General features: G+C 34.8%; 9 protein-coding genes and 1 non-coding gene across 11 annotated transcripts in view; 4 read left to right on the forward strand and 6 right to left on the reverse strand.

The window, feature by feature from the left end:
- Positions 1–4,802: 4,802 nt before the first annotated feature.
- LOC141686036 (uncharacterized) lies at positions 4,803–6,463 on the reverse strand. The gene is made up of 7 exons (XM_074491101.1): positions 6,314–6,463; positions 5,995–6,223; positions 5,721–5,817; positions 5,535–5,613; positions 5,331–5,401; positions 5,091–5,223; positions 4,803–4,811 (listed from the first exon to the last, which is right to left on the reverse strand). The coding sequence occupies exons 1-7, from the start codon at positions 6,461–6,463 to the stop codon at positions 4,803–4,805; spliced, it is 768 nt and encodes a 255-aa protein (XP_074347202.1).
- A 4,148-nt stretch (positions 6,464–10,611) lies between these two features.
- On the reverse strand, positions 10,612–11,046 carry LOC141686037 (uncharacterized). Its single transcript, XM_074491102.1, has one exon. The coding sequence runs from the start codon at positions 11,044–11,046 to the stop codon at positions 10,612–10,614; it is 435 nt and encodes a 144-aa protein (XP_074347203.1).
- Positions 11,047–11,175: 129 nt separating this feature from the next.
- On the reverse strand, positions 11,176–14,273 carry LOC141686038 (uncharacterized). Its single transcript, XM_074491103.1, has 7 exons — positions 13,986–14,273; positions 13,540–13,897; positions 12,992–13,168; positions 12,710–12,898; positions 12,338–12,590; positions 11,757–11,994; positions 11,176–11,709 (listed from the first exon to the last, which is right to left on the reverse strand). Exons 1-7 carry the CDS (start codon positions 14,271–14,273, stop codon positions 11,176–11,178), a joined length of 2,037 nt encoding a protein of 678 aa, XP_074347204.1.
- Positions 14,274–19,719: 5,446 nt separating this feature from the next.
- Positions 19,720–20,283, forward strand: LOC141686039 (uncharacterized). The gene has a single exon (XM_074491104.1). The coding sequence runs from the start codon at positions 19,720–19,722 to the stop codon at positions 20,281–20,283; it is 564 nt and encodes a 187-aa protein (XP_074347205.1).
- A 5,999-nt stretch (positions 20,284–26,282) lies between these two features.
- LOC141687067 (uncharacterized) lies at positions 26,283–31,851 on the forward strand. Its single transcript, XM_074492212.1, has 9 exons — positions 26,283–26,504; positions 26,651–26,763; positions 27,681–27,853; positions 28,188–28,281; positions 29,620–29,730; positions 29,833–29,922; positions 30,842–30,927; positions 31,074–31,138; positions 31,313–31,851. Exons 1-9 carry the CDS (start codon positions 26,315–26,317, stop codon positions 31,420–31,422), a joined length of 1,032 nt encoding a protein of 343 aa, XP_074348313.1. The 5' UTR covers positions 26,283–26,314; the 3' UTR covers positions 31,423–31,851.
- Positions 31,852–33,026: 1,175 nt separating this feature from the next.
- Positions 33,027–35,555, reverse strand: LOC141687127 (uncharacterized). Of its 2 annotated transcripts, XM_074492294.1 has the most exons (5): positions 35,226–35,555; positions 34,927–35,112; positions 34,518–34,623; positions 34,375–34,436; positions 33,027–33,581 (listed from the first exon to the last, which is right to left on the reverse strand). In XM_074492294.1, exons 1-5 carry the CDS (start codon positions 35,295–35,297, stop codon positions 33,303–33,305), a joined length of 705 nt encoding a protein of 234 aa, XP_074348395.1. In that variant the 5' UTR covers positions 35,298–35,555; the 3' UTR covers positions 33,027–33,302. The 2 variants fall into 2 exon arrangements, with proteins under 2 accessions (XP_074348395.1, XP_074348394.1); XM_074492293.1 differs by having other exon boundaries at positions 34,375–34,623; positions 35,226–35,551.
- Positions 35,556–36,646: 1,091 nt separating this feature from the next.
- On the forward strand, positions 36,647–39,193 carry LOC141684083 (indole-3-acetic acid-amido synthetase GH3.6-like). Its single transcript, XM_074488918.1, has 3 exons — positions 36,647–37,186; positions 37,329–38,275; positions 38,361–39,193. Exons 1-3 carry the CDS (start codon positions 36,855–36,857, stop codon positions 38,948–38,950), a joined length of 1,869 nt encoding a protein of 622 aa, XP_074345019.1. The 5' UTR covers positions 36,647–36,854; the 3' UTR covers positions 38,951–39,193.
- Positions 39,194–39,553: 360 nt separating this feature from the next.
- LOC141684084 (CASP-like protein 1) lies at positions 39,554–41,475 on the reverse strand. The gene is made up of 3 exons (XM_074488919.1): positions 41,090–41,475; positions 40,009–40,135; positions 39,554–39,913 (listed from the first exon to the last, which is right to left on the reverse strand). Exons 1-3 carry the CDS (start codon positions 41,374–41,376, stop codon positions 39,689–39,691), a joined length of 639 nt encoding a protein of 212 aa, XP_074345020.1. The 5' UTR covers positions 41,377–41,475; the 3' UTR covers positions 39,554–39,688.
- Positions 41,476–67,476: 26,001 nt separating this feature from the next.
- On the forward strand, positions 67,477–67,583 carry LOC141688486 (small nucleolar RNA R71). The gene has a single exon (XR_012561927.1). It is a non-coding gene; the product is annotated as a small nucleolar RNA R71 (small nucleolar RNA).
- A 2,170-nt stretch (positions 67,584–69,753) lies between these two features.
- Positions 69,754–70,847, reverse strand: part of LOC141683099 (CASP-like protein 1) — a 1,307-nt gene continuing 213 nt past the window's right edge. Inside the window, exons 1-3 of the mRNA XM_074487795.1 lie at positions 70,765–70,847; positions 70,510–70,639; positions 69,754–70,074 (exon numbers count right to left, since the gene is read on the reverse strand). The exon at positions 70,765–70,847 is cut by the window's right edge and continues 213 nt beyond it. Of these exons, the coding sequence (XP_074343896.1) occupies positions 69,853–70,074; positions 70,510–70,639; positions 70,765–70,847 (435 nt within the window). The 3' untranslated portion in view covers positions 69,754–69,852. The remainder of the gene's footprint in view (positions 70,075–70,509; positions 70,640–70,764) is intronic.

Genomic DNA, 70,847 nt, shown 5'->3' on the forward strand with positions numbered 1-70,847 from the left:
TTGACTTACATGGTGCAAAAAACCTTGTAAATGTTTTAAGTACCTGGTTGATAGTCACAATCCGTTTTGTCTGGAAGGGTTTGTTGTGATTTTTGTCTAAAGCTGTTATGTTCCGGGACAGTCATTAAACAATGTTGAGTCTGGTTTTTTGATTTCTAATCGTATCCCCCATGACTGCCTGGACTTAGCCATTCATTGAACTGATTTTTGTTGAACTCAACATGTTTTACTAATTGGAATATTATACTATTTATGTAGTTGATAATAATAACTATTTTTATTATTCAAACGCAGCATACTACCTCTTACCCTGTGAAAATTCCATCATTCATAGTTCCGTTTGATCCAACTATGCTTGAATTGGTAAATAACTTTATATTTTGTGTGAATATGTGATCGTGCTTGTTAATTGAATGAAAGGCTCTTTATTTACGGTTGCAGAAATTACCAGCCACTATTGTTAATCAATATGGTGGCAAACTTGCTGTTACTGGACACATAATGCTACCAAATGGCGGAAAGCTAGATTTCACTTATGATAATAAGAGTGGCAGCCTAATTGTACTTGGGGAACTCATCCAAGTTTACCCAAAAGGAAGTGGTTGTAAGCTTCTTCTCTGTTTTGAATCTTCAGGAAATTACTGGGGTAACATATTTGATAAGACTGGGTGTGAGATAAACTATGTCAAGCCTGAAGATCCAAATTTCTATGTGGCAAAGAGAGGTAATACTGTCTTCTGCTCTTCAATATTTGGTTACACATTGGAAAGCCGATCTTAAGTCATTATCGTTATTATACTATTTATACACATGATCAGCCAATGTTGCTGGAGCTGGAGTTAAAATTCTAGTTAGAGCTACTGAGAAAACAATCTATGATGGCATAGTTGTAAGTTATTTTCTCATTAACTTGTAATATGTTATGCACATGTGCTTTTTTTTACAAAATATAAAAACATAGGATTAATTTGATCTAACTCCTATTGCAGGATATTCCACATCCTTTTATGGCACGATATGGAAAGCATATCCCAGAAGTTGTTCTCTACTGTTTCCCTTTGGATACAATATTTACAGGTTATTTTTCCGATTATGAGAAGCGGTTCTTTGGTCTCTATAAAATTCCACCAAAACTTAGCCTCAACATGGGAGATTTTATAGTGTTCACAAACTGGGAAGCTGGTCGGTTTGATGCTTTCATTTTTGACAAAGATGGAGTGCAGAAGTTGTTTGAAGATCAGACCCCAGGGGCTGGTGAGAACTCTACTAATAACAAAATTGTAATACAATATGGTCATATTAATTGACAATAATTGCTTACCTTACATAACTTCTTTTTACCTGATTGAAACATGATTGTTTGACTACATTCTTTCACACACATCTAAATCTTGAAATGATCTTTCTCTTGATGCAGAGAATGACCAGGAAACACTTCAGGGATAATGCAATGGAGAGGAATTGGTATGAATACATCTCATTACTATGCTTGCATTTAATCAGCATTTATAATGTTTGTAACTTATACTCTCGGTTTCAAGACATGTAATGTTCATACTTTAGCCAATTGTTGTGGCATGGATTTAATTCGTAGACGCAATGCGTACATAATGGGATTTGTATGATCGGCTATTAATGGATTTAAATATTATGTGATAACTATTGGGTACACACGCCATTGGGCATATGTACTGATTTCTTCCATGCTTCAGATAAGGTACTTACCTAATCATAACATAAATTCATGGCATAAAAATACAACATTTGTATATTTTAAATATGTTCAGTTACACTTGATTTGTTAGACACTAATTTGGGTTTGGTATCGTTTTGGTACATCATTAGCTACAAATCAGGGATACTTTTAGTTAATGAAGATTTCCAACTAACCACATCAAATAACTTTAAGGTTATGTTAGTATGGCATAATCCCAAGTTCTCCGCAAAATGGGCAAATTATGTAGTCTGATCAATATTTTAATTGTGGAAGTGACATCACAAAATCTTTACTTATATAATTGTTGTATTTATCATATTCTTATTTTTATAACAAAAGATTGTGTCATACAATCTATCTTGGAATATATACCACAATAATGTCATTTCCATGTTCAAAACATATATATCACAGATCATTGTCATGTAACTTTAAATAAAAGGAAAGAACAACAATAGAGCATTCATTATCAAGGCTAGAAATAACATAAGTTCAACTACCAAAGGTTTTTATTTTGTACTAAAATTAAATAAAAGTGCAACACATCAATCACAAACATCACCCAGCAAAATCTTGAACAAAAGTAGTTGCACTTTGCAATGACCACAACTTGAATTCCAGATATGTGACATGGTTAAGCGTGCATGATAGAAATCACCTTCTTCACTGTACTTCTCCTTAACAGTCAACTCACAAAGTGAATACCAAAGCTCTTCACCAAAAGGATTCCCTTCAATCTTGTTGATCGGGTCTTTATTTATAGCATTTGGACAAAATTTAGAAACAGGAAGCAGATTATCTACGTTCGATATGTTCCAGTATATATCTTCAAGCAAATGAACAATGTCTAATAACTTTGATTTAAGATCAAGGATTGTAAGAATATGAGACATTTCTTCAACAACCTGATCTCTTTCATATGGTATGTAAACTGCTCTAAAAACACATAACTAAAATAAGATAGGAAATGATTAATGGAGAGAAAAGAGAGAGTTTGAAGATTATGATCCACATTGTTGCGCATGAAAAGCATTTGAACCGAGTTATAAAACATAGCTTGCTCAACTTCCAGAGAAATGGAAAAAAGAATGAAACCATGGAATTGGTCACGCCGAACTTCTAGATAATGATTATGGTACTGGTATAGAGCATCCCAGTTGAGCTTCTGCAACATCTCCATAACTTGTATTCGGCTAGATTTGGTATAGTAGGCCATCAGAAACTTTCTGAACATTTGAAAGCTATCAAGATCGTGTATTAAGAAGCCAAACAATATAGACATAATGTCAGTATTGACGGTGAAAATGTTAAAGTTTGGCATGATGAACTGAAGAGAGTATTTTGGGCAATGAAGAAAATTAGAATTTTAACTGACTGTGATAAGGTCTATAAATAAGGAAACATTCTACAACTATTATATATGTAATTGATAGCACACTTGGAACTGAGCAAGTTTGTGAGAAAATAAGATGCTTTCTGTATTCCAAATACTGGAGTTAACTGAATTGAATGTGAATAAAACCTTTTCATTTCCTACTCTACTTTGTAATTGTTTAAAAATATGTAAATTTAGAAAAACGTAAAGTAACAATGGGGGTTTATTGGATTATTGGAAAGGAATACTACATCATTATGACTTGTAGTAATAAAAATAATTTCCAATATATATTTGCCTTGTGGAAATCAACATAATCATGACTCGAATTGATAAACGTGTCAGTAAGAAAGATACAACTTTATAGATGTGGGTCAAATTTAGTGATGGACAATGCATGTAACATCAAATCATTATCTTTTACAAAAAAACATTTTTCACAATTACAATAAATATTTGCATTCATATATATAACCAAACTGTACAAATTTGTTACATATTCACATATACATACTTAACAGGAACAATCACAAACTATTGAACATGCTTAGAAATTCACAACCTGCCCATCTTGAACAGGTTCAGGGTCATTAATCTCAACATCCTTAAATCATGCTTGTGGAGGGCCAAGACCTAAATCCATATTAAGAAATTCTTGAATGTTGTCAACAGGCCGGTCCAATGTCTGCAAATCGTGCAGATTTTGTCTACCAATTGATGCCAGACGTCTTGCAACAGAGTTCCTCTGCGGATGTACCAAATTAATTTCATAACGAATGTTAGGATCATTAAGACGTGAAAGGATACATCTGAATGTACTCCTAGTATGTGGTGTTATTCCATCCTCTCTATAATACTTGCATTCACGGTAAGCCTGGATATTATCAGTCTCAATGATAACACATTCGTACTGGTCTTGAAATGCTCTACGCATTCCTATCAAAACAGCCCATAAGGCACTATTAAGATTAGTTAGGCCCGGAATGGTACCATATATTAATCGAATAAGAAGGCCAATTGAATCTCTCACAACAACGCCAATGCCATTTCTATTCTGACCTTCAGGAGCATTCTGAATAAACTCACTGTGAACATTTATCTTCATCCAACCTTGAGCAGGGAATTGCCATACACGTTCAATATGTTCCATGATTTACGTGTTTCTTAGGGTTCAATCAAAGGTTGACAGACTAACTAATCTCAAATGTAATGACACACTTCTATAAATACTCCATACAATGGAAATATGTGACTATTGGGGAATGGCTACCAATTTGTGACTTGAAAAAAACTAACTTAAAACAGTTATACTTATACTATAATACTAACTTGAAACAGTTATAACTAAAATCTGCTTACTAAACTTTGGTGTCCCCATTAGAATTGTATTAAATATCAATAACGCAATTTAACAATAGTACGAAATAAATGACAAAAACAACCAAAACACATTCTTCGTTGATTCAAAGAGGAAAAAAAAACTTTCAACATCAGCAAACCAAGTTTAGAGTTCAATGTGATAAGGAAATTTAATAATTAAAAACTGAGGAAATTGGATTGCCAACACAAATGTTGCATCCATGCCAAATAAAAGATGTACAACTTGAAAATGATGATTATTTAAAACGAAATTCAGAAATGCTAAACACCAATCCAGTCCAGTTTTCGTACATAACATAAAGCAAAATAATTGAGTGCTAAACTGCTTTATTACTTCTCCTGCAAATTTTATCAAATTAAAAATTCTTAGAATATGATTTTAACAACAAAAAAAATTAATAGAATATAGATACTTATAAAACCACCATGCTACATCCTCATCCACCTCTTGTTGACATTTGTTACAACTGTAAAACCACCATGCTACATCCTCATCCACCTTAACAACTGAGAATGTGGTGTATATCCTTTTTTGTTTGAAGTGAAAAAGGTTCAGATTTAAAAATAAATCATATTCAATATGGTTGTGTCGTGCAAATTTCCTAAATGTAATAAAACCTTCAAGTCATCATATATCAGCTTTTCATTGAGATCCTTTAATGTCATTCGTTCCATAAAGGGTTGAACAAATTCAGATTTTGCCGCCTTAAGATATTTTTCTCTATTTGACAAATATCCCTCCTCCTTCAACCTATAAAGGTAAACATTGATGTTTATTAACTCAGCCTCCTATCAACTGTTATTAAACATGCAAACGTGCTGTAATTATGTAATTAATATATTTCTTAATCGTACTACCTCATCCTCATATCAGTCACATATTCATCATCTAGGTTGAGGTACAATTTTGAAGATGACAAAGTACCAATCTGCACAGTATCTAAATCAAAGCAATATAGTTCAGGAAATTTTTGTATAATGTCAAGGTCATTTATACTAAGTAGTTAAAGAGAACTTACTCATGAAAGTTGTAACTTTTGTGCTCGTTATTATTGCAATTACTGGAGCCTGGAGTTCCTTAATATAAATGTTATTGGCCAACACAACAAGATCTCCCCAAACACTTACTTTATGCTGATTACTATATTGAAAAATTAACATATATTTCAGGATATACAACTTCCACATTAGAGACGGACTCAAAAAATAATTATAATTACAGGATAAATATTAATACATTCGACAAACTTGGAATCACTAATCCTGAATTTGACAATGTCTCGCATGCCAAATTTTGTGTCAAGTTTCGTTAGAGGTTCAAAATCCTCAATAACTCCAATTACATCTAAATTAAACAGAGCAATATATTTAATTTAGTGAAAGATAAAATGCAGTGAAATATTAAGGTACGCATTTTAAAAAACTAATAATCTGAACCAAAAGAGTATTATATTAAGGTCACCTATAGCAAATTCAGGCTGTTGTTATGGCTGATATTTGCTGGCCTCAGCAAAAAGATCACCTAAATCCAGAAATTCGAATTTATAGGCAGGAATCATGCCATCGTCTTCAATGGCGGTTACCGTAGTATATTGTGAAAATCTGATGCATATATCAGTTTGTACAGGCTTCAGATTACCGACAGCATCTTTCACAGAAAATTGGTCAAAAACATAAACGTCTCCTTCAATCACCAGAGTTTTGAATCCATTCCAAATATTGGGATAAGCAAATGCATGGACGTGATTATTCTAAAACAAAAGAGGATGTTACATTTGGTATACAAAAGAAGGTAGGATTTTACGTAATACCATAATAAAACTTTACAACATAAGACTTACATCATCATCAAGCAGAATGACATTATATCCTTTGACTGGTCCATTCTCAGAGCTAACGCTGGTCCACATCCTAGTTACTCTAGCCTTAATCTTCCAATTGGTAGTCGATTGATCAAGGTCTTCAATAAGATTGAATACTGCAGACTCCATTGAAGCTTTTGTTCAAGTCAATTAAACAAAGTGTCAAGCATTAACAATTGAGGAATCAAAAACTTCAAAATATTAACAAAAAATGACAGCATGCACGATGAAGAAATAATGATAACATATTAGATCAGTTTGTACCAATCAATGATGTTTTTAGAGAGAACAAATAGAGAGGAAACCTAAAGTTTTATTTTTAGTGTCAGAGTATGTTTAATGTTTATCTCAAGGCATGAAATTTAAATGCTTTTGCAAATGATATATGCAACTTGATAGGTTATGATAACTATTCAAACTGGTAAATTGATGCTAATTGATACTCTATTTTAACTGTATGATAAAGACTGCCAACAATATGGTCCTGATTGATTCTTTAATTATTCATCAATTATCTTATTCAATCTAGTAAGTTGATGATAATTGATACTTTTTAAAAAATATGTATGATGAAGACCGACAACAATATAATCCTCAATGATTAGGTCATTAATCATCAATTATCTTCCTATCTATTCAATATAATTCTTGAATATATAAGTACAATTTAGATGTAACAGAATATTATATTTTAAATTTTGAGTTAATTAATTAATTAAGGTTAATCAATTAAATTAATCCAATCATTACAATCAAAGTGTTATTGATCTCATTTTTTTATTAACTTGTATATTTTTGTTCATACATCTGTCTGTTTCTCTAATTCATTTAAAAATATGCATAAGATATGAAAATGGTATGAATATTTATAACCGAATCTGTTTGATTCTTTCGAAAATGGAATTATATATAACATATTTTTTTCAGAACGTTAGAATATACATATTAAATTAATATATTTATTTAAACTGTTGAGTTGAGATAATGTGATCAAAATTGTTCCAATATTTAATAAAGATAAATACTGAGAGAATTATGATTTACACAGAAATTATAAAATAATCCATAGCGTGGTAAATAAGTTTAATAAAAACAAATACGACAATGCGGTTGAATCAGGAATTTTAATAGAAATGCAGTAAAAATAAAGTGTCTTCAAGCTTCGTTGACGGGAATGGTTCTGCAGCGTCAAATTTGGATTTGTCAAATGTCCATCAACTTATATTGCAAATTATGTAAAAATTATAAGCGTTTATATGAAAAAAAATGATGTAAAAATCAAAAATATATAATTTATATTTAGTTACCTCTGCCTCAAATATAAGACATCAGGATAATCAAGATTGACAAAAACCTTTGTTGACGGAATATTGCTGATCTGCGCTCTTCCTGTTTTTAAGAGCGAAAAATATATATTATTTAAGAGCTAGAAGAAATTGTATAACCTATGAGAACGCTTACAATTTTAAAGGTTTTTAATATAAAAAATAAGACATTAATCTCGATACATAAAGACTCTAACAGATGCCAGAATCACAATTTTGGGTTCAATTTCAGTAACTTGGTACAATGATTCAAAATTTGTTGGCAAAGAAACGCTAAAACACACTTGGATGGCCCTCCTAACACGAATATAATAAAACGTCAAACACTTATGGATGTTCAATAATGTTAATACGTAAAATATGAAAACTGGAGGATGGCGTAGTATTTTTATAATTGTCAAAAAATTTATTGAAGAGTCTTACACGCCATCTGAAATTCTGAAGGGTAACACTTCCTTTTCACCAAATCTTGTCATAATAGATTGTACTGGTTGCAGGAGTTCAACAATTCCAATAACATCTACAACAATAAACTTAAAGTTAAACACAACAAATTGTAAGCGATTTGATCTAAAATTTTATAAGCAATACCAGTGGAATAAATAGGAAGCTCATCGAGAGCAGAACAATGAGGAGAATTATATAGGAGCGTCACATGAACCAAATCAAATTTATGGTGCGGTATACTCAAAATTTCCTCAGGTTCCAACACCACCACAGTGATGGGGAAGAAACATGATGTAATTTGCAGAACATACAGGCCTCAGAAATCCAGCAGCTGGAAGAACCTGAACATTTCTGATACGTAACAATCTGCCAGGATGAATGATAAAGTAAAACAAATTCCAAAGGGCTGGTGGAATAATTGCAAGTATGTGATTATTCTGCAAAAAAGAAAATCATAGGATAGAGGCTGGAAAACACAATCATAGATGTGGTATAAGTCATATAGTTATTCTATCAAACCTCACAGTCCAATAAAATAAGATTGTGCCTGACTAAGACACCTTGTCGATTAGTTGATACCCACATTCTTGTCACACGGACCTTCAAAGTCCAAGCAGTATTATTACCATCCAGATTGGATAAATGATGATGGTCCTGCATATCTGAGTAATGAAAAAGTTAATAGATGTTATCAAAAAAGGAGTATATTAAATGTTCATTTAAACAAATAGGTAATGAATTGTAATTATACTTGGATGTTCTGCCATATGAACTCTGAAATTAGTTTGTGAGTTGGATATATAGCAAAAATAATCTGAATGTGTGGAGCGTTTAAGGCAATCGGCTGTATTTTTAATAAAGATATACACTATCTTTATAGTTAAGCTAATAGGCTGATAATTAGTCCATGAAAATCTCAATCAATAGATATCTATTAGAGTTGTATGATGATCCCTAACAGCTTACACCAATATTAGCATGGAAAGAAAGATTGTGTTAAAATAGAAGATCAATTACTAACATAAATGTGATATTAAACAAATATTTAAATATGAGTTAGTTATCTGATACACATTGTTGTTATCCCATAATCTTCTCTGATTATCATAATGTCTCCTTATCAATATAAAACATATCACATCTAATTATATTGAGAATTTGATATGCATAAAAAACTATTCCAGAATCTGCCTTTTACTTAGTAGTTATATGAGAATGAATAACCAATATGACCTGATGTAATTCTAATTTAATAACAAAACAAAAATCTCGTACTACCAATTATAATAAAATGATGAATAACTTAGTCAGGATTGTAAATGTGCAATACAAATAACTACTATGATACATTATCATCATTTATGCTCGGTAGGTTGTAAAATACTTCTTCATAGACTACATTTGATGTAATATTTATGGTGGTACCATCTTCACTGTCAATGAGAATGTGGAGACCTTCTGGTCTTGTAACTCTTGAGATGGCAACGTAGATATGGCCATGAGAAAACACTGCTCTGGGAAGGTATAGACCAACCGTGTCAAGTGATTAGCCCTGGCTCTTATTAATTGTCATTGCATAACAAACCTGGAGTGGGAACTGAATTCTTTTAAACTCAAAAGGCCAGCTGGTATCTGTTGGAATCATCTCTATCCTCGGGATCAAATGTTTTGACCCAACATGGGATCCGCATAATATTTCACACTCAATACTATTCTTCTTGCAGGATGTCACAATCATTCGCGTGTCGTTACACAATCCTATAATTTGGTTTAAATTTCTCATAAGCATGACAACGACGCCAACCTTGATGTTTAACTTGTGCTTAGGAATGCAAGGCATATTTAATGAGTTCAGGTACTCTACTGGAAATGCTGATCTGAAATCATTATCTTCATCACCAGCATCGTCAATTGAATCCTGACTAAGATATGTGTGTAGACGTCCAGGAATTTTCTCAAGAATGCTGTTATTGATGTCGTCCACCACAATATTAGTTGGTGTTAGGATAGCTCTTGATCTTAGATAAGAATGTGAAGACATGTTTTTTAGAAAATCCGAGTAAGTTATTTCAAAAAGACTTTCTATAAGATTTTGTGTGGTATGAACAACATATTGATCTGGGATCTTTATTAGTATTTCACCACTGTCTGCATCAGGACTAAAGTTCTCAACTTTACCATCGCCAACTAAAAGCTGCCATTTACAGAAATCAGCTATAACCTTATTCTCCATTTCTGTATTTCCTGCATGAAGCCGCATATTTTGTTTAAGTAAGAAACTTGGCAAAATTCCCAAATCTTTGATTTATTGAGGGTGGAACCTACTATTTCAGCTCTGGATGCCTTTAGAATCACGGGTAAAATCTGCCTATAATCTCCGCCAAAAACTACTGTGATACCACCAAATGGCTTATTTGCTCTCCTTTTGTCAATAGCAGACATTATATCCCTCAAAGAACGGTCAACAGATTCAAAGGCATGACGATGTTACATTGGCGCTTCATATCAAATGATCAAATCAGTTTGTTGGATTAATTCTGCAATATTGGTTCCATGTCTGATTCCGGCTGTACTGTCCTGATCAAGTTTCAAAGGAATATGGAATCTTGAATGTGCAGTTCTACCACCAGGCAACAATACGGCTGCTATACCACATGAGGCAACAGGAAGCACAATCTTTCCTTCTGAACGAAGGCGACAACATAATGTCTGCCACATAAATGTCTTGCCGCATCCTCCACTTCCATATATAAAAAAGACACCACCCACCTTATTATAAACATTTTGTATGATAGAATCGTAAACGTTCTTCTGTTCAGGGTTGAGCATTCCATGATTCTTTTCATGCAAAATTTTGAGTTCTTCTTTATCATATGAAGTTTCTTCTTGGAGTAGTCTGTTAACAACATTGCTAAAATAAACTCCACTTGGAAATGGCATTGTAGCGTAGTCCTTCAAACTATTCCCGATGTCATTACACAATTTTTCAATTTTTGCGGGCATAAATATATATGAAGTATTATGATTAAAAGTATACTATATATAATATCTAAAACATATTTATGTTAATTATTCAGGTGGTATGATAATGAGATATAAACCTGCAAGTGCATAATTCTTCAAATCTTCGTCTGATAGGTATAGATGAGGATCATTAAGCATATGTCGCCTGATGATGAGAATATCATCTGACATACATTGCCAATTAGCTTCCCAAAGTCTAAGTGGATCTGAAATAGGACTGTATGCCAAAATATTGACAAACATTGCACATAACTGTGGAGGCAATGATGTATGGGAGTTCTCGGAAATTGCTTCATGCCATTGGTTATCATTTTGTAGAAGACCAAGGGCCGCGCAAGCTTCCTTGAATTTTTCGTGGATGTGTCCATTAACAGTTTTAAGATCTTTAAAAGACATAGAACCTTTCTTCCTAAGTAACAACATGCGAAGATATAATAGTTCACCACTTGATGAATGCACTTCAGAGAGTCTCCCAATAACATCTCCTCTTTTCCTTTCTTTCCAGATACCAGGTTGAGGATGCCAAGTAAATTTATTTGGAAATTCAGAATAACTATAATTCCTCGCATTTGGGAAAGTCTGATTTACATCAAACCATGCTTCTAACTTGGTTTTTTTTATATTGCCTTGTCGCAAACATCCTCCAAGACATCTCCAGCCTTAAACGAAACATGCTTCTCGCCTGGTAAATGTTTCGGTAACCTCACTACCGATGGCCAACAGGAATGAATGTCAAAAGCAAATATCCTCCAAGATGCTTCTGACCCGCAAACATATCTCCCATCCAAAAAATGTTTTACCTCATCAATCAGACCTTTTGGTGCTTTTTTTGGGATTGTTGCAGAAGTACCTGTACGTGTTTTCCTAAAACACATTGTTGCCGTGTCATGACCCTTTAGACAGTATTTGAAAAGGTACTTTAATGATATTGAATTATTGCAAATCTCCAGATTCATGTGTCATTGAAAATGCACCAAAAGATCGCGATTGAATGGGACAACAAAGCGATTATCAAGATTGACCCCCTTCTTGTTAATGGTAATTCCAGTCCTCCTTCTTTTATATATGGGGAATCCACACTCATCAAAAAATGTATGATAATTATACATGTAATAAAACATTTTTAAAATTATAAAAAATATGGTAATAAAACTGGAGTTATTAACAAAGTAAAGTATTTATAATTTAAGGATGTTAATGAAAATACCGCTTAGGAAAATGCTTTATACAGTTGCCTTTGACCATGCATGGAGATTTAGTATAATCAGGACCACATGGTCCGTGGATCATATAATTGCTCACGGCATTATATCCAACTGGATCAATTTCTGGATCGGGAATTTCAGCTGATACCATTTTATCAATTTGCTCAGTTATTTTAGGTCTATCGTCGGGGTGCAACCAAATTAATATATGAGCGTGAGGCAGTCCACGCTTCTGGAATTCAATTACATGCATCACTATGGAAATATTGTAGAAAAACGGTTAGTACCAGGCAAAATATATACTAAAAGTGCATTTTGATAGAATAATTTATGAATAATAAAATGAGTATAAAAAAACTTAGCTAAAATGATACCTCTTATACATCTTCCAAAACAATTTTTCTTTTTAATCATATCCATAAGTTGATCAACCTTCATTTTAAAGACCCTGGCTACAACATCAGGTGCATCAGCAACATCAACACCAGGCATATGTTTTAACATGCGCCAAATTTCCGGACATTTTGTATTAGTGGTCATAGTAAGGAACAATGAAGGATGTCCTAAAGTTCGACATATTGCTAATGAGTCTTTAAATTACTGAGTCATATAGCGTTTACTTCCTGTGAATGAAACGGGAAGAATGATTGCTTTACCAATATTAGATGGATTTCTATCTCCCTTTTGTATTGCATCTCTGATATTATGGTAGAGGTCAGATCTTATAGTAGTTTGATGGTCTCTAATCCAGTCCAATCTGTACTGCTCAATTGCGGTGAAAGCATCCACAACATATTGCTGCCATAAACGACCTCCAAGATATGGTGTCAAACCTGTTATAGTAGAAGGTATAAATTCATCGAATATAAACTAATTATCACAAAGTTCAACAGCTGAATGAGAAATTATACTTTCGTTAAATAGAATATTTGTACCTTCTGAAAGACGTATCATTATTTTATAATTATAAAACTCTCTCATTGTAATATACTTTCTAGCACCTTTTTCGTCAGGATCTTCAGATTCGATAACTTCTACGGCTCTCTTAGAATGTTTCACAAGTCTATTTAATGGGATCTCACGATAATATCCAATATCTCCGTGAGGGAAAAGTAATGGATATTGAAGTTGCATGAAACGTGGATCGGTCTCAAAAATCCTCTGTAATCCGTCACTCTAGAATCAATGACAGTATCTCGACAACCTTTTGCATAAGGAGAAGTAATAATCAATCCTGCTACCTCATTTGATGGAGCAATGTGATTTGGTCGGCCACTTGCTGAACTGGATGAAATCAGAACCAATTTAAACTCATCTACTGCATTTTGCCTAACCCTTTCGCGAGCCATACGAAAACCTTTAACCAACCTGTTATGCTCATCCAATATGTGCAACAAAGATTGTATAATTTCTTCATTAACCACATCCCTGCAACCATTAACTGCATTCATCCTGTTGTTGATTTCGTCCTCTGTGTCATAGATATAAAGCTGACAAAACTTTGGAGGGTTATCGTCAGTTGGGACCAGACTTCCTATATTGTGGTAATTAACACCTTGGACCTTGAAGCAATATGGCGCACCACCTCTGTTTATTGAATGGTCAATCTTTCCTCCAGTAGAACTCATGGCAAACATGCAATTGTAAAACCTTATGTTTTTTTTTGAAATGCTTAAAATGAACACCCCCGGTAAGGAGAGTAGCCAGAGGTTCAGGAGGCTGTTTCTCCTTATCAAGTACGACTTGACCATTTTTACAACAAAGATAAAATGTTGGCGGCTTATTAAGAGAACTCTTATTGTTTCTTTCGTGAGTCCACATGACAGCATCACACTTCGAACAGATTTTATCAGGGGCTCCAAGATCCAAGTATCCGTCCCACATAGATTGATTATTGCTCAAATATTCTTCATCAATATCCTCAATATCACTTGCCATGTATGTCGAAAAAAAATGGAAATTTATAACAATCATCATTGAGCAAAAGTAGGTGATGCTTCAGACAGTAAAATAATTATTAATGTCTAGCAGAATTAAACACATTATTCGAAAACTAATAATTTATACCTTCACATGTTGTATCACTGTCGATTGTAACATTGTCATCAACATCGTTGAACTCATTCATTAAATTTTTTTGCCTAGAACTTTCACCTTTTTCAAATGTACTATTTATATTTGCTGTATTGAACGACGAAGGACCTGGTGATAGTTTTCCACAAAACTTTTTTGAAGGATTCTGTTCTTCTTCACTATTAGTAACAATTTTATTTTTTACACCTTTTTGTTTATGAACAGTTGTCACACAGGATTCAGGAATTGAGAATATGAGAGAACTGTCTCCAGTGTTTTTAATACTCTTAAATTCTGCATTTTTACAATTATGTTATGCATAATATACATTAGTAGATGCAGAGTATTAAACATGACACATTGTTTAAATAATCCTTCAAAGTTTTGTAATTAAGGAATAAGCCGTAAAATTTTATACCTTTGACAGGAACATTTGGCGATATTATGCGAACAAATTGATTTGTACTTTGTTCACCAGCCTGAGAAGAGGAATACATCCCTGAAAAAAATATTGTACAGCATACTGAAATTTCTAGAATTTGACATAATTTCGTAATCAACTGATACATCCGGAATTGCATTTTATTTTTAAAAAAATTAACTGATAATTGTGGATTAGTTGCAGAAGAAAACTGAATATTAGGCGATGAAGTACATTGTCCGGATATTTTTCTCAAATCTGGTAAAGTGCTACAAAATACACCGAGATTTTCTTTGTTGAAATTCTTTGGACGAATCCTAACTTTATGCACAACATAGAAGATGGTAAACATATTTTAGCATCTGCACTGATAAACACTCATTCACCAAACTGAAATAAGAAGTTCATGAAAGTAATAAAAATTAACCTGATTTTGAATTTGATGGAATATTAGGAGATATATTTTGATCAAATCTTGATAGAGGACTCGGCAGACACGATTATGATTTTTTTACCGCAACAGGCTGAATCATAAATCTATTGTTCATTGCTGCAAATATTCCCACAAAATCCACAATTTCAAAAGCAATTTAATTACAGATGTATCAGAAAAATGAGATATATCAAGAATTATACCATTAGGTTCTTCTGAACAAATTATGTGGCTTTCAAGATTTTCTGCAAGAGAAGTTTGCAGAATATTTTGCATCTGCTGTGTTAACCGGGAATTCAGATATGAAATACTACCTGAAACATGTCTCCGCTATAAATTGTGGCCTAATATGTGTTAAAAATAGTTTTCGTGAAATAAATCCAACTAAATTTTACCTCTCGACGATCTTAACGATATATTAGGCGGCACACATTCATCAGATCTTGATATAGGAGTTGTCATTAGATGACCTATATTATTAACTGCAACACAACAAATATAGAAAAATTGATGGCAGAATTATAAAAAGGTATGATACATCTCGGAATGGAGTAAGAATGATACCATTATTGTGTCTTGGTATTATTCTATTATTTTCTCCATCTGCTAAGGTGTTATGAAAAACACCAAGATCTTGTTTGTTCAAATTTTTTGAACGAATTCTTACTTTTCGCACTACATAGAAGATGGAAAATAAATGAAAACATGAAACATGACCAACATCTCCTAATAGGCTGGAATAAGATGTTCATCAAACTCTTTTAAAATTAACCTGGTTTTGAGGTTGCTGAAATATTAGGAGATATATTTTCATCAGATATTGAAAGAGGACTCTTTAGAATACTTTGCGGCTGCTGCTTTAACCTTTTAAACTGAGATGAAACAGTACCTGCATGAAGTTGTTAATCAGTAGTAATGGGTAAAATAAATCTGTATCTTACATATTGATAATCTTAACAATATGTTATGCTTAAAATATTAACAGCAACACAACAGATCTAATAAATGATTGAAGACAAAATTGGAAAAAATGTTGGTTACCAATCAGAATGGATAAAGAATGATACCATTATTATACTCTGATGTCATTCTATTGCTCTGCAGATTTGCTGCAAGTCCGCTATGCAAAACACCTTTCGAAAACTGTCTAATTCCTGATTTAATTGAAAATTCAAGCCACAATTATAAATGCTTATATTAAAAGAATCAGACAGATAAACAATGATACAAATACCTTGTTCTGGTGTAACGCTTTGATAAATCATTGATTGCAGAGTTGTTACTGAATGACCTATTTTATTATTAACAGCAACACGACACATATATGCAAACTTAAGTAATCATTACAAAATCTGTATAATAACAATCATAATGGATGAAGAATGATACCATTGATGTAATCTGATGTCATTTTTTTACTTTCCAGATTTGCAGCAACTCCGTTCTGAAACACACCTTTTGAAAGCTGTCTTATTCCTGAATGTTAATAGAAACTTCATGACACATTTATCAATCCATGTATAAAAACAATCAGGCGGATAAACAATCAGGCGGATAAATAATGAGACCAATACCCTGTTTGGTGTCACGCTTTGATCAATAATTGATAACGGAATTCTTACAGAATGACCTGTTTTATTAACATAAGCACGTCAAATATATGTATAACAATGTACATTATCATTACTCATATGCTTGGTCGGAGAAGATACATGGTATGTTACATAACATTGTCTGTCAAACGTATATACACATTAACCAATCTGAAATTCTTTAGAGAAAGCTTACGTGTATCATATATGTTTGCTGAATTTGTGAGATTCTTGTCCACATTCTTCCCACGCGTACGACGTTTGACAACTGAAATAATACATGAACATTATTATCACTTTCAATAAACGAATCAGAAATGGAATTAAAGTGTACACTACCTTGATTCTCTGGTTCTGATGGATTTTTAAACAAATTTTCAACATTTCGTCCACGAACACGTCGTTTTGAACCTATAAGAAAAGCATGATCAAATCAAATATCTACAAAACGATGTTATTATAAGTAAACTGACAAAGGAGATGAATACCTGATGTACTGGTTCCTCGACAATCCATCCGGATATATTCAGTAAATCATGAAGCTGGTTTTAACAGATGAACAACGTATTCTGTAAGCTTTTATGACGAACATGATACACATCAAATCTGCATGAAGAATTTTATGAAAAAATTAGGTCAAAAATCTTGAGCTATTATCCTAAAAAATTAGGGAGATGAAAAAATTAGGTCATGCTTGCAAAGAATGAGAGAGAATAAGGAAATCAATAATTATCATTGAATTAGTGTTGTAACAGATATGAGAAAATCATGCAAATCTTTCCTTAGATAAGATGTTTAAATTTTAAAATTCAAAAAATTTCCATGTTTAGTGTTTTGATAGGTAAAAAATTGGGTAAACTTATATGGATATATCCATGGATATATAGATTTTATACTTAATATGGGTCATGGGTAAATTTATTTACCCATTGGGTAAATTTTGTGGATATATCCATGGATCTAGTAATTTTATACTTAATATGGGTTATGGGTACCCATTTGGGAAATGAGTAAATTAAGGAGTAGTTATTAAAAATATATAGATTAATAAATTACTTGTTTTAAAAATTTTCAAAACCGCGAATTATAACATGCTACTTGCTTGACCAAGTTGATGGATGGGGGTGAACTGGGCTTTGTACATAATATTATGGGATCTAGCCTCGCTAATGGCTACGGACTTCCATGTGCATAGTTAATTAGTTCCGCATAAAATATTGTAAAATATGTTACGTAAATTTAGTTCATTAGAGCATTTTTAATACATATTATTTTTAATTGTAATATAAATTATTAGTTTGTAGTAATTTAGTTTTCATTCATTTTTGATAATATTTTTTATTTTCTCTTCTTATTCAATTTTATATTATTAAAAGTAACTTAAAGTCATACAGGTATAAAATAAAGGGGAAATATAGTATATCTTACTAATTTATTATAAAATATTAGTTAAGGGTTATCAAAAGACTCTTAAAATTGAGAAAACAGAATGGACTCTTAAAATTTAAAAAAAGTCTAGAAGTCTAGAAATTTGTTGGTCAAAAAAAGTCTTGTCTATTGACATGGTCAGCTAGTTTTCTCTCGTTTTTGTCAAAGTCTTTTGTCTGGTAAAGTTGTTATCAATCAGTTTCTTCCAGTAATGGCGTCTACGAGTAATATTATCGAAGCAATGAACAACATCACTTTGGATGATGAAGAAGAAGGCGTGTTAATGATGAACGAGGCAGAGCAAATCAGTGAAAATGAATCTTTTGTTGGTTTTAATCCGAAATTGTGTTTGGTGGGCAAGTTCATATCTGACGGAGTGGTAGACTTTTCAGCAATGCAGCAAACCATGGCGGCACTATGGAGGCCGGGAAGAGGGGTTTATATTAAGGAGTTGGATGCGAATCTATATCTATTCCAATTCTATCATGAGTTGGACGTTCGTAGGGTTTTGGATGGTAGTCCTTGGTCGTTTAATAGAAGAGCTTTGATTATCAAGAGAATGGAGGGCAACAATCCAAGATGTATGCAATTGGATTCTTTAGACCTGTGGGTGCAAATTCATGAGTTACCAGTTGGTTGTATGTCAGAAAGGGTCATTCAGGAGGTTGGCAACTTTGTAGGTACTTATGTAGAGTCTTGTCCTAAGAATTTTGTTGGAGGATGGAAGGAATATATGAGAGTACGTGTAAGAATTAATCTGGCAAAGCCTCTGAAGAGGAGAATGAAGGTTCGAAAGAGTGGGAATGATTGGCAATGGATTGTGTTTAAGTATGAAAATGTACCTAATTTTTGTTTCATTTGTGGATTACTTGGTCATTCGGATAAATTTTGTGGTCGATTGTTTGACACTCCTGAGAATGAGATAGTAAAACCATATGGGACGTGGATGAGGGCTTCATTTCGTCGCCAGACTAAGCTTATCGGAGCAAAATGGCTACGTACCGGTAATGAGGAGGATGATCGGAATAAGCAATCGGAATTAGGTGACAGTCAAAGCAGGATGGGGGGGAAAGGCGTGAAGTTAGGAGTGAAGATTGGAGCTGAACATCCGGAGGAAACAATCAAGGGATTTGGAAATGCAACAAATTTTCAAAATGCAGCAAAAGGCGCGAGTGATGGGATATCCCAACAAACTGATTCTGCTGAGTTGGCAGCCAATAAAAAAGGCATATCAGTTGTAGAAAATAAAAAACGCAGAACCGAATCTAATGGGCTGGATAATGATATTGAGATGGGCCAGAATACTGAGTTAAACATGGATTCAGAGGAAGAGGAAATAATTGGCGATGATATTGAGATGGGCTCAGGCTTAGCACACAAACTGGGTCCAAAAAACGTGCAGGTGGCGGGTTCCGGGAGCGGAGCTCGCCAAGAATTATGAGTACTATAAGTTGGAATTGCCGTGGGCTTGGGACCCCATGGGCCGTTCAATTCCTTAAGGAGATTGTTCTCCAAAAGAAACCCAGTTTTATATTTTTATGTGAAATTTTATGCAAGAAAGACAAGGTGGAAAGCATTGGAAACTTGCTTGGTTTTGAGGGTATGGTTACAGTGGAGTCACAAGGTCATAGTGGAGGTGTTGCATTCTTGTGGAGGAATAAGGAGGAAGCTTCGTTAAGGTCTCTCAGTAAAAATCATATTGATTTGGACATTACCATTCAGGGGTGGCAAAGGTTCAGATTGACAGGGTTATATGGGGAACCTGATCGAGCAAAACGCAAAAAAACATGGCAGCTTATAAGGAATCTGTCAACGACATCTAGTCTCCCTTGGGTGTTGATTGGAGATATGAATAATGTCCTTAGTCAAACAGATAAAAAGGGTGGAAGAATGTATCCGAGTTGGCTTATTCAAGGGTTTAAAGAGGTTTTGGAGGATTGCAATTTGGTGGATATGGAGTTATTAGGATACCCGTACTTGGGAACGTGGGCACGGCACTGATGACTGGGTAGAGATTCGGCTGGATAGAGCAGTAGCAAGTACAAGTTTTTTACAGCAATTTCAAGAAGCTAAGCTTACAAATATGGAGGTTACTACGTCTGATCACTGTCCGTTACTTCTTGAGCCCATGGTCACGATAAAGTCTGGTACGTTTACCAAAAGGTTTAGGTTCGAAAACGCCTGGTTACGCGAACCTATGTGCAAAAGTATTGTGGAGGATATATGGATAATAGCACAGGTAAATCATGGCAAGAAAAAATCATTGCTTGCTCGAATAATCTGGCGGTGTGGGGAAAGGAAATTACTGGGAGTTTTAGGTATCGAATTCAGAATTGTAAAAAGGTGATTAAGATTGTTAGAGGAAGAAGGGACGAAGCCTCTATTAAGCTGTACCAGGAAGAGTGCACAAAGTTGTCTGAAATTTATGTGCAGCAGGAAATTTTCTGGAAACAGAGAAGTAAACAATTATGGCTTCGCGAAGGGGACCATAACAGTAAATATTTCCATTCTGCGATGAAGAACAGGAGAAGGAATAATAAAATTACTCAGTTGACTAATGAGGCTGGTATGCAGGTAGGATGGGGTTCGGGAATGGAGGAAACAATGATTCATTATTTTTCAACTCTGTTTAAAGCCTCAGTAACGAATTGGCAGGATGTGTTAAATTGTGTTTAGTGTAAGATTACAAGGGAGCAAAATGAAGAATTATTGCAGGCAGTGGAGGTAAAAGAGGTGAAGGATGCTCTGTTTCATATGCATCCTGATAAGTCACCTGGACCAGACGGAATGAGTCCCGGTTTTTATCAAAAGTATTGGCATATAGTTGGAGCGGATATTATTCAAATGACTCGCCACTTCTTTGAAACTGGTACGTTTGAGGAGCACTTAACTGATACTAATATTGTTTTAATTCCAAAAAAGAAGTGTCCAGTGCTTATGACCGATCTACGTCCGATTTCCTTATGCAATGTGGTGTATAAAATCATATCTAAGGTGTTAGCAAATCGATTGAAATTAGTTATTGATAAAATTATCTCAGAGACACAAAGTGCTTTTATCCCAGGGAGATTAATATCGGATAACATAATGATTGCTTATGAAGTTATGCATTTTATGAAGAGGAAAAATAAAGGAAAGAGGGGTTGGATGGCCTTAAAACTCGATATGAGTAAGGCTTATGATCGAGTTGAATGGGGCTTTCTTAGGGCAATGTTGGCGAAACTGGGCTTGCATGACAGAATTATCAATTTGTTTATGGCATGTGTGATGTCTGCTCGGTATAGAATTGCACATGATGGCAGGGAGTTTGGGTCAATCATTCCCGAGCGTGGCATTAGACAGGGCGATCCATTATCGTCCTACTTATTTCTCATATGCACAGAGGGATTTACTGCTATAATTCAGGATTATGAAAGACGAGGTTTAATTCAAGGGGTTAAGGTTGCTCGTGGGGCGCCTGCTTTATCTCATTTATTCTTCGCGGACGACAGTTATATTTTCTGCAGGGCAAATAAAGAAGCTGCAAATCATGTGGTAAATATGTTGAATACTTTTGAAATGGCATCAGGGCAACAGGTGAATATCTCTAAGTCATCTGTTTTTTTCAGCAAGAATATGAGTCAGCAGGATAAGAAGGAGGTCTGTGATGTTCTAAAATGTCCTGAAGCTAATGATAATAGTACTTATTTGGCAAATCAGCCATAATGGGTTATTTGAAAGACAGGCTTCAGAATCGAGTGCAGGGATGGGATAAGAAAACCTTGTCTAAGGGAGGGAAGGAAATTTTGCTGAAAACAATTGCTCAAGCCATCCCAACGTACGCAATGGGGGTATTTTTGTTGCCTTTAGAATTATGCAGAGATTTGGAGCGTATTATGTGTCGTTACTGGTGGAAAACAGGTCGTGATAAGGATCGTGGTATTCATTGGCTAAGCTGGGAAAGATTATCGAAGAGAAAATCTGAAGGAGGTATGGGGTTTCGAAATGTCCACGATTTTAACATAGCAATGATTGGTAAACAAGGGTGGAGGCTAATGTTGTATCAGGATAGTCTAGTGGCAAGAATTTACAAAGCTAGATATTATCCGAGAGGCTCTTTTTTAACGGCTAAATTAGGAAGCAATCCTAGTTACATCTGGAGAAGTGTTATTGCAGCTCAAGAACTTCTGAGAAAAGGTTCAATTCGTACGGTGGGTAATGGGGAGTCTGTGTCTATTATAGGCGACCCATGGCTCCCTTAGAACGATGATCCGTTTGTCCATACTGTGAATGAAGGGCTACAGGGTAAGTTTGTGTCGTCTCTTTTTGTTACTGATGAAAACGAATGGGATATTGAATTATTAAATGACATGTTTATTCAAAGAGACCTTCAGTTGATTGAGATGATTTCTGTTCGTCGTAATGAGAAAGATGGTTGGTACTGGAAGCATGAGAAATTGGGGCAGTACTCGGTTAAGAGCGCGTACCAGATGTTGCAGAACAATGGAGAGAACAATCAGCTGAGTAATAACTCTGGTTTCTGGCGTAAAATGTGGAATTTAAAGGTACCACCAAAAATCAAGAATTTCCTGTGGAGAGCTGCAACGGATTGCTTGCCAACAAAGGATCGACTGAGAGACAAAAGAGTAGATATTAATAACATGTGTCCAAGCTGTAACAATGAACCAGAAACTACTTTGCATAAGTTAGTAACATGTCAATTTTCAAGGGTCTGTTGGGATAAGGTCGGAATGAGTGTCATGCTTGATAGCAATACAAGCTTTCTTAGCTGGTTGGACACTGTGTTGAATGTGTATACAGGGAAGGATGTTCGAATGAAAGTAATGGTTTGTTGGGCATTGTGGAAAGCCAGGAACGAGTTAGTTTGGGATCAAAAGGGTAGAGAAGTTACAGAGATTATAACATCAGCTGCAACGGTTCTTAATCAATGGAGTAATGCTCAAGATAAAAACTTTGACTGCTTTTTGGGGTTTATTACGCAGGAAGAAGGTGATGAGCAATGGACTTTACCAACTCAGGATACGATTAAGTTAAACACTGATGCTGCAATCTTTGAAGAGCTCAACCGTTATCGTTTCTCATTAGTTGCTCGTAATCATAGAGGGGAAATAGTTGATGCTTTAGCCAAATGTCATCAGGGTACCATACGACCAGAGATGGCAGAGATTATGGGGATAAGAGAAGCTCTAAGCTGGGTCAAGACACAACCAGGTAAGGGTTTTGTGGTCGAAACAGATAGCTTAGTGGTTGTGCAGGCAATTCGAAGTTCAGCCATCAAGCTCTCATACTTGGGGAGAATTATCGAAGACTGTAAAACGTTGTTAGGAGAGTTAAAAGATAAGGAAGTATCTTTGAGGTTTATTAGACGATCCGCGAACAAGGTCGCTCACTTTATTGCGAGGAATACTAGTTCTTTAGCTAGTCGTAGTTGGCGAGGGGATAACACCCACGCAGATTTTATTCATGTAGTTCGGAGTGATTTGAAAGTTTAATGAAAGCTTTTTCTTTCTGGCAAAAAAAAAAAAAATTAAAAAAGGCTCTAAGAATTTCTTGGAAATTAATTTAAGTCTCGATCTTTTATTCCAGTTTAAGAGTCTATATGAAAAATTTGCTAGAAATGCTCTTAGTTCATTTAAACAATTGTTTGGTGTATTCAAACCTATACAACTGAATACATAATGTACTTACTTGATAATTCATTACAAGTCAGGTCAGAAAAACTAGCAATTTAATATACGTTTGTTACTAACTTGTACTTATATAAATTGTAATTCAATTTTTTTTTATCTATGTGTGACATTACAAACACTGCAACTAATTATATCGACATCCTCGTCGGTCCTGCGAACATACATACAAAAATCGACGGTACAATTGCACTTACCGGTTACAGTCACGTAGAGCCGTGACTTATTTATAATATACATGCCAACAACCAAAATACATGCCCGATCAATATCCCAGCATGCAATCAAATGCATACAGGATGAAATAACGTACTATAGGTTATTCTAGAAGAGCTAGAAATTTTTTATGTATTATTTATTGACTAGCTTTATCCCCGTGCTACCATATACAAATAAATTTTTATTTTTGTACATTACGCCAATTATATATAGGATATAATACAATATTAAAATAATGATAGAAAATATTAGAATTTATGAATTATTATAAATAAGTTGATATTATTATTTTTATTAGTATTGATTTGGATTTATTTACTTTACTTGTTTTACTCATGAAATTTATGTTTTTTTGTAATTTTTAATTTACTAAAATTTTATATTATTGACTCTATAAATTTTCAAATGGTGAGTATTGTAAATTTTAATTTAGTTTGTCTATTTGTTATATTAATTTTTTTTAATAAAAACACACCTAATATGTTTTTTGATTTGTTTTTTGCTTTTAGTTATTTTTTAATGTAATATTTGTTTGTTGTAATATTTGGGGTATTAATTAATTAATATAATTTATTTGTACATTTTTAATTTTTTTTTGTTATGTATTTGTTCTTCTTATTTGTTTGTTTGTTTCTTTAACTTTTTTTGAAATCAGTTTGCAATGCACGGGATATCTTATAAATATTTTATATGAATTTTTAATATTGAATTAAATTAATTTATTTTTTTGAAAAAATTATAAAATGGCACCTCTAACTCTATTTAGTTGCTAAAACTTATTTTATTATTATTATTATTATTTTATTTTAGTTGTTGTATTGTTTTTTGCTCAAAATTTCATATTTTTCTAATTTTAATATTATTAAATTTATACATATTCACTTAATAAATTTATTATACCATATACAACTAAATTTTTATTTTTGTACTTTACGTAATACAATATTAAGATAATGATAGAAAATATTAGAATTTATTAATTATCATAAATAAGTTGATAATATTATTTTAATTAGTATTGATTTGGATTTATTTACTTTACTTGCTTTAATCATGAAATTTATGTTTTTTGTAATTTTTAATTTACTAAAATTTTATATTGTTGACTATATAAATTTTCAAATGGTGAGTATTATAAATTTTAATTTAATTTGTCTACTTTTTATATTAAAATTTTTTTTATAAAAAAATTGTGGGTGAATTTGGTGTGACTTTTTTTTTTATAACTTAATGTTTATTGTGATTTTTGTATTTTTTTTTAGGTTGATAAGTATTAGGATTTTTTTTGCAAATCTAGTACATACATGGTTTTTTTGGTGGTGTTTGTTTTTTGATGTTTGTTTGTTTCTTTTCTTTGTTAATAAGTATTAGTAATTTACTGACCATACCATCTTAGCCTACCACATAAACTCCCTTACTCCAATTAAATTATATATATGATATAATTTCTCTAGTTTGGATTAAATCTCTATTTTTTTTTTTCAAAATAAGGTCAAATCCCGAGTCTCAATAAATCAAAGTATACTGACTCAAATGAAAAATCATGATTTTTTGAGACACGCTTAATAGTAATATCTTGCATACAAAATGAACTCAAGTCTTAAATCTATTTGATGCCGGAAATCTAGTGTTTTCTTTAACTATTAAAATTTTTGATATTTTCATAAACCATGCAAGTTAAATATTATAAAACGTATTATCTTAAAAATATGTCCGGCTTGCACGACATATATGTTATGCCTGTTGAAGATTAATAAATTTCAATATTTTTACTGAAATAATAATATTTATAGAATATAAACCATGAAATAATAAATTTTATAATGTTTTTTATTGTAAAATATAAAGTCTACAAGATATTCAATAAAATAGTGATGTTTATAAAACTTTTTTCTTACAATTTTAAAATCACATATATATATATATATAATTAATTTTGGTAAAAGATAAAATTCTAATAAAAAGGATAGACACCTACCCTAATTAATTAAAAAAAAATGTATCAATAAAAATATAAATATTGTGAATACTATTATTCTTGTCAAACCATTTTTTTGAAATTTAACTTGGGGATAATTTAAGAGACCGTGCAAGTGTAACATGTCAAAATATTCATATCAGCAACAATGTTTAGTGTTTCCTTCACATCCCAAATTAAAACGACGTCGTCACTAGGTCCAATCGCCGGGCCCGGAACTTCAACACCGTCGTATTTGAATTTTGCACGCGCCACCACTCGTGTTTCCACTCCCTCAAGCTCCACCGCCCCTAAATTATCTCTAAACTCACCGCCATTCTCTCCAACTCGCCGCCAATGTTAGTCCTCTCCTACTCTTCCTCATCGTACATACACACTAGTTGTATGTATTCACAGGATTTTAAGTAACTTGAAATGAAATTAAAAAAAACTACTGATTTGTTTGATAATGTATTTAACCGTTCCATAATTTTGTATGCACAAGGCGCGGCGAAGGTTGAAGTAGAGACATCTCGTTCTGGAATAGTGGGAGCTCATGATTTGTTGATAGTTGGTCCCGGTGTTCTTGGCCGCTTGATCGCTCAATTATGGCGTCAGGTAGGTATTGCCTTTAGTTCCGTCAAATTGACTGAATATTAAAAACTCTTATTTACACTTTTAATAAAGTGAAAAGCACATTTTAAGGATAATTAATGGCGTGTTTGTGTCATTACTTATAAGTTATTTCTGGCTTACAAGCGCCTATGGACGACCAACTGATAAATTGTTGGTAACGCTTGATCTCAACTTATTTTTATATTTATCGCCTTTTTATTAATTTTAATTTTAAAATTTATGTTTTAAATGTTAATCTAATTTAAAATTTATGAATTGAGATAATTATATTTAAAAAGTAATTATTACATACATAGTGTCCGTTTGAGAAATCTTGTAGTTTTCAATGATGTAACTTTTTTTTTCAGTTTAATTAGATTAAATCTATAAACTTCAGTCAGAATTCGTTCAATTTAATTAAAGAAAACTAAACCTGGGGAGATTTATGTATTCAAATTGCCTTGTTGTTGATTGTAACTTTCTTTTTAGGTTTTGTTTGTTTTGGTGTAACCTAATTGTGCGATTACTCCTTAGAATCTAGTAACAGTTTCCATGTTCTTGCATTTAGGATGAAATGTTGGAACATTTAGTTACCTAGACCTTCGCATTGTCACCCTAAGTTACTTTTAGTTGTTTTGTTACATATATGGGCATATGATGCAGTATGAATTTTAGTTGAGAGTATATCTAATGTGGTAACTATGGGGCGGGTCAGATGCATATGTTAGTGAATTTAATTGTTTTTTAAGCTGACTTGACCGATTTCTCTTGTTCCCTGCAACCTGCATTGTCTGCAGAAAGGAAATCTTGCATCCTCACTTATCATTTAATGCTGAACTCAACAGATTTCCTACAATCGTGCTTGAGCATGTCTAATTGTCTATGCATTGGTAAAGACGTAATTGGTTATTTGTCAGCAGGATCACGAGGGATGTCAAATTACTGGCCAAACATTTACTACTGATCACCATGATGATTTGGTCAACATGGGAATCACTCCATCTCTGAAGGGAATGAAAGCATCTCAGAAGTATCCTTACGTGGTTTTCTGTGCCCCTCCATCGCGGACACCAGACTACCCTGGTGATCTTAGGTAGTATCAAACTCCAACACATTCTTTTAGTTGCCTGTTGACATATCTACAACTAATTCACATCGTTGGTTTATGTAGCTTAACTTTTTTCTATTGTATATATTGGGAAAGAGTTAAGTTAAATATGTTTTGTATCCATGGCAGTGTTGAATGCATCAGTAATATTATTGTTTGGGAACTTAATAAATTAAATCTTTTTGGTATCAGTATAAAAAATTAGAGCGTCTTCTGCCTGTTATGTGATGTTTCTTGCTGGATGCACTTAATTTTGGTAGTATAAGGCAAGTGCTTCTTGAATTTAACATCAATGGTTTTAACATGGAACTATATGCAGGGAAGCAGCATCAAACTGGAACGGTTGTGGTTCTTTCTTGTTCACCTCAAGCTCTGCACCATATGATTGCTACGACAATGGTCATTGTGATGAGGTATTATATTTAACCCAGCACATTCTGTAATTATTTCTTTTTCTAGTTGTAGATTTAAAGTAACGGTCTACCTGTTCAAAGTGATCTCGAGCCTTAGAATATTATTTGATAGTTTTTTCTCGACTTCCATTTACTTTCCACTAGTCCTTTATATAATTCTCTTGATTTGTCATTGATAGAGAGTTGCGGCAAAAATTAAGAACCGGAATATCAGGGGGGATCTATTGTACCGGATGTCATATGTGGGGTTTAATCATATGCCAACTGTTATCCAATCAATATATCAGAAACTTCGTTCCGTTTAGTAGTAGGCTTTAAGCATCCTTCATTTCGCTTGTGCACATCATTTTTAGTGTTTGATGCACCATATACTTTGTGATTTTCATCTACACCCGGCCTTACACATGAAAGATGTACAGTGATACTCCTCTTTTTCTTGATTCGAATGTCGACCGATTCCTGAATGACTTTGACTGTGTTCTGCGTAAATCCTTTTTGTAACCTATTACGAACCAAAAGTTACTATGCGTCTGGCGATTTTGATAACACTGGTTTCCGAGTAGTCTACATATTACTTTTGACACAATTGCATGCAAGGTAGAATGATAAAACAGTAGGCATTTTTATTCCTTTCTCTCCTAGTGCTTGATCTCGTGACACAAAATAGCATAGTTTTGAATGTAATCATTAATTAAATAGTTTCAGGACTACATTCATAGACCTAGCAACAATCCCCCCCCCCCTCAAAGTAGAATTGGTCGAACACTTTCTTGTTGGGAAAAAATAATAATTGAGCTAGTGTTCCCTTTTAACCGCTATAAACTTGTATAAATAGTAAAACTCGTGAAAATTTGCACTTTAATTATATTTAACTGATTTTGCATGTAATGATCTACTAAGCATTTTGCAAGCATTTCATCAGGACGGAACCAAGGGGTGGCGTGCAGGAGCAGCTGCCACCCTTCAAAAATTGCTAAAAAATGATTTACTGCAAGCCCATCAATCCTGGAGGCTTGATCATTCCTACAGCCCATCATATGAATTTCCTGTAATAACTTATAGCATGCCTTCCTCCCTGTAGGAGGCAACTTAGCACTTTATATTTCTATTGTTACATTAATATGGAAAAGAGTCCAAGTAGACCAATGGCCACTTGGTCCAACGGTATATCTGTTTATGGGAGGTCGAGAGTCTGAATCTTGTGAAAGGCAAGATGGTTTATGAGCATGTTTAATATGAAAAGTAAAATAAAATAGTCCAAGTAGTCTTCAAAAGGAATTTGTAATGATATTTATTATCGGATCTGTGTTCTTAGTGACTTGTTTTTAAATGTAACAGGATAGTCCAGTTGTGGCAATTGGGAGAAGCCCTAGGACCGATCTTCTTTTAAACACCGAAAAGGTAGTAATAGAATCTGGTGGCAATGTCCTTAGGTTGGCGGGACTCTATATATCCTTCATGCAAATTTGCTTACAATATATTAAGCATGATCTTAACAAGCCCTCACAGTATTTTGTGAACGTGTACTGGACACAACCTTAACTATCATACAAAGCAGATAGAGGGGCACATGTCTACTGGTTGAGGAAAGGGACTGTTGAATCTCGGCCTGACCACATCGTCAATCTTATACACTATGAGGTATCCATTTTTTGCTTATACAAGGTGAAAGGCGTGCCAGACGCAAGACCGTCCTGGAGACTAGGCTTGAGGCATGTGCCTTATTGAAGCTAGGCACATGATTACAGACTTTAAGTTTGCTTATATACACATAAAAAGGAAATGCCAAAACTCAAATGTGACAAGTACCAAATGAAGTATATTTACAAAAAAACTGCTCTGATTGCAACTCACAAAACAATAGAAGAGATATCACTTAACCTAAAAATTAGTAATTAATTATCTTTAATAATAAAGCATAAAGATGTTGGAAATTGAAAAAAATTTAATAACGATTTTCTTTATTTCAAATTTTATCGTACCTCTTTACTAGTATATTTCTATTTTAATAATGATATATTTTGTTTAAAAATGTATCTCGAAAGTACACAGTTACCATAAAACATTTATATTTCTATAAATGTTATAGTACATAATTTGAAATGAATTTATGTAGATCCTAATTATGACGAATTACACAGTCCATCATTCTTATTTTCATTTTGGCTGACATGGGCTTCATATTTTTCTCTTTAATCAAACATAATATAAGTTCCATAGATGTGCCTTTGACAACACTGTTTGTACTAAGTTAAAATTAAATGCATTTTGTACAAAACTGTAACATATCGTAGTCATAGATTCACTGTCATAATATTTGTCGTTGCATCTAGTCACTCCAAACTTTTATATAAGTTTACCTTTTCTGTCTATCATATCCTAAAGGAAAGCTTACTGCAGTAACTGAGTACTAAATGTATTGAAATTTCTAGGCGGTTCCATTATGATTAAAGTAATTAACAGTCGATTTTTCCAGTAGTAGAAAATCACCAGGATGGGTAGATTATATAAAACTAGCCTAACTTGCGCGTTGTATTTTGGTTATTGTTCTGGCGTGCAGGATGCAGCTTCTCTTGCAGTTGCAATTTTGAAGAAAAAGCTTCGTGGTCGGACCTTTTTGGGCTGTGATAATCATCCGTTTTCCAGGTCCTTTTCCTCTCTCGTTCGTGTTTTGTATATCTTGTTTTTTTCTATCTCCTTTTTATTCTTTTGGGAAAGCGTATTGTGTTAGACTTTTGTTTTTTCATCTTTTTTGATCAAAATGGTATTCTTACTTTCATAATGGTTTACAGGCAGGAAGTAATGGACATTGTTGAGAAGAGCGGGAAATTCAGCACAAAATTTGTAGGATTTACAGGTCAGTTATAATTGATTACGCGCTGACATTGAAGGAATGTGTATACAGAAGTAAAACAGCAGTAACTATGTCTTTTCTTCTTGTGTAAGATCTGTCAGCATTAGATGTACATATTTTCCATTGGTGACACTCCGAATTTAATCTAAAGGAGTGCTATAAAATTCTGCTATGCAGGAACTAATGATCCTTTGGGAAAGAAATTAAACAACTCAAAGACTCGCCAGGAAACAGGATGGGAGCCGAAGTACCCAAGCTTTTCTCAATATTTGGAAATGTCTATATAATGCTGCTCCAGTTTTGGACTCTGGACTTACCTTAATGTGTAAGAAAGAGACATAAGCGTCAGAAGAAAGATTTACGAAGATTATACATTCTTTACAAAAGAGTGCAGGAACCTTACAATCTTTTTTCTCTATAATTTTCTTCATCAAGCCTTGCGAAGCATGTAGCATAGACAATATGATTCTGAATTTTGTATTTAGAAGTGTTGAGTTTTGATTGTTGCAAAATTTTGTTCAGTGCGAGAGATACTGTAATTTAAAGTTGGCAGAAGAAACAAATTAATGCTTTTCAAATAAATGTATACTAAACAGTCAAAATCATGGATGTGTGGTAAGCAATTGGTGTTGAAATGTCAGAAGTTTGATGATTGGAGAAAAACAACAGACAATAATATATTGTCAACTAGAAAGAAACTTGGTTGTTGGTTTGTACTTGGTAGATTCCTGCCCTTCCTCTTGCTTTCCAATATGTCAACTTTCAGTGGATATATCATATATGTAACTAACACTTGAATAATTTAAGAGCAAGAATAGCACAATTCATATATCTAAAACTCTTGTTGGCGTTGGAGATGGGAAAATGTTGTTGCTGTGAAGATGACAAGGGTTGGAGTTTGGATCCCAAACATATGATCATTATAATCGTCGCGGTGCTTATCCTTGCTCAATGTTTCCTTCCACCACCAAGGCAACGACGTGTTCTTGTTCAACGTTTTTGTTGACCAGTAAACACATATACATCTTGCTAAACTTGCTTCTTTCGTCTTGTATGTTCCTGTATTTCTTTTTTAATTGCAAATTCAAATTCTAGAGGCTGTACTCCATTTTCGAATGAAGTGATATGAAGAATGGAGAAATCGTGTTTGATCTTGTGCAAAAATCAATAACCCAGACGCGGGAGATTCAATTTTGTTTCAACACCGATGTAAGCTCCATCATCGTTTTAAACAAGGGAGTTTTAATTTAAACAAACTGCTGCTTTTCTGCAAGCACCATAGGTTTCATTCTCGAATCAAAATGTTGTTACTAAATTGACTTCAAAGTGATGTGCCAAAGAGCGACGCCTATATATGCAGTTTATAAAACAGAGAATTGCTTCACAATCTTCTTCGTATAAATTTTATCTTTCTTAAAACAGTTTTGTCACAAGCTCTTAGTATGATTTATATCTATCTTTCGATCCCAACTTCCTCCCCTCCCCTCCCCTAACAGAATTTTCTCGGTTTCGATCTAAACCTAGCGAATAGTTATTAGTTAGAGCTGTCTTATCTCAGTAAGTGAATTTGACAATTGAATGCAAATTATGTTCAATGAAGTGATGATACGGGATCAGTGTTTCTTCTCATAATGAGATGGTTTTATTCTGGGGATAATAGCATTAGCTATCTTGAGACAAGTGGAGCATGCATGAAGGAATTAGATGCATCTGGGGTTAATATGTTCTTCACTTCAGATAGATCTTAACTGTGCTTCTGGGGCTAACATTATCTTAACTCTGCCATTTTACATAAAATATATAATGTGTTCTCCCACCTCCGGAAAAGTCAAATTTGCATTTGCCCTTGGTTTGAACTTTGAACCTCAAAGGTCCAAATAGGTTATACACCTTCTATTTGAGTAACAAGGTTCACAATCATATTATTCATCAGAATTTTATCCAAAGATAAACTACAAAGTCCATACATGGATAGAGGATCCAGAAAAGAGGCGCACATATTGTATGCTACACCTACACAGGCACACATTTGTACAAATATACCAATTTATTATATCCTACAGGTTGCAGAAGATCTGTGAGCACGGATACTGACATTAAAACATATTTTTCATTTATTAACTTGAAGATTACACTATACATATGCGCCATTATAGAGAAAGCTATCCTAGCGACAAGTATTTAGGTTTTGGCTTGTCCAATGAGCATTTGAGGGCTTAGCAAAGGAAATACGAACACGAAAGACCTCATAAATGGCACCTCGATAGAGCACTGCAAGAACTTCTTCCTCTTTGGCCCTAGCAACATCTCCCAGAGAGACTTCACGAGAATGGGACTCATCACGCATGCGGAAGCCATAAAACCACCGCCCTAAAGTCCACCACTGGACACACACTTTCCGCTCTAATATTTTGCAGCTTTCCAGCGCTTCCATTATATGCTCCGGCTGATAGAAACAATGCAATAATCAATTTATTTATTATAGAAGAAGATGTCTAACTTTTAAGGTTTACAAGATGAATTATGTTGCCTGAATTTGAAGGCCAGACTATCAGACTTTAATACGTGGGCACCGCTGATTGTGTGCAGAATTCAACACCATTGGACCTTTTAAATTCTAAACAAAATTCGTGTACTAATAAAAGTGACCACATAATCTTTTTGGAAAATGCTAAAGGTGCCAAATGGGTACAGAATTAGTTCCCAACTGCCTATGTAGCAAATTTTATATGTTGCAACACCAAGAGGCCAGAGCTTTCAGAAGACTGTTATGGTAAAATTATAATCTAACGGTTACATAGAGTCACTGATAACAGGTTCTCCAATCTATTCAAGCACAAATCTGCCATATTTCTATAACAATTAAATTTCAATGCAGTTTTATAAAATTATGCTAAACCTTTGGAAACATAAAGTTGCAAATAACGTCGACCCAAGCAAAGTTTCTGATAGGACTAGTTGGTTCTTTTAGCAGCAGAACTACATGAATATATCTCAGGTAGAACACTGCTATGCAATTGCAGGCTCCAGACATATTGATTTCAACTCAATTACTGAACTATGTATTTCCTTCTTTGTGCCACAATCATCATATCCCAACAAGGTAACAGTATACTACAATTTAGGAAAAAGTTCTCTAGGAGTACTTACAGAACAGTATGAAAAGCTCTTATATTGCTTGTTCACAATTTCACATCTGCGTATGATATAAGTAACGGATATGGGACTGAAGTAATTACCGGAAGTCTGAGCCAGCTAATGCAATAGTGCAGGCCAACCAAGTTGAGCAACACATTGGTCTCTGCTTTAAGAAAGAACATTTGGACATCTTTAAATCCAAATTGCATAGTGTATAGGTCTTTAATTGCCTTAAGATACTGACCCACTTCAATTGATTCAGAGTTCAAACAATTTTCAAGAAATTTAACTACCATGGCTGCCTTGCCAGCCATTTCGCTGTGCTTGCTGATATATAAGCCTCTCCATCCCTACATTATACGTACAATACAAACTTTATAATTTTAACCAATATACAATTCCACCAATAAAGTTATATATCCAACATGTCGGTTCTTGCCAACATCATACCTAATAGCAGAATGCAACAACGGTTTCACAAAAAAAGTATTAGAAAAAATTATTTTGTTTTGATATGCAGATATAGAATTCTATAGATTGAAATAAATTTAGTCTTGAGAAATTAAGAATCAAAATTAAAAATCTAATTGAATACTTCTAGTCCAAAAGTAAAAAAATAGAAACTTTCATACACAAAAACAAAAAGTAAAAACCTTAGAGGTGGTTTTAGAATGATGAGGCTGATGGTTATGATCAACATCAAGAACAGAAGAATCTTGATTATTATCCAAAAGTAACTGTGGCCATCTATCTCTATACAGAGAAGACCAAACACAATCCAACCCACATAGCTCCTGCCAAAATCTAGAGCAGCTACCAAGTGAACACACATCCCATACCTTCAATTCACAATCAACATGCAAAATCCAAAACACAATTATTACAAAAAAAAAATCACAAAAAAAAATTATCAAGAAAACAACTAAGAATTGTTGCAAAGTCAAACAAGTACCTGAAGAGAAGAAACCAATTTGAGGGCAATATCATCTGGGATTGAGCTATCCATGTGCTTTGATTCACTCATATTTCTATGTACTATCCAACCTTTTAGCAACAAGATATTTTTTAAGTGAAATAAAAAGTGAAGGAAAGTTTGTGATGCATATGTTATATGCGTGTTCTATAAAGTCAAAAACTTTGTTGTATATCTTGGATACATGTAACTTATTTTGGTGATTGATGTTGTCAGCTAACTCACTCAGCACATTTTTATGTTGTAAAGATTACGTGAGAGGAAACTGACTAGCAGAAAGTCAGAGTGTTGATCCTAGAAGAGTTCATCTGTTGATTAAACTTCAATATATTCTCCAAAATTAAGAATTACAACTCCCACCCTCCTAACCATTTATTTACATTTTTTTTTGCTATATATCTAATTCTTTACATTTAATTTTTTTTCAAAAATAATAGAACTTTTATAAACTCATTTACTACTCAACTCCACTACACCCACTTTATAGATAAAATATTAATCGGTATTATTACTTTACCCAACACAAATGTAAATAAATAGTTGGGATGGAGAGAGTATTTTTTTTTTTTGGATTTTAATAAATCTCACGGTGGTGGGGTAAAAATTACATAGAAAGAGATGCTATGTTTTAAAGAGAAAATAGTTCATAGATTAATTTTTCTTACAAATTATTTGATTTTTTATCTTTAAAATAAGACGGAGGAGAAAGTAACTAAGAATAGAAAACTACTAAAGGTGAACAATTAATTTTTTAAGTTAAAGTTGGGTGAAAAAAACGTAGAACAAAAGTATGTATTTGTACAATCCTTGAATCATGAGGCTTTAAGAAATTTTGGAAGCTTAAGAACTTCAGCTGCCTGAATTTCCGGTTGTCATTAAAAGAAGTGAGCTTCAGCTTCACTTCCAAGGTTGTTTAGAGACTGAATTATTCAGCAGTCTGACCCTGAGGTCTACATAGCAGCATATGCATATGTATTTGTTCGATATTTGATGCTGAATCCAAAAATGAAAATAATTTCATTTGACACTAAATTTTCTAATTTCACATGAACAATGAGAAGACAAATCTGTTACTAAGTCCGCCACATATAGCTGGTACAAGACTCCTTGGCCTGTGATGTTTGCACCAATTGTTGATTCTTTGAATTCAAAGGTTGTGTGGCCAGAGTAATCCTCTTCCCTTATAGTATACGTTACTAAAAGTAACGGTTAAGTAGCCCGCAAGGGTTGGCTGAAGTGTAGAAAACTATCCTCTTGGTCACAGGTTCGAATCCCACGGGAGGAGAATTTAGGATTATGCCTCCCGAGTCACTTTATTTTAATTAAGTAATTACACAGTATTTGACTGCAAATAGCGATGTCAATCTTATTCTTGAAAGGATAAGATAAAAATCCTTATCAAGATATAGAAAGAAACATTTGCTGACAAGAAGAAATGCTTAATATAGAAAAGATGATCAAAGAACAACTTATCTTCAGCAACAATACATCTTCACTATAAGAACACCATTAAATTATATTGTATATTTCTTCAGCAACAATACATCTTCACTATAAGAACACCATTAAATTATATTGTATATTTAAGAGAAAGGTAGGAAGCAAGCAATGAGTACTGAAACTTCAGAAAGCAATGAGAATAAGATGGAGGGTAGTCATATGACAACAGAGAAGGACAAGAAGGCTCTAGAGTATCTTGAATATGTGACTGCTAATGCAGATGAAATTCAGAAGCAAGTTCTTGCTGAAATACTAACTCAAAATGCAGGTGTTGAATATTTGCAGCGTCATGGCCTTGGCGGACACACAGACAGCAATAGTTTTAAGAAATTTGTGCCTGTCATCACTTATGAGGATATTCAACCTGATATCAACCGAATTGCATATGGTGATAAATCCCCCATCCTATGTTCTTACCCCATTTCAGACTTCTTTACAAGGTTGTTATACAAAATTTATTTATTGTGTGTTTTCGTTTGTTTGTACATCTTAGATGATTAATTTCTTATAGTTGATAGATATATTCTGTGTTTGGACTTGGATTAACCATCACTTGGCTTAATTATTTTTGTTTCTGTTAAGCTCCGGGACATCTGGAGGCGAGAGAAAACTGATACCAACCATTGAGGAAGAGCATGGCAGGAAGTCAGCATTTCATGGACTTTTAATGCCTGTAATGAATAAGTACATACCTGGTTTAGACAAAGGAAAAGCAATGCATTTCATGTTCACAAAACCGGGCTTCAAGACTCCTGGCGGCCTAATGGCTCGTTCAGCCTTAACAAGTTTATACCAAAGTAAACATTTCATTAACAGGTCTGTTAAAGATGACCCCTATACAAACTACACTAGCCCTAATGAAACCATTCTCTGCCCAGACATTTACCAAAGTATGTACTCACAAATGCTGTGTGGATTATGTCTCCGCGATGAAGTTAATCGAGTCGGAGCTCCATTTGGTTCTGGCTTGATACGGTCCATTCAGTTTCTTGAAAACAACTGGCCAGTACTGTGTAAAGACATTCGTACAGGAACTCTTAACCTTGAAATCACAGACAACTCGGTGAGAAAGTCAGTGCTAACAGAAATCCTTAAACCTGACCCGGTTTTAGCAGATCTTATTGAAGCAGAATGTAGTAAGAAGTCATGGAAAGGGATTATAACAAGGTTGTGGCCAAATACAAAGTGCATTCAAGCTATCGTGACAGGGAGCATGTCACAGTACATACCAACTCTTGAATATTATGGCAATGGACTACCTCTTGTGAGCCCTGTGTATGCTTCTTCAGAGTGTTTGTTTGGTCTTAATCTTGATCCTCTTTGCAAGCCAAATGAAGTCTCCTATACCCCCATTCCAACCATGGCCTTTTTCGAGTTCTTGCCAGTGTCAAAAACAAATATGGTTGGTGATATAAGTTCCTGTATTGCGGAGAGATCTCTGATTAATGAGAAGATACAACAACAATTGGTTGATCTTGTTGATGTTAAGCTTGGAGAAGAATATGAGCTTGTTGTGACTACCTATGCTGGTAAGTTAATTCTGCGAAAGAAAAATTTCAACCATTATCTCATTCTTATCACATATTAGTTTCTGGTATAATCTGAATTTTGTAGGGCTTTATCGATTTAGAGTGGGAGATTTGTTGCGAGTTGCTGGATTCAAGAATAAGGCTCCTCAATTCAACTTCATCTGTCGGAAAAATGTTGCTCTAAGCATAGAAGCTGATAAAACTGATGAATCTGAGCTGCAAAGTGTTGTAGAAAAGGCTGTAATCAATTATTTAAGGCCACTTAATGTGATTTTAGTTGATTATACTGCATACGCAGACATAAGCACAATTCCAGGACATTATGTCATCTTCTGGGAATATACTGTGCTTGATGATGGATCTGTAGCTACACGCCAAATGGTTCCTCCATCTGTTTTCGAGGATTGTTGTCTTGCCATTGAAGAGTCACTCAACAGTGTGTATCGACAAGGTCGTGTTGCAGATAAATCAATTGGTCCACTTGAGATGAAGATAGTAGAAAGAGGTACTTTTAATGAACTGATGGATTATGCCATCAGCCTAGGGGCTTCAATGAGCCAGTACAAGACTCCTCGGTCTGTGAAGTTTGCTCCATTTCTTGATCTCTTGAACTCAAAGGTTGTGTCAAACCACTACAGTCCTAAATGTCCAACATGGGCTCCTAGGAATATGTAACAGGTAACCTTGCAATTTGTTTGTTCCTCTGACTTGCGGCCTCATTTGTAATGTCATTTCTTTGATTAATAAAATTTCATATCAAGTAAAAAACAGAGAGATCTAATATGAGTATAAAAGAAAACCTCAGAAATCAATGGGAATATATTGGTAAAACAGCTTTAAAGCTTGTGGTATCTATTTGCACATAAAAGAAGCTTGTATTTTGTTCTCTTGATGATTACAAGTGAAGCATTCAATCTACACCATGACTGAAATACACAGGTTACCCCAGTCTAAGAGTATCTTCTTATGTAAAATTACCCTTGCACAAATTGCAAGAATACTTAACTTCCTTTCTATACTATGATGTAACCCAAAAAAATCATCAGCCATACTTTTCTACAGGCGAGATCTTTCCTTGGCATGAAGGTAAGGCGCATTTGTGCCTCAACAAGTAGCATGAGATTCAGAAATTTGATCCTTGGATAACGGGTTTGGTTACGTGTTTGACGCCTTACATACATGTGGATAATGGCGGTACAAAGGTTACATGATTTGTGGTTCTCGGTTTTGAACAAATTTTTGTGCTTTAAATCCAAAGCGAAAAATACGTAATTAGTGTGAAGTAAAATGCATTTGCAGCATAGTTCTTTCCATTCACTCAACACGAAGACGTTTTACATACAAGTATAGCACAACAACATCACAAACATATCTATGCCAGCATAAAATTTTAAATATCTGAGTATTTACAATTTACTTAAGGCTTCTCCTGGAAAGAGTAAAAACAGAGAGGAGGATGAGCAAAACAAGCACAATGGAGGCGATCAATGCGACTCCAGTGGCGCTTGCTATGTGTGCACAGAACGTATCGTAGATATTGCAGACCTTGAGCCAGCCTGAATGAGAGTTTCCTCTCAATCCTATGTAAGCAACTGCACCGGATGCCCCAGTTGCTGAAGCAACAATCCCCAACAACAGCTGCCAATAATTTTACATTAGTTAAGTAGCTTGTTCACGCAAGATTATGAGCTGTAAATTGTTTAAAAGCTAATTAGAAGTCTTAGAATTCTTACCACATCGAATACTACAAAGTGGGATACCAAATGTTTCCAGTTATCGGGCTTCAGAAGAGCTAAAATGGTCACCAGGGTAGTTATGATGCTGTACAGACCAGCCACCGAAAGTGCTGCTATAAAGTATCTAAACAATTAAACATTAACCATGTTTAGTTTTCAAGTAACATCAAGAATCAAGAGGGCACAGCAGTAATTAACATCAAGGACCTCATTGTAGAATACTCCCTCCGGCTCCCATTATACAAGATTCAGAGGTACAAACATAAATTCCAAAAAAAGACGGAAAAGGTTATATTATGGTTTAAAATACACAAACACAGTAGGTCCGTGTCAAAATATCACTGTGCTGCATTTGATATTTAGGCTCTTAAATAATATAACTATACGTTTTTACCAGAAAGTTCAAACACTACTGCTATATATTTGACTGGTGGTGGCCAGATTTTGCCTCCTCTCTTTCATGAAATGTTTAAACATGCATTAAAATTGGGTGTTTTCTTTGAAGAAAAACGAGTGTCAATTGATTGTGACTCAAAAGCCTAAGCAAATTTGTTAAACAGATCCGTAAATTTCTATATATCTGTGTTTTTTACATATAGTCGTGGGTGACTCATTTTAGCAGTTTTTTAAGGATTTGAGAATATTCTCAAAATTTATAATTTTGAGAATCAAATTTAAAATAGATGTTTATTTTATTTGTTTTCAGTACTCGCGCCTTATAAACCTACCTATAACTTTTTTTTAAAAAAAAATATTAATAAAATCATGGAAATATAGATTTATTTTATGATGTGTGCATAGTTAGTTTGTAATTATGATGGATCCCCTGTACACAAAAATCTAAATCAATAGAAATTAGTCAACTCATCAAAATATTATTGTTAGAGTGTCTCTATCGGTACCCACCAAACAAACCTTAAGATCAGAGTCTAAAGGTGTTGCAGTGCATGTAAAGGAGTTCCGTAGAACAAATTAACATTCTGATTTCTGACACAACCATGCACAACTGAGAAGAAATAATAAAACTATTATTACCAGGATCGGAATAATCAAGGGAAAATCATGACGGTCTACTTACACGAAAGCTGGGGAATCGGTGAACCTAGAAGAATTGCGTACACGAAAAGGCGGTGCTGGATACGGAATCCACTCAGTCTGCTTGCTGGTGACCATAACCACCACAGCTGTTACTGTTGTTGCAAACAATAACACTCTCAAAACTACTTCACTCACTGCCAAATAGCTAGTTGGAGTTTTGGTTTCTGATTTAAGTTCGGGTGGTGGCGCTGCTGCTGCAGCTGCTGGCACAGGTGCTGCCACATTTTCTACCTGATCTGCAGGCTTATTATCTTTAGAAGAAGCCATGCGTACGTTATTATATGAAACTAGCTCCTGCCTATTATTGGACGTAAGTACTAAATATGTAGTCTATGTTACTGAATTTATACAGCGGCACATTACCTACAGACCATAAAATAAAAATGTAGTTGCTAATATTTATATATAATGTGTGCCTGCCTGCTTGATGTTAGTTGGCATTAACTTTACTAACACGTAAGTACTCATCCCGTTTTCATAATCACAATTTTAAGTATGATTAGGGAAATGTTAAATTATGAACTGTTTTTTTCCAAAAAAAATAAAATTGAAATAAATTAACATGTGAAAAGATCAAACTTTCCTTAACAGTCCTTGCTAGATAAACATCAACCATTTAAAAAAAATTTATTTTTTTAACCGTTTATTTTGCTCTTGAACTTAAAAAATAATCACGGATTATACTCAATAGCTAGCGTAATTCAAAGTTTAATAAAATTTATTATTCTAAAAAATGAAGTAATAGTTTATAATTACCAATTGCTGCAACCGAACTCTAAACTCTGAACTCTGATCGTAAAAAGTCTTAAGGATTGCTTCATTTGAGTCCCATGTGAATAGACTATCTTATACTCTATTACGTAACAATAAAAAAGATAAATTATAGCGCCGGTTGAATATTATTTGATTAGCTTAACAAATTAAATTGCGTTCAAAACCTGCTACAGAAATATATATGACAGAACTGTACAAAAGTCTACAAAAAAGGGGGTTCTAACTTAAGTTAATAATTGTATGTCCAAGTTGATACGAAACGTTGATTACGATATATACAACATCAACGTCGATGTATATTATAATTGGATGCTGCTAGCTTATCCATTTTATTTGTTCCAAGTCCACGTTAATCTTGAATTATTTCATCTTTTTGCTGCGATCCCATTCCCATGTGTTCATTAATTGCGACGATAATTTATTAATATTATTTTGACGTGTACGATTACTACTATCTGCTTAAATATACACGTATGACCCAACAAATCGGCATAGACAATGCAATTTAATTTATTAAACATACAACTGGCTGTTATTGCTACTCTATAGCAATTTTTAAACAAAGCTTTATGGATGACCCAAAGATGTGTTTTGCTTACCAATTCCGGCAACGTATTTGGTGATTTTGTTCACACTCAAACATCATCATATGATTTATATATTTTACAAATCTATTAAAACGTATGAAATGTAAATCGCAACATCTTAGGTAAGATTAACCCTGCTACTTGTGTTGTAACACGTACAGATGAATACCAAATGTTTAAGGGACTGTTGTTGACTTTAAATGAAAATTACTCCCTCTGTTTTTTTATATGTCGTTTGACTTTTGTGCACACGTTTCTAAGTCTATTGATCACATAATTAAAATAATAATTTTTAAAAATTTCTTTTTCTGAATTAAAGTTTTAGTTATATGAATTAAAGTTTTAGTTATATATTTTTATTTACAAAAAGAAAATTTTAAAAATTATTATTTTAACTACCTAGTCAAAGCACTTAGAAATGTGTGCACACAAATCAAACGTCGTATAAAAGAAAACAGAGGTAGTAGCATACTAGGACCCGCAAATAACAAACAATCACAAACATAATCATGAACAGAGAGAGCACCAAATGCATGGAAAAAGGAAATGAAAATAATTGGATAGAAATATCTACATAATCATTTCAGTATGTTGAGCACAAAACATATATAGAGAAAATTACTGGTGGATTCTTATCACAATTTCAGCACTATTTAGAATATTTGCCGCCAAATTCATGTGAGAGTTTGTGCCCATCATTGGAAAGAAATGTTATAGGCTCTATGTTGTGGTCCCTTCAATACTCCCCTCAAGATGGGAGTGGATATCAACAGGAACTCCCAGTTTGTTGACATGTGTGCTTCATGTAGTTGTAAATGTAAAATATTGGTGAAGATATCAGCTACCTGCAATGTTTAATACACTCAAACCTTTTGAGTGATTATATTCTCATCTTTGATTTCATCTCGAACATAGTGACAGTCTATTGCCACATGTTTTGTGCGTTCATGTTGTACGGGGTTGGCTGCAATAGCCAAGACAGCCTAGTTATCACAGTAAAGCATTGCAGGTGGCATGGCTGATATTCCCAGATCTTTAAGCAGTTGTTTGAGCCAAGTTATTTCACACGTTGTAATGGCCATTGCCCTGTACTCGGCCTCTGCAGAGCTCCGAGCTACAACTAACTATTTTTTTGCTTTCCAAGAGATTGGAGAGGCCCCCAAGAAGATACAGTAACTTGTGGTGGAGCGTCGTATGATTGGGCAGCTTGCCCAATTAGTATCACAGTACGCTTGAAATTGGGTCGCACTTTTAAAGGCCAAAAGAATTCCTTGAGTAACGGTACCTACTAGATATCTTAGAAGTTTCTTTGCAACTTGATAATGAGTCGTAGTTGGGGCATGCATAAATTGACTTAGGAGCTGTACATAGTAGGAAATGTCTGGTCGGGTAATGGTGAGATAGATAAGTTTACCCAATACACGTTGATATACGTGTGGATCGGGAAGAAGATCTCCTTGATCATGAGTCAATTTCTTATGGGAATCCATTGGAAGTTTAAGTGGCTTTGCAGATTGCAACCCATACTCACTGAGAAGATCCTTGGTGTATTTTTGTTGTGACAAGAAAAATCTAGCCTCAGTTCGATCGACCTCTAATATCAGAAAATATTGAATAAGACCAAGATCCTACATGTGAAAGGACTGTGTAAGCATGTTCTTCAAATGTATTATTTGAGCTTCATCATTGCCACAAATTAAGAGATCATCGACATAAATAAGGACTACTCTCATGTGAGAGTTTGTTGCCTCAATGAACATGCAGTAATCAGACTTCGATTAAGAAAATCCAAGCTTAATAAGGGTGGATGACAATTTAGCAAACCATTGACAGGGGCCCTGTTTTAACCCGTATAATGACCGGAGCAACATCAGAACTAGATCAACAATTGAGTGAACTTGTGTATCATTAAGCTCATTTCTGCTACCGAATTGAGAGTATCCATGTGACAATTTCTTAAACACGGTTTCATGGAGGTCACTATGCATAAATGCATTTGTGACGTCCATTTGTGTAGTAGTCCAATCAAGGATGACAACAATAACAAGTAGCGTCCTGATGGTTGTCATCTTCGTCACATGAGCAAAGGTTTCCGCGTAGTCTTCCCCATATGTTTGATTACACCCCAGTACCACTAAACGAGCCTTTTCTCTATCAATTGATCCGTCAGATTTGTATTTGGTCTTGAAGATCCATTTACAACCGATGGATTTTTGTCAGGAGGTAAGGTTGTTAACTTCCACGTATTATTACTCTCAAGAGCTTGTAGCTTTGTATTCATAGTATTTACCCAGCCCGGAACCTTCACATCATCTTTGTAATATATTAGGTCATTATGGATAGTCATATTGTCCATAATACAAGTAAACTCTGGTTCAACAGTCATATAGGCCAAATTGGAGATGTATTGTACTGGAGATGTGGTTGCTTGGTAGGTTGTAGATAAGCAGGTGGCTTATGAACACGTGTGGAGTATCTCACAGGGTATGTTGGAGAATTATCATGAGTTGAGCCGTGAGAACCAGAAGAACTGGAACTCCCAGGTGACAAAGGTTCACAGGCAATCGGTGTTAGGTCTGTATCAGACTGTGTTGCATCTGTTGTGGAGAAACAGATGTCATCAAAAAGTTGAGGTTGCAGAATATTTTGACGAATGGGCAAGGGTGTCATATAGTTATTGATGGAATCTAGATGGAAAGGAAAGATTTTTTCATGAAATTTTACATCTCGAGATGTGAATATCTTATTTGAACCCAAGTTCAATAGAAGATATCCCTTTTTTGATGTAGGGTATCCAACAAACAGGCAAGGTACTGTTCTAGCAGTGAATTTAACATAGGTGAATTCTGGATTGGTAGCAAAGGCAAGGCATCCTATTTATTTAAGATGTGTGTAGTTTGGTATTTAAGATGTGTGTAGTTTGGTGCTTCTTGAAAGAGTGTTTTATAGGGAGTGACATTTTTTAGAACAGAGCTTGATAGTCGGTTCATGAGATAAACATCAGCTTCATTACAGTAACCCCAGAAAGACAGTGGTAAATAAGCCTGAAATCTGATGGAGCGAGAAATCTCAAGTATATATATGTGTCTACATTCGACCCTCGCATTTTGTCGGGGTCTATAAGAGTAGGATTGTTGATGAGTAATACCATTCTGAGCAAAGAACGAGACACACTTGCTGTCCCAAAATTCGAGTGCATTATCTGAACGTATGACTTTTATAGTGTTGGAGAATTGGTTTTTGACATAATGATGAAATGTTGGAATACAGACAAAAAATTTGACTTATACGTGAGGAGGGTAACTGTTAGGGAGAAAACACGCGCTAAAATTCACGGAAAGTATACGCGTTCGTATGTAGTATAAGATATAAATCAGATTCGTTTTCATAGAGACTGGTTTAGGTTAAGTTCAATTTATGCACCTATGCAACAATGTATGGTTATCGCTCAATGCTAAGACAAATAAATAATTGGGTTTTTATTAAACTAAGAGATTATACTAAATAACATTAACTAAGAGAATTGAGGTTGAACTACTATATATGACAAACATGGGATCCCAACTTCATTACTATTTCATTCAAAGTCATTGTTCTTAACCTTAGCATGTGATGGTGATGACACTAATCAGATAACACGAAACTGATAAACGCCAACTTTCGTTGCACGAGTACCATTCTACCAGACATCCACAAAAGAGATAGAAGCTGACTAGGCACCAATTATATTGAGACCCTATATGCCTATAGAATTTGACAACATGACGGTTTAAGCACAAGTTATCTATCTTGATTACATAGGGCAAGTAAGATGGTTAAAATTACCTACGAATCATGCATAACAAATACATGAACCTATGCTAGCATGGCAAGTTCTAAACCTCTATATTCACTGTCGCTTCAATAGAGATTAACACGCTATCTTATATGTTAGCTACGCACATAAGACGAATAAGCACAACCAATACTAGGATATCAATCAATCACCACACACTAAGATATCGAAACAAATTAATTATTGAAATCCATAAGTAAATCCGCTAGAATCCTATGATAACTGTAATATCCCGTATTTTCAGAATTATTATTATTATTATTTGAATATGTTTATGTGATTTTCTGATTTAGAAGGAATAAAATGGTGGATATTTTATCCCTGTTTGACGAGTTTGTGTTATTAAATGGTAATGTGCTAATTGTTAAGTGTTATATCGATCCTTGTTAATTTCTAAAAATATCTACTTAAATGTATTATTTTCAAACGTTTATTTGAAAACCGATCATTTTATTGGTATCGTTAAATTGAGTTCGTTTAGTAATATTCGGGATTGGATGGTATTCGGTATCCTATGTGTTGTATGTAATATTAATTGTGTGGGACTCAGTTGTGATTGAGGATTATTTGTATTATTAATTACTGAGTCGTATCGTTCTGTTTTTATCTTTAAAAGTGATTTTATTGAAAATTTAATTTCATAAATATTTAAATTATCTTTAAAATTATTTTTATGACTTTATAATTATAATAAGTGTTTTTGGGATTTTACAAAATTTAGAAATCAATATTTCATCAATTATTTAGCCCTGTATGATTTTCTGATTTTATTTATTTGTAAAATCCGTATTTAATTCCAAAATTCTTCAAAAATTACGAAACTCATACTTATTTAAGTTGGGAATATTCCAGGAATTTTAAAATTATTTTGGAAATTTTTGGGATTAATTTCACCCGCGCGTTGATTCGTTTAATTGATAAAAACGGGTATAAATTGTTTGTCAAAAATTATTTTAAAATTACGAAATTTATGTTTTTATAAACTTCGGGATATTTGTAACATTTTAAAACTATTTTCGTGATTTTCTGAATTTGTTTCAAGTGCGGCTCGGTTCTTTAAATCGTATAATGCGGGTATAGTGCGTGAGTCAAAAATGCTTTAAAAATTATAAAAATTTTATTTTATTAGTTTTTAACTATTCCAAGAATTTTAAAACTTATTTGGTAATTTTCAGGTTAATTGTACCCGTAAGTCTGCTCGTTAAATTCTAAATTTCAAGACAAAATTAGGCTTGTATGTTGATAAGTACTGCAAGCATTACCCCTCCCCCCTTTTTCTTTTATCCGCGAGGTTCTTCCCCCCTCCTCCTCTTCTGTCTCTCTGTCTCTCTACCTGTTTATATACTTTTCAATTTTCAAAAATTCATATCTTACAAACCGTTCATCCAAATTTTAATTATTATATATATAAACGATCAGCGTTTCGATACCTACATATATGTATATATATTGCGAGATTCTGAGAAGAAAATTTGCGGAGCATATTTTCCGTTTTAATTTATTTTCGGGGCATAGAAAAAGAGTTTGGAGGCGGTGATTACTCCACATGGCATCTCAGTGTGTATATGTCTATGACTATTAATTTCGGATTTTTCTGGAAATATTTTTCGGACATCAGATATTCTCTTCGGGGTGATCAAAATTGATTTTGGGTAACGATTCCGAAATTCCGCCTTCGTACTTGTGTATATTATAGCATGTTAGTGTTTATATATATTTATTTCATAACTTTTAGAAGTTTTTGTAGAAGTCATTTTGACCGTGTTATTCATTTCTGGAGTGCTTATACGCGTAAATATAAATTATTGTGTTGATTGTTATTGGTTGTGTCGATATGATATCGACTGACAGTCCGAGAAATAGAGGAGGTGCTGTCCGATTTTCAAGAAAATATTATTTTTGGTTCTGAAGATTATTATTTTTATTATTATTCGAAAATAAATCCAAATTATCTAGTTAATGAATTTTAATTGATTATTTAATTCGAGTTAATTATCTTTTATGATTTAAAAATTTCGAAAAATAGTTTCGAGCTTTAAAATATTATTTTAAATTATTTTCAAGGCTCGATAAATATTATTAAATAACTTATTTTTATTTTATTCGTATTAAATAAACTGTTCATCCGTTTATTACGAAACGAACGCGTATAGACTTAGAAAAATATTTTCCTTTCTTTAAAAATACTTTCTAGACCTAAATTCTTTTGTTTCGGGGACTCGATTGTTTTTGCAAATCATTCTGAGTCATTTATTGATCAATAAATCATATTTTGACTCGTTTTAAATTCTTAAAGTACCGAGTCAAGTCTTTTAGCGAATCGAGTCATGTGTGGTATGAATTATGTGATACGTGAGTTATGTGTTTAAGTGCTATGTGAATTATGTGCGTATATGGGTCAAGAGTCTTGTGTTTGACTGTTATAATTATGTGTGGGCTATCGTATGGGTAGACGATAGGCTTTTAATGCGTAATACGTCGAGTGATTATCGATTAGACGATTAAAGTTGTATATTTTAATTATAGATGCGGATCTCTCGAGTTGATTGGGACAAGACGTTGGATAAAGAGTAAGATGGAATGGAATTGGATATCTGGCTTCTAGCAATCGCAAAAGCGGCATATCAGTAAAGTGTTGAAAAACAGGACTGTGATGCTTTGAGACAAAGTGTCATGATAGATGCGTTTATACGAGTGTGACTAACTGCTAAAAACCCAAAGGCAGGTATCCCTATCATCACTTATTGTTCAAGTGATATTTATTTTTAATCTTATCATGCAAGTATTGCTTTCCCTATTCAGTTCAAGATAGATAAATATTTTACATATCGCTGAATTAAATGATTCTGTTTATGCAAGTACTCATCTGCTATTCTATGTTCAGAATAGTCAAGTGATTTTACTTATCAAATTACTAGATTTATAAATGTTTTGGATTTTGAGAAATATGATTTTGTTGCGAGTATTCCTGCCCAATAACGGGGGAATAAAATTATTTAGGATGTCGAAGGATTCGGCTCCTTTTTCAATAAAAAGGTTTTTAAGATTGGAATGGTTACTTGTTACTGGTTATTGGTTACAGCGTAGGTGATCGAGATATCGGTCCAGCTGTAATATCTTTCAAGGCTAGTTATGCCTTTTCTGGCGCCCTATAGGTACCGTATGTCTTCGGGATATGGGTAGTACCTATATTTACGGTATGGCTGCGGGATACCGGTGTTGTTTCATGACTGATCATCGGGAACATCATGAAATATTATTGGTTCCGATCTAAATTTCTTTATTGTATTGAGAATCATAGAATAAATGATTTATCAACTGATTCTGTTTTGGATTAAAAGTGAATTGTGGTTTTGATTCAGTTTCTGATTTTGTGGATACTTAGTTTGTTGTTTAATATCAAAGGTGGTATTAGTATAGATGATTGATGTTGACTTCAGTATGAGATGTTGTGAGCATCAAAGTTCGTATTGATATCTAATTTGATATGACAGCAAAATAAGTATCAATTTCAAGATTTCGGTTTTGAGTAAAGTTTATGATTCATTCCATAATCATTGTTTCATGTTATTGTGGTTTACGATATTTCTGTAAACACTATTTTACGAGCTCTGCTCTCGTCAAGATTCAAAGTATTGCTAAAACATTTCGCTCAAAAATATCAAAATGGTTTTGAATACAATTAAGGAATCAATTATGGGGTTCCTCAACTAAAATTTTATGATTCAACTATTATGATTTTTAAATATTCTGCGCTATTGCAGATGTCAGTTTTATATCAAAATGACCCGATATTTATGTTGTGAATATGTTATGTACTTAATGATCACTTAAACAAAATGTCTAAGTAGATTTTACTTAGTGAAATAATGTAGCACTCGACGGATAAGAGTTTTTAGTCCCGACGGATAACTCATTATAGTCCCGACGGATGATTAACTTATTATCCATCGAGTGAGTAGCTTATGTAATAATAAGTTTGTAGCACAGTATTGTATGCACCTTTGTATAGAATCTGTAGTAGCATATAAGTCATGTTGACTTTAACTAGATATGCAGAATAGGTTGATTAACTGTACATAAGCAATGTCTTGTAATTCTGTATAAGTGAAATGAAGTCAAGTGCCAAAATAGCTACCAACGGATGATTAACAAAGCTTCGACGGATGATCAAATGACTATCAACGGATGTTTAACATAGTAGTCGTTGGATGATCAATTAAGTCATCGACGGATGATCTGAAAGTCGACGGATGATCATATCAAGATTCAAACATCAGTTGAACAGTGAAAGCTGACACACAGCCGTTGAGTTGGATACAAGTACACTGTGGAAGCCCATTAACTGGGTAATAGAGGACAAAAAGCAGCAAAGATTAAGACTGTTAGATTTTATATTTGTTCAGTTCTTTTGACTTTGTAATCTTGGTAATATATAAACCAAAAGAGTAGCAAATAGAAAATATAACTGAGATAGCTAAGAAACAACAACAGAGAAATCTTTGTAAGCACTATCTTTAGCATTTCATGTGTTCTTAGCAGTTCTATTTTGTGTAAGCAGCTGTGAGCATTTCTGCACACAGAGTCCTCTCGATATATTAAATATATCTCTGGTGGAATTGTTTAAATCCACCAGAAAGTTTTTAAAGACTCTTGTTTTTAATTACTTATGTTTTGATTCATTCAAGTTTACATTCCGTATTGTGCTAATCAAAACAAATATATCCATAATCGAGTTGAACTTTTTTATTTCAAGAAAAAGGTTCAAGAATTCCATTCAACCCCCCTTCTGTAATTCTTGCTATATTGTTAAGGGACTAACAATTTACTATAATGAACTTGCTGAGCATTTCTTCCGCTCATACTTGCCTGTTTTCAAATTTAACCTCCAGTGAGGATTAGCTTGCGCAGTTTAGCTGCGTAATTCGAGGAAGCAAAGAAGAAGCTTTTGGAAGGTGATTGGTCCAGGGTTTGCGAACTAGTGTAAGTTTTATTGTGTAAAATTGTTTATATTATATTATATTATAATTGTGTTATTTTATATTTGAGCCTAGTATACTTCTTTTCGAAGTTATACTAGGGGGTTAAGCTTTGAGTTTGGAAATTGTTGAAAAGAGTTTTAAAGAGAAAGTGAAAAAAAATATTTTGGAATTTGGGATTCTTGTTTCTAGAACTGTAACCTTAAAAGATCTTGGATTAGTTTGGGGTCAATTATGATAAACATCTTCCGCTGGCATTTATTTATCGATTAAACAGGTTAATTTGGATTGAGGTTTCATAGTGACGACCAAATCCTCTGACCCCGGATTTGGGGGCGTTACAATAACGATTAGCCCATAATTGAACTCATCGTCACCATGGGTTCCAATGAAAGCATGATATAAAACAAGGTCTTAATAAACTGAATAATAATCAAAGTACGAATAAACAAGATTTAGGTTCAACAAGAACGAAAACGAGCATCCAAAGTTACAACTAATTCAAAGAATCACAAGTTGAAAACAAGATCTTCTTTTTCGGAGTTGTTTTGTGCTTCTAGGTCTTCTCCTTGGTATCCCAATCTTCCCGGATGATGAAAACCCTTTTTTTTAAGTATATATAAGCCCATATTGGACCTGGACCCTTAAAATCGTCAAATTCCACTAAAAAAGGCTTTTTCAGCGAAATCAGCGAAGTCAGCCGCGCATCAGCACGCGGCCGCCTAGTACCAGCAGGCGGGCGCCTTCTAGCACGCGGGCGCTTGCAGCCTTTCTGGAAAATTCTGATGAATCTTATTTTTCCCATAACTTGAGTTCTACTCGTCAGAATTAGGCGATTCAACTGCCCAATCGAAGCTAACGAGATTCTCTACAACTTGATAATGACCTTCACTTCCAAATCTGATCACTTTTCATCATATTTCCTTTAAAAGCTCTTTTCTTCATTTAACTGATACCTGGAATGCAATAACACAAAAACACATCAAAATACCAACAACTTGAGTCCAAAACACCAATTTAAGCTTGTAATAAAGCGTTCCAAGTGGATATAAAATTCACTTATCACACCCCCAAACTTGAATCGATGCTTGTCCTCAAGCATAAACAGACTAAAAAACTACAAAACAAACCTAATGCATGAATGCAACTACATGAATGCAACTAAATGATAATGTAATCGATCCCCTCGGAATAACCATAACCAAATGAATAAGCCAATGCCTCTAAGAATGCAATGACTTAAAATAGAGTTCGAATAAATCCCACAAACCAACTCACAAACCAGAAACGTGCGTGTGTGAAATGCTTAACAGATATCTCTCGATACTAGATCAATAACCATAACTTATCTTTCATCAAAACAATCACAAGTTTATAACTAGAATAGACGTTAAACGTATAATGACTGACAACACCTCCTTTCTACTAGAGTTATACAAGGATTCATGCTATTATTGAACACACAACAAAGATGCTTACTTGACCGTGCAATGAATGAGGTCCCAAAAGACTTATGCAATAATACCCATGTAGCGAGTGTTAGGTTAGCGGATTCCAGACTATAAAAGCCTTAGGTCACTAGGCACAAAGTCCCCTAAGAACTTAATAACTCGAGTATTAAAGAGCTCACTCTTGATCAATTATGCATAAAAACATACTTTTTTTTCTTTTTTCTTTTTTTTTCAATAATTTCTGAATGAGTGCGTTTCACTCCATCTCATTCAACCCTAAACTACTCATAAAAATATGGGCTGACTACTAGCCATTTGACGCCTAGCCTTACAACAACTAGCAATGAAATCCAAGTTTTTCTCTAGATAAAAAAATCAGTGTTTTACGTCATTACGAGAATATCACAAATTATAAATATAACCAAGTGATTAAATCTCAACAACAAACAAGTATGATCATGATCTAGATCAAAAGCAACCCTATAAGACTTTGTGAAAATATTTGTTTCTGGCATGCGATTCAATTTATTAAGACTTAAACATCCCTCTATTCGTCATCACCACACTCAAATCAACATCAACTTATCAAATATCATAGTTCATCTTAAGGAATCATGTTAAATATGCATGCAAATGCAACTATATGAAATCACATAAAAATAAACAAATATGTCCTAAATGAACAATCATGCAAAAATATGAATGAACTACAACTAAACATGTAATATGAATCTATATGTGTTAGGTCACACTTTCACTGTAGAGGGGGTGAATACAGTGTTTATTACAATCAAATCAAACTTCAAGAACTTATGTAACAGAAAACAAACTTTATTGAAACAATAAACTCTGTTACAATCTGGAACTGTTATCTCTCAGTGATGAACAAAATATCACGAGAGCTGCTAGGGTTACAGTAAATAATATTCTCGATAATGATAACACTTATAGTATAAACCCTATGTCTGTGTTTATATACTACACAGTTACAAGATAATCGCTAATTGATATGGAATATAATTCTGCTTCCTAATATATATCAATCAGATATCTTTTCTTCCAAGTATTCCATTCTTTACGGAATTTCTTCTTCATGCATATCTCTTCTTATATTTATCTTGATCTTCTTAACTTCAATCAGCTACTGTCCTTATCTGATCGTCCTTCAGCACTTAAGTTTCGATATCTATCTCCTGATAACATAAGTACTGATATCTCTTAAGTTCTGTCGTCCACTATAAGTACTGATCAGTTAAGTACTGATTTGTTCTGTTCAAATAAGATCTGAAATCTAAACATAAAACATATTAGCCATGACATTATCAAATATATCTAACAATCTCCCCCAACTTGTAAATTAGCAAAATATACAAGTTTAACAGATATTTGATGATGTCAAAAACATTAAGTACAAATGCATGAGAAATAGACAAGATAACTACAACTTACAGTCCTTAAAGCTTTTACCAATTCAACTTCTGATAACAACTTTGTCTGTATACACATCAGAATTTAAGTAGTTGTAGATCTTTGACTTGGCTTCATCATTTTCTGATCTCTCTGATGTCAGGAGTTGTTCTGAGATAATTCTTTAACAAACATTTCTCAGCATATCTGAGTTCATCAACCATTCTCCGTTTGACATCTTTAAGCTCTGCAGTATCTTCACCAGTTTGAAATATTGCAGCTCTGAGATCATTAATCTTTGCTTTTCTCAACTCCCGATCTAGTCTTATGACATAAGCTTTGTTAGACTCTAGATTGAATTCAAGCCCCTTAATACCAAGATATGTTCTGATCTGTGCAGTATTAGGCTTCATATCAACAATATCACCATTGTGATTTCTGTACTTTGGAACATATCTGCTGTCAGACTTAACAGAATAAAGCCTTTTCTGTCTCTGAATCTGTTCTTTTAAGTAGTTTGCAGCAGTCTTTGTTATTCTGTCATCCACTTGAAGTAAGAAAAGTACATGCTCCAATTCTTCAAAATACTTCAAAGGAATGGCATTTTGTCTTATATGATAAACCCTACCATCTGTCATGAAATACAACATGATGTATTCTTTCAAGTAGGTATGGTAAACCATCTGTACAGATTCTAGTTGATTCAATCTCTCAGGAGTTGCTCCAATACCTGGTTCACTCAAGGAAGTTGGATCATCGGTAGTGTTGTGTACTCTTCTTTCATCAGCACTTCCCAATCCAGTTTTATCTCTAGCTTCCTTTCCAGTAACTACTCTTGCTTCAAAACCACTTGGAGTAGTCTTCAAAGATTGAGTCTGTTTTGCTTTAGTGAATCCTGGTAGGAGTGTTTTAGATTTATTTTCTGATATCAAGTTAACTTGAGCACTGTCAGAGGTTACTTGCTTCTTCTGAATATCAGAACTTACAATTTCTTGACTCTGAACAACTTGAGCCATGTCAGAGGTTGTTTTAAGAACTTTTCTTGAAGTCAGAGCAAGATCATATTTTCCATCAGTAATTTCTTCTTCCTCAGGAGGTACATAAGGCTTGATAGGTTCACCAACCTTTTCTTTACCCTTGGATCTTGGATCTATCTGTGGTTGTGATCTAGCCAAAGTTTCTTCAGTATGTATCCTTTCTTTGATCACAATGCCTTTAGGTTTTGGAAGTAACTTTTTACCAGAAGCTTCAGATTTAGATGTGACTTTCTCTGATTTAAGTCTGGCTTCTTCTTCCTTTAAACTTTCCAAGTCCATCCCTGGATTTTCTTGAAGAAATAACTGTCTTGACATTTCCTCATCAAGATCTAGAAGTTCATCAGAACTTATCCTTTTACCAGCAGCAGAACTTATTCTTTACCCAGTATCAGAACTTGTTCTGTGACTAGCTTGTCTTGATGTAAACCGTCTACCTTGACTATGACCACTACCCATTCCAGAGTTTCCTTGGTCATCTTTTCCATCATCCTTTCCTTGCAGTGTCTTGTTGGTTTTGCATTTGGACTTAATTACCTTCTCCCCCTTTTTGGCATCAGCAGGTAATAAAAGAGAGATAAGTAGTTCCACTGAGGTCTGGATTTCAGTAAGTTGCGATTGCTGAGAAGCTTGATTTGTCAGAATTTGATCAATCTGAGCTTGTTGCTTCTCTTGAGTTTTCTCAATATAAGCAACCCTGTCAATGGTAGGTTGGAAGAACTTTTTCTTATCAATTTTCCAAACTTGTTCCTGTTTGATAAAGTTCTCCTGAATCTTGTGTAGCTCTGCATGAGTGTTGGAATGAAGACCTTGTAGATGTTTAGTACTCAATGCAGTGACTCTAAGCTGGGTTTTAAAATCATCAGAATGTAACATTTCATCAGCTTTAGTCAAGTGCTCAGCAAGATGTAAAGCATTTGGAACACATGAAACTGAGTTCCATTCCTTAGTCCACTCCTGACCTGCAGGAGTTTCACTCCAAGGTACTGGTGCATCCCTGATAACAAACTCCTTTACCAGTTCAGACTTAGGAAGAGTCAGTGGAGGAGTATGTCCTGAAGGACCTGCTTCATCAGCATCTACAGTTGTAGCAGCCTCACCAGTATCTCCAACATTTGCAGCATCAGAACTTAGAGAATCAGTATCTTCTGATAAGACAACTGTGTGAGTAGCAATGGAGGCTTCAACATCCTCTAATTGCTGATCTGATACTAAGTTCTGATCAACAGCCATATCCTGATGCTCACCTAAAATCTGATCATCAGCATCTTGATGCAGAGAAGGTGTTAGTGATAACTCAGGAGTTTGAACAGCATCAGTAACAGGTGTTGTGGAAGGATTATTTGCTGTTAGAGCTTCTAAGAAAAGTATTTCAGGCACAACCAGGTTCTGAATATCAATTTCAGCACTTGTGCCTGGATCAACAAGAGACATAGAAGGTGAATTAGCCTTGTCAGATACAGGTTCCTGAGATGGAGTTGATGGAGAAGAAGTGACTGGAGCAAATTCCTTGTCTTGTGAGATCAGAGATTCCTGATCCCCTTCCTTAGCTGCTTCCTCCTCATCATCTGAAACTGGCCTTTGTGCCCTCTGTTTCTTGTACTTCCTTGTTGATTTGGATTCCTTGGGAGTTTCAGGAACCGTCATACGTCTAAGCTTCTTGAGAAGCCTAGAACCCCCAATTGTAGAATCCTTCTGAGAAGTTGCCTTCTCAGCTTCATTTACCACAGGTTCTGATTGAATTATTTTTCACTGCAACATTAATATTCTGAAAATGAATCATGTTAAAAGTGACCGAGATAATTTCGATGAATAAGTGCTGACAAAGAATCAGAACTTAAATAAAGACAAAATTTAAATGGTCATCAGAATATCAAGCAGGATTTAACAACACAAGATAAAATAACTCAGAGACAAAATCTTGAAGTAAAAACAGTTTTCATTAATATATCAAGTCAATACATATATGAAATAGAAATTACATCAATACAAGATTTTCCCTAAGCTTCTAATCCTAACGTCAACAGCTTTAGTCCTAGCTAAGAAGCCTGACAACGCTGAGGATGAAGAAGAACAGGAAGAAGACGAGATTAAGTCATCTTCCTCTTCCTATCTTCGACAAACAAGATAGCGAGTCGAATGATTCGCTCTTGCTGACGGATAGCTTCCCGCCGTTCCGCCTCCAATCGATCAAGATGAAGCTGGTAGTCCATCTCGAAGAACAGAAGTTGGTTCAGCACCGCCTGTGGGACAGAGCCCCATATCTCTTCAGGAATGGCAGTTACATGCCACTCCTGCTGCCAGTCGGCGCAGCTAAGCTCCATATGAAAAGTTTGGTAATTCAAAAACATGTTGTATCGAACCATGATGCTTTTGAAAAAGAATATGAAGTTACGATTGTGAGAAAAATTGATGAAAGGGCTAAAGTGAAGTGGCTGATTATATAGGCAAGAGAATGCCAGGAGACGCGAAGATATTTAATGCTGACAGGTAGAATTAATTCTACCTCGTCTCCCTAGACTTTGAAAAAGAATAACAGTCATTGGAAAGAGGAATCATGGTCTAGACCGCACAAGACACAAGAAACAGTGGACTGTTCAAGTACAAAACCATTAATCCTAATCATAGTGACTATTAATCTTCCACTTCAACATATGCGAGTACAAACTGAGACTGTTATTAAATTTCATTCAAAGATAAGCCAAGTAAAGGATTAGACTGAGAAATCAGAACTTAGACCTATACCAGAACTTAACAGTCATCAGAACATAATTTCTTAACTCGAAAAAGGAATGCTCATCTTAGTAAATACTCATACAAGTTCTTAGTTATGAACATCAGAACTTAATCATCAGAACGTGTAACTAGAACTTGTCCTCAGAATTTGTGCAAAAATGACACAATGACTGTTTATCTAAAATAACATAGACCACCACAGAAATTTTCATCATTCAGATGGAGTGATTAGTGTGTGCATTAAGCTAAATAACAGACAAAGAGTAAAGTCTGATCTACTTCAGTACATCTTAAAAATAAGTCATAATTAAAATTTTGCTAAAGAGCTGTCATTATCCTGAAACCTACTGATAAATGAGTTCATGCATGAGTCCACCTCAACTGTTTTTGTGCTAATTTTATGCATCTTTAAAATTCTCTTTTACAGTGGCTTCTCAGTGTAAGTGAGTCACGACTGCTTATCAGAATTTATGCTATTATCAGAGTATTTCTCCAGTAATCATAGAGTGTGAAAAGTCACCAAAAAAATATTTTGCTTTTCTAATGCATATTTACTTAATACCAGCAATGCACTTGGGTCGTCCCTTTCACATTTTTACTCTAGATCTCAAAGGAGTACCTGATTTTATTCTTTGATTTTTTTTTTTTTTTAATAAGAGAGGTCTATCAGCACTTAGTATATTCAGCAGTTTTACTAGTATCAGAACTTAACAGATGAGTAGCATTATTCGAATTTGTGACTTAGTAATAAGATATACAAAGTAAACTTAACTAAGCTCAGTTATCAGAATTTGCTAGTGTCATAAGATTTCCACTGAAATAATTACTTCTTCCATGGAATCATTTGTTTATTGAAGATTACTAGATCAGTATCTAGCACAGTTATCCTCATAGGATTGAATAGTTACTGAAACAGACATATCACTTATCAGAGTTTAGAAACATATATCAGACAACAGTCAGTACTTAAAGACATTTATCAATTAATGCACAGAATATACAAAGAGATTAATTCTGTAAATACTGATCATAAAGTCTGATAACATAGAACAAGTTTAAGCAGATTTAGAGAAAGAACCTGAAATCATTCCAAGTTCATTTACCAATTTTGTAAAGGTAGCTTCACACAGTGGTTTTGTGAAGATATCTGCTACTTGTTGATCTGTGGGAACAAAATGCAATTCCACTGTACCTTCATCCACATGTTCCCTGATGAAATGGTACCTGATGCTGATGTGCTTTGTCATAGAGTGTTGAACTGGATTACCTGTCATAGCAATAGCACTTTGATTATCACAGTAAATAGGGATTTTGAAATATGTTAACCCATAATCCAGTAACTGATTCTTCATCCAGAGAATCTGTGCACAGCAGCTTCCTGCAGCAATATACTCTGCTTCTGCAGTTGATGTGGAAATTGACTTTTGTTTCTTGCTATACCAAGAAACCAACCTGCCTCCAAGAAATTGGCAGCTACCACTTGTGCTTTTCCTGTCAATTTTGCAACCTGCAAAATCTGCATCTGAGTAACCTATTAATTTAAAATCTGATTCTCTAGGATACCATAATCCTAGATCAGCTGTTCCTTTAAGATACTTAAAGATTCTTTTTACAGCTGTTAAGTGAGGTTCTCTTGGATCTGCTTGAAATCTTGCACAAAGACAGGTAGCAAACATGATATCTGGTCTACTAGCAGTTAGATAGAGAAGTGAGCCAATCATACCTCTGTAATCAGTAATATCTACTGAATTACCAGTATCCTTATCCAGTTTTGTTGCAGTGGCCATGGGAGTGGATGCACTTGAACAGTCTTGCATTCCAAATTTCTTCAGCAAGTTTCTGGTGTACTTAGATTGACAAATAAAAGTTCCTTCTTCACTCTGCTTGACTTGAAGGCCCAGAAAATAACTAAGTTCTCCCATCATACTCATCTGATATCTTGACTGCATTAGGTTGGCAAACTTTTTGCAAAGTTTATCATTTGGAGACCCAAAAATAATATCATCAACATAAATCTGAATCAAAAGTAAGTCCTTGCCATGGTTGAGATAGAACAGTGTTTTGTCAATAGTTCCTCTGTTGAATCCACTTTCCAGAAGAAACTGAGCTAAAGTCTCATACCATGCTCTAGGAGCTTGCTTAAGTCCATAAAGTGCTTTATCAAGCCTGTAGACATAATCTGGATGTTTGGAATCTACAAAGCCTGGAGGTTGTTCAACATATACTTCCTCTTCCAATTCTCCATTGAGAAAAGCACTTTTCACATCCATTTGAAAGACAGTAAACTTTTTGTGAGCAGCATAAGCCATGAATATCCTTATGGCTTCTAACCTAGCAACTGGCGCAAATGTTTCATCATAGTCAATTCCCTCCTGTTGAGAATATCCTTTTGCAACCAGCCTTGCCTTGTTCCTTACAATTATGCCATCACTGTCAGTTTTGTTTCTGAATACCCACTTTGTACCAACAACCGATCTATTCTTAGGTCTTGGCACTAAGGTCCAGACTTTGTTTCTTTCAAATTCATTCAACTCTTCCTGCATTGCTTGCACCCAATCAGCATCTTGAAGAGCTTCTTCCACTTTCTTTGGCTCAGACTGAGAGAGAAAAGAATTGTAAAGACATTCATTCGAAGTACCTGTTCTAGTTCTGACACCTGCCTCAGGATTTCCAATTATCAAATCAGGTGTATGTGATTTTGTCCACTTCCTTGCAGATGGAAGATTTTCTCTAGAACTGGATGCTCCCCCATAATTCATGCTGTCTTTGGTTTCATTTTCTGATGCTCCCCCTGAAACTATGCTCTCTGAGTTGGATCCTTCAGTATTTAGATTTTCAGTACTGTCAGTACTTGGCTTATCAGAACTTGACGAATCAGAATTTGAAGAGCCAGATGTATGTTCTGATGCTTCTTGAGATGTGATAATATCTTGAGTATGCTCCCCCTGCATTGGTGCATCTTCCTTTGACGTAGTCACCACAGTTTCAATAACATCAGAGTTTAATCCATCAGAATTTACAGTGTTAGGACTTGAGGTATCAGAATATGAATCTTCATTTTCAAATCTCAGCTGATCATGATCAATGCAATCTTCAACTCCAGTGATCTTCTTGTCATCAAAAGAGACATTGATAGATTCCATGACCACTTTTGTTCTCAAATTATAGACTCTGAAGGCTTTTGTAGAAAGTGGATATCCAACAAAGATTCCTTCATCAGCTTTTAGATCAAACTTGGATAGCTGTTCAGGATGAGTCTTGAGAATAAAACACTTACATCCAAATACATGAAAGTATTTGAGATTTGGCTTCTTGTTCTTCACCATCTCATATGGTGTTTTTCCATGCTTGTTAATGAGTGTTGCATTTTGAGTAAAACAAGCAGTCTCCACAGCTTCAGCCCAGAAATAGGTTGGAAGCTTTGCTTCTTCAAGCATTGTTCGTGCAGCTTCAATGAGAGTTCTATTCTTCCTTTCAACAACTCCATTTTGCTGTGGAGTTCCAGGAGCAGAAAATTCCTGCTTTATTCCATGATTTTTGCAGAACTCTTCCATTATCAGATTCTTGAATTCAGTGCCATTATCACTCCTCAAAATTTTCACAGAATCTTTGATCAATTTATCCAGATGTTTGACATGATCAATCAGGATAGATGCAGTTTCACTTTTTGTGTGCAAGAAATACACCCATGTGTATCTGGTGAACTCATCTACTATGACCAACGCATATTTCTTCTTTGCAATAGACATGACATTCACTGGACCAAATAGATCAACATGAAGCAGATAATAAGGCTCAAGAATTGATGATTCAGTCTTGCTCTTGAACGAAGATTTTCTTTGTTTAGCCTTCTGACATGAGTCACAAAGACCATCAGGAACAAACACTGATTTTGGCAGTCCTCTCACAAGATCTTTCTTGATCAGTTCATTTATCTTGTTGAAGTTTAAATGAGAGAGTTTCTTGTGCCAATTCCAGCTTTCTTCAGTTGAGGCTCTACTTACTAAACAGATTACAGAACCATCAGAACTTGTTGAAAGCTTAGCTTCATAAATGTTACCACGCCTGAATCCCTTCAGAACAATTTTTTCTTTAGATTTACTAACTATTTCACAATGTTCTGCAAAGAAATCAACATGATAACCTCTGTCACAGATTTGACTTATACTCAGTAAGTTGTGTTTAAGTCCTGAGACCAGAGCTACATCTTTAATGATGACATTCCCAAGATTGATATTGCCATATCCCAAAGTTTTTCCAATGTTGCCATCTCCATAAGAAACACTTGGGCCAGCTTTCTCCACAAAGTCTGATAGCAGGGCCTTATTTCCAGTCATATGTCCTGAACATCCACTGTCCAGAACTAAAATATTTTTCCTGTTGCCCTGCAATCAAAAAGACCACTAATTATTAGTTTTAAGGACCCAGACTTGCTTGGATCCTTTGGCCTTTTTAGGTTTGTTAACATTTGCAGCGGATTTAGCATCAGATTTTATGTTAACAGTTTTCTTATCAGAACTTATACTACCAGACTTTGAATCAGAACTTACACTAGAAGGAACAACAAAAACTTTCTTTAAAGAAGGTTTTATTTGATAATAATCATAGTACAAACTATGATATTCCTTACAAGTATAAATGGAATGCCATAAACTACCACAATGAAAACAAGGATCTTGTGGTTTGTATCTAACAGACTGACTCTTAACTCCTGATTTTGTAGATAAGGAGTTAATATTCTTATTCTTCCTGCAAAAAGAAGCCAGATGGTTAGAACTTCCACAGTTATGACACGCTTTCCTAGGAGCATCAGGAACAGATTTATAGTTATTGCTTTTATTTACACCTTCCTTTCCATTCCTGTTTTTCCTAGGTGATTTTACCTTGTTTGCATTCTTAACATCTTTCAGCTTATGCTTAAGCTGCTTCTTTGTCATTAAGCCTATGTTAACTTCAGCTGTCTTTTCCTGTTTTAGTTTGTCAGAAGCTGATTCCTTTTTAACTTCTGATTTCTCATTTTCAGATTTTTCAGTTACAAACTTAACAGGTTTTAACTTCGGCTTTTGCTTATCAACAGGCTTAATTTCTACAGTTCCTTTTTCATTTTTATTTTCTCCATAACCTAAGCCCTCTTTCCAGTTTCCACTGCTTAGCAAATTTTGAGTTGTTTTGCCAGAGTTAGTCCAAGTTCTGATAATCTCTCTCTCCTTTTCTAACTCAGTTTTTAGAGATTCATTCATTTTTAGCACTTCATCCCTAACATAAAAAGCATCATCTCTATCCTTCTGAGTTTGATGGAACATGACTAACTCTTTTTCTAAGAAATCATTTCTTTTCCTAAAAGCAAGATTTTCAGAAGTTAATCTTTCACATGTTAAAGTTTGATCTCTATAACTAACAAACATGGTTTTAAGATATCTTCTCAACTCATTAATATCATCAGTATGAAAAGCATAAGTAGTCCGAGGTACCTTTGTTTCAGCAGCTTCAGAACTGCTCTCAGAACTTGATTTATCAGCATTTGCCATCAATGCATAGTTCTCCTCACTTTCAGAGTCTGAGGTGTCTGTCCAGCTTTTCTGCTTTGTGACAAGAGCTTTGCCTTTGTCACTCTTGGTCTTCTTGCAATCAGGAGATATGTGGCCTTTCTCACCACAATTATAACATTTAACATTAGCGTAATCTCCTCTGTCAGACTTTCCTCCTCTTCCTTCAGATCTTCTGAAATTCTTCTTATCAGAACTTATGCCTTTCCTGGAAAACTTCTTTCCCTTCCTGAACTTCCTGTATGCAATCTTTGTGATTCCTTTCACCATAAGAGCACACAGCTTCATCATCTCCTCATCAGCATCAGTTTCAGGCAAGCTTTCAGAATCTGAGTCATCATCACTCTCAGAACTTGATGACTCAGTATCAGACTTTATGATAAGAGCTTTACCCTTGTCTTTCTTTGAGGAAGGTGGTTTGGGGGATTCCTCTTCAGCCTTGAGAGCAACTGTCCTTGACTTTCCTCCTTTCCTCTTGCTTCTTTGTTCCATCTCAAGTTCATGAGTCTTGAGCATTCCATAGATTTCATCAAGAGTTGTTTCATCAAGATTGTAGTTGTCTCTTATTGTTATTGCCTTCAAATCCCAACATTCAGGAAAAGCTAACAGGAATTTAAGGTTTGTATCTTCAAGATCATACTCCTTATTAACTAATGACAAGTCATTCAAGAGTTTGACAAATCTATCATATACATCAGTCAATGACTCATTAGTCCTAGAGTCAAAGTGTTCATACTCTTGAGTGAGTATTGTCTTCCTGTTCTTCTTAACTGTTTCAGTTCCTTGACACCTTGTCTCCAGTGCATCCCATATCTCCTTAGCAGTCTTGCAGTTGATTACCCTGTTTGACATTACATTATCAATGACACTATGCAATAAGTGTCGTACCTTGGCATCCTTAGCAATAGATGCTATATCTTCAGCAGTGTAATCACTCTTTTCCTTTGGTACGGTTTTTGCTGCTTCACCTGCAACTACAACAGCGAGCTTGGTAGGTTTGTGAGGCCCTTCCTTGATTCTATCAAGGTATTCTGGATCTGTTGCTTCCAGAAACATGGTCATCCTTACCTTCCATATGGGATATTCAGATGGTCTCAATATGGGAACTCTGATAGTCTCATATCGACTCTGAGTTGATGTCTTTGATGATTCCTCAGTTTTGGTAGGCTTAGTTGGAGTTTCTGTGTCAGACATGATTGTGTTTGGATCTTTAACTGTATGTGTGTTAACAGAAGGCTCTGATACCACTTGTTAGGTCACACTTTCACTGTAGAGGGGGTGAATACAGTGTTTATTACAATCAAATCAAACTTCAAGAACTTATGTAACAGAAAACAAACTTTATTGAAACAATAAACTCTGTTACAATCTGGAACTGTTATCTCTCAGTGATGAACAAAATATCACGAGAGCTGCTAGGGTTACAGTAAATAATATTCTCGATAATGATAACACTTATAGTGTAAACCCTATGTCTGTGTTTATATACTACACAGTTACAAGATAATCGCTAATTGATATGGAATATAATTCTGCTTCCTAATATATATCAATCAGATATCTTTTCTTCCAAGTATTCCATTCTTTACGGAATTCCTTCTTCATGCATATCTCTTCTTATGTTTATCTTGATCTTCTTAACTTCAATCAGCTACTGTCCTTATCTGATCGTCCTTCAGCACTTAAGTTCCGATATCTATCTCCTGATAACATAAGTATTGATATCCCTTAAGTTCTGTCGTCCAGTATAAGTACTGATCAGTTAAGTACTGATTTGTTCTGTTCAAATAAGATCTGAAATCTAAACATAAAACATATTAGCCATGACATTATCAAATATATCTAACAATATGAATCTATATGGACACACACACTACTAATCCTTACATTATCACCCCCAAACTTAAAATTTTCAATGTCCTCATTGAAGGTAATAATAAGGATTTCAGGCATAACTAGTCGTCAGAAAGATCACCCTCCTCGGGTGGAGGATCAGGTGGCCAATCAACTTCGCCACCAGTGTCTCGGGAAAAATTACCGAGAGCGTGTGTCAAATCCGCAGCACAATGATAGTGAATGTCGTGCATGGCCTTTATGCGCCTAGTCAATCGCCTCAAGTGATTTGGTAGTGAGTTGAGCTCAAGTGTGGGAGCATTTTCAATAGACGGCTCGAGATGCTCCTGAGAAATTTTCAGCGCTGCTAACCCAATAGAATCGAATGGTATATCCAACTTCCTATTCCACAGAGGTGCATCCAAAACCTGCATGTGCTCTGTTCCTTCTTCATCTTCAATAACTGATTCCCCTATTAAGGATCTCTCTAAGGTATCTGACTTTGACAATTGCTCAAGCTCCGAATTCACGACAGAGTCTACCCACTCTACTTTAAAGCACTCTTATTTAGCTGTGGGCAACTTTATTTCCTTGAACACATTAAAAGTGACCTTCTGATCATGAACCTTTATCGTAAGCTCTCCTTTCTGTACATCAATCATAGTTCGGCTTGTAGCCAAGAATGGTCTTCCCAAGATGATGGAAATCTTCTTATCTTCCTCAAAATCAAGAATTACAAAGTCAACAGGGAAGAAGAGTTTATCCACCTTGACCAAGACATCATCCATTATACCTCGTGGATAAGCGATGGAACGATCAGCTAGTTGCAATGACATGTATGTTGGTTTCGGATCAGGAAGATCAAGCTTCTTGAAGATAGGCAAGGGCATCAGATTAATGCTAGTTCCTAAATCACATAAACACTTGTCGAACGACAAGTTTCCGATGGTGCAAGGAATAGTGAAGCTTTCAGGATATTTAAGCTTCGGAGGCAACTTCTGTTGCAGCACAACACTACATTCCTCCGTTAGAGCAATGATCTCTAAGTCATCGAGCTTCACTTTCCGAGAGAGAATACCTTTCATAAACCTCGCATAGCTAGGAATTTGTTCAAGAGCTTCAGCAAAAGGTATTTTGATATGAAGTTTCTTGAACACCTCCAAAAACTTCTCAAACTACTTATCCAGCTTTTTCTTCTACAGCCTCTTAGGAAAAGGAGGTGGAGGATAGATCTGTTTCTCCCCTGTATTACCCTCAGGAGGAGTGTGTTCCACAGTAGTCTTCCTTGGTTCCACATCTGCTTCCTTCTGCACTTCTTCTTCAGCCACAACTATATTTTCTGAAACTTGAGATTTTTCAGGCTCTTCGTCTTGCTGAATTTGGGGGCTTGCGACCTTTCCAGACCTTAAGGTGATGGCGTTCACCTATTCTTCAACTTCCCTCTTGCCTGGATTTGTTTCTATATCACTAGGAAGCGTTCCTGGTGGTCGATTCAATAAGGCATTAGCAATTTGCCCTATTTGGTTCTCCAGAGTCTTGATAGAAACTGCCTGGCTTTGGCATATAAGAGCCTGGTTTTGGCACATAAGCCGCAACTCCTCCAATTCATATTTTTCATTCGAAGATAGACATGCACCATGAGTCTGTTGTTTTGGTGTAATTTGTTGCTGAAAACCAGGAGGGTTGAATAACTTATTTCCAAACTGCTGGAACGGCTGTTGCATCGCATTCTGATTGTTGCTCCAGTTGAAGTTAGGATGATTCCAGTTGTCGGGATGATAAGTGTCTGGAACTGGTTGCTGCGATCTCTAAAAGTTGCTCACAAACTGAGCTGATTTACTAGATATAGCGCATTGCTCCGTCTTATGTGAACTTGCACACAACTCACAAACACTAGTTATCTGATTAATACCATAGTTAGCCAGAGAATCGATCTTCGTAGACAACGCCTTTAGTTGAGCAGTGATAGCCGTATCTGTATCCACTTCAAGAACTCCTGCTACCTTGCCATGTGGTAATCTCTGGGTTGGATACTGATATTCATTAGCAGCCATCAGTTCAAATTAGATCATAAGCTTCCTCATAGCTTTTTACCTATAATGCTCCACCTGATGCTGCGTCGAGCATGGGTCTTGACTGTGCTCCCAACCCGTTATAGAAGCAATTGATGATCATCCAATCAGGCATTCCATGATGAGGACACTTCCTAAGCATCCCCTTGTAGCGCTCTCAAGCTTCACACAAAGATTCTCCCATTTACTGCGCAAATTGAGTAATAGCGTTTCTTAATGCAGTTGTCTTCGCCATAGGGAAGAATTTAGTGAGAAACTTTTGAGCAAGATCTTCCCAAGTAGCAATCGAACCAGCTGGTAGAGAGTGTAACCAGAGAGAGAATGGGAAAAGTCTCAGCTTAATAGCATCTTCAGAAACACCATTGAACCTGAAGGTGTCACAGATCTCTATGAAATCCCTAATGTGCGTATTGGGATCTTCCGTTGGAGAACCCCCAAACTGGACTGAATTTTATACCCATTGAATTATGCCAGGCTTGATCTCAAAGGTATTAGCTGTGATAGCTGGCCTGACAATGCTAGATTGAATGTCATTGATCTTGGGTTGAGAAAAATCCATCAAGGCTCTCATTCGTGCTGCTGGATCTCCCATTGTAATGAGTACCTGAAAGACAACAAGTAAACCTTGAAAGTAAAAGAATCTGAGTCACTGAACTTTAACGACCACTGATGACAAGCACATAAACTAAAAATTAACACCGAGTCCCCGGCAGCGGCGCTAAAAACTTGTTAGGTCAAAAACACGCGCTAAAATTCACGCAAGTATACGCGTTCGCAAGTAGTATAAGATATAAATCAGATTCGTTCCCACAGAGACTGGTTTAGGTTAAGTTCGATTTATGCACCTATGCAACAATGTATAATTATTGCTCAATGCTAAGGCAAATAAACAATTGAGTTTTTATTAAACTAAGAGATTATACTAAATAACATTAACTAAGAGAATTGAGGTTGAAATACTATATATGACAAACATGGGATCCTAACTTCATTACTACTTCATTCAAAACCATACATCACAGTTAACATCTCAAAACCCGCAGATTGTGTCTCTAAAGGAGCGTTCAGATTCGAGTTTTGAGGGTTCACCCCTAAAGTCGGGATTGACTGAGATCCGGATTGAGGAATGATAGGATTCGTCGTCCCTTGAGAGTAGGTTGAATGAGGTGGAATCTCAATGGGGATGAGATTGTTTGGGTAGTAGCTCCAACTGATGATCCTTCAGGAGCGTTGTTTCCGCTTCGTGTGGTTACCATGATTGATGTCTTCTTCTCACAGACAGCGCAAAATTTTGTGGGTAAAAAAACTAGGGTGTATTTGATCATAGGGTTCGTGAGCTCAAGAACCTATTTGACTGCTCTCGTGTTTCGTGACTCAATATGCCTTCATAAGATGCCAACGTAGCTTGCTGTATGCTAAGGATCAAATAAAAAAATATAGTTCTGAATGGTGGGAGTGAGACCCCTTTTATAGACGTGGGCAACCTTTAGGTTAGGGTTAGGCAGCTTGTTGAGCAAGTCTCAGACTTAGAATGGACCTTGGAGCCTAGAAAGTAGGGATTTGCTTCCTTATGGATTTGTGGGGCTTGAGGACTACTATTTTAAGAGTTTGAGCCTGATTTGAACTTATTTTCTCAGCTACAATCCGGGATGATTTATGACCTACGAATTTAAAAATACAACCTTGGTCTGTGGGCCTTTAAAACCCAATTAATGCTATATTAATTTCCGTTTCCTTTATTCTTCGAAAAAAACCTTTATTCTTCGTTTCCTTTTCTTTCATTTTTTTAATGGTCAAGTGGCCTGGTACGTATTTCATTTATATTCATTTTATAGTCAAGTGGCCAGGTCCATGAATTTCACTTGTAATCCAAAGTCATTGCCGGCCCAATCATCAATTATGACCCAAAATCATCTTGACCCCACATTCACTTTTTAGTTTACGCTACTTTCTTTTTTATTTTTACGGAATACGCTAAAAATATTTAAAAAATAACTTTGGTGATAGAAATATTTATCGCCGGTGTGTTATTATTTTGTCACAAGGTAAATTTGCTAAATGTATATACGTACATTTTAAGTCAAGCAACAAACATACTACAAGTCTAATTTATTAATACATTTAACAGCTTTGGAGGAATTAAGTAATAGATCTCAGTTTTTAGTGATTCTCCTAAAAGATATTTAGCTTGTTTGCCACAATTAGCTACTACAAGTCTACAACCGAAATAATGTGATTTGAATGTGGGCACATCTTTTTTTTTTATAGTTAATTACATATACGGATATCGCGACTTGAATTTCAGAAGGACACTAACTCAATCAATACGTCAACACTTTCTTAATGTGTAGTACATCTTTTTTCTTGAATCTCGAAACGAAAAGGGTCTCTTTGACATAATCCTTTTTTATTTGTAGCATAACCGTATATAAAGAGTACATTTCTAAATTAAGTCATTATTGAAATCTGAAGCAGGTCCCTGAATCTTGTTAGCGGACCCTGGGTAAAAGCGTAAAGATGCAGAGGATGATGAGAAATAGAAGAGTAACTGCAGCAGAGCCGATGAACAAGACAGCGAATCCAACATGGAGACAATATGTATCATATTCATTGCAAATCTTTTGCCACCTTGCATGTTTATTTCCTTTGAGTCCTATGTAACTCACATCACCTGCTGCTCCTGCTACTGCTGCTACAATCCCAAATAGTAGCTGAAAATACATCAATACAATGCATTCTAAGCTCAATTGAACATATATTAATCCAATTGCAATTCAACTTTTACACAAGTGATTATGCAGAATCGATAAACAAGGGGTCGAAAAAGATTTAGTAACAACAGCCATTCATTTCCTCTTCTTTTTTTTTTGCTAAATAACAATGGCGATTCTTTGCCACTCTTTCTAAAAGAACGAATAACGTATAGATTTTTTTTTTGAAAGACGAGTGGGGCTGTTAATGAGGGTCATGACCTTGTCACACAAAAGAAGTGGAAAAAGAGATGACTGAGTGGGGCTGTTAGAGAGGGCCACGACCTTGTCGCACAAAAGAATGGCCAAGGAAATGGAATTTTTACCACTAAATTCGATCAAATTTATGAATTTAGATTAAAATTATAAAAAAAACGGAATCGGTTCAAACCTTACCAAGTCCATCACAAATATGGTAAACATCAAATTTATCGATCGTGCAGCTTGCTTCCTCAGATCCAAGAAGGATAAGAGTGCTGTGATGATGCTGTACAAACAAGCCAGCGAGAAACCGGATATTGCAAATCTGAGAAGAGACAATTATATTATAATTTTTTTTTGAAGATTTTCTAGCAGATTTTGATCATATAAACATGGATTGTAATGAAAATGATCTGAAAAGTGAGCGTGATCTGATTATTAATTGCTTACATCAAGGCCGGTGCGTCAGTGAAGTAGGCTGAAAGAGAAGCGGCACCAAAAGGAGGGGATGGGGATGTGGTGAAAAACACAGT

This window comes from Apium graveolens, chromosome 9, assembly GCF_009905375.1.
Source record: "Apium graveolens cultivar Ventura chromosome 9, ASM990537v1, whole genome shotgun sequence".
In the NCBI taxonomy this organism is placed as follows: domain Eukaryota; kingdom Viridiplantae; phylum Streptophyta; class Magnoliopsida; order Apiales; family Apiaceae; genus Apium; species Apium graveolens.

Coding starts and splice junctions, on each gene's coding strand:
- LOC141686036 (XM_074491101.1), bottom strand. CDS start 6,463: ATGGAGTCTGCAGTATTCAATCTTATTGAAGACCTTGATCAATCGACT. Junction 5,614..5,720: donor TTCAGGATTAGTGATTCCAA/GTTTGTCGAATG, acceptor TTTTCAATATAG/TAATCAGCATAAAGTAAGTG. Junction 5,402..5,534: donor TTAAGGAACTCCAGGCTCCA/GTAATTGCAATA, acceptor GATACTGTGCAG/ATTGGTACTTTGTCATCTTC.
- LOC141686039 (XM_074491104.1), top strand. CDS start 19,720: ATGAGTACTATAAGTTGGAATTGCCGTGGGCTTGGGACCCCATGGGCC.
- LOC141686038 (XM_074491103.1), bottom strand. CDS start 14,273: ATGGCAAGTGATATTGAGGATATTGATGAAGAATATTTGAGCAATAAT. Junction 13,169..13,539: donor TACTTCTCCTTATGCAAAAG/GTTGTCGAGATA, acceptor CTACTATAACAG/GTTTGACACCATATCTTGGA. Junction 12,899..12,991: donor TAGAAATCCATCTAATATTG/GTAAAGCAATCA, acceptor GTCGAACTTTAG/GACATCCTTCATTGTTCCTT.
- LOC141684083 (XM_074488918.1), top strand. CDS start 36,855: ATGAGTACTGAAACTTCAGAAAGCAATGAGAATAAGATGGAGGGTAGT. Junction 37,187..37,328: donor ATTTCAGACTTCTTTACAAG/GTTGTTATACAA, acceptor GTTTCTGTTAAG/CTCCGGGACATCTGGAGGCG. Junction 38,276..38,360: donor TGTTGTGACTACCTATGCTG/GTAAGTTAATTC, acceptor TGAATTTTGTAG/GGCTTTATCGATTTAGAGTG.
- LOC141686037 (XM_074491102.1), bottom strand. CDS start 11,046: ATGCCATTTCCAAGTGGAGTTTATTTTAGCAATGTTGTTAACAGACTA.
- LOC141687067 (XM_074492212.1), top strand. CDS start 26,315: ATGTTTAGTGTTTCCTTCACATCCCAAATTAAAACGACGTCGTCACTA. Junction 26,764..27,680: donor TCGCTCAATTATGGCGTCAG/GTAGGTATTGCC, acceptor ATTTGTCAGCAG/GATCACGAGGGATGTCAAAT. Junction 31,139..31,312: donor AAAATTTGTAGGATTTACAG/GTCAGTTATAAT, acceptor TCTGCTATGCAG/GAACTAATGATCCTTTGGGA.
- LOC141687127 (XM_074492293.1), bottom strand. CDS start 35,297: ATGAGTGAATCAAAGCACATGGATAGCTCAATCCCAGATGATATTGCC. Junction 34,624..34,926: donor ATTCTAAAACCACCTCTAAG/GTTTTTACTTTT, acceptor CGTATAATGTAG/GGATGGAGAGGCTTATATAT. Junction 33,582..34,374: donor TTAGCTGGCTCAGACTTCCG/GTAATTACTTCA, acceptor TGTTTCTATCAG/CCGGAGCATATAATGGAAGC.
- LOC141684084 (XM_074488919.1), bottom strand. CDS start 41,376: ATGGCTTCTTCTAAAGATAATAAGCCTGCAGATCAGGTAGAAAATGTG. Junction 40,136..41,089: donor ACCGATTCCCCAGCTTTCGT/GTAAGTAGACCG, acceptor TTAATTGTTTAG/ATACTTTATAGCAGCACTTT. Junction 39,914..40,008: donor ACTTTGTAGTATTCGATGTG/GTAAGAATTCTA, acceptor AATTATTGGCAG/CTGTTGTTGGGGATTGTTGC.